This window comes from Crocuta crocuta, unplaced genomic scaffold, assembly GCF_008692635.1.
Source record: "Crocuta crocuta isolate KB4526 unplaced genomic scaffold, BGI_CrCroc_1.0 scaffold179, whole genome shotgun sequence".
Taxonomy (NCBI): domain Eukaryota; kingdom Metazoa; phylum Chordata; class Mammalia; order Carnivora; family Hyaenidae; genus Crocuta; species Crocuta crocuta.
Window position 1 is genome coordinate 90,055 of NW_027551568.1, and position 63,673 is coordinate 153,727.

General features: G+C 54.6%; 4 protein-coding genes and 1 long non-coding RNA gene across 10 annotated transcripts; 3 read left to right on the forward strand and 2 right to left on the reverse strand.

The window, feature by feature from the left end:
• The first annotated feature begins 6,499 nt into the window (after window positions 1-6,499).
• On the forward strand, window positions 6,500-40,491 carry PDE6B (phosphodiesterase 6B). 2 transcript variants are annotated; one of them, XM_077750485.1, is made up of 22 exons: window positions 6,500-6,982; window positions 11,030-11,182; window positions 11,755-11,844; window positions 27,875-28,015; window positions 28,106-28,180; window positions 29,105-29,169; window positions 30,003-30,069; window positions 30,255-30,302; window positions 31,016-31,165; window positions 31,407-31,550; window positions 31,970-32,035; window positions 32,432-32,578; window positions 33,840-33,947; window positions 34,289-34,398; window positions 34,582-34,669; window positions 35,055-35,155; window positions 35,468-35,575; window positions 36,114-36,177; window positions 36,512-36,586; window positions 37,726-37,809; window positions 39,066-39,222; window positions 40,041-40,491. In XM_077750485.1, the coding sequence occupies exons 1-22, from the start codon at window positions 6,515-6,517 to the stop codon at window positions 40,100-40,102; spliced, it is 2,571 nt and encodes an 856-aa protein (XP_077606611.1). In that variant the 5' UTR covers window positions 6,500-6,514; the 3' UTR covers window positions 40,103-40,491. The 2 variants fall into 2 exon arrangements, with proteins under 2 accessions (XP_077606611.1, XP_077606612.1); XM_077750486.1 differs by having other exon boundaries at window positions 6,515-6,982; window positions 39,066-39,151.
• Window positions 40,492-43,266: 2,775 nt separating this feature from the next.
• Window positions 43,267-44,688, forward strand: LOC144220309 (uncharacterized). The gene is made up of 2 exons (XR_013331687.1): window positions 43,267-43,419; window positions 44,238-44,688. It is a non-coding gene; the product is annotated as an uncharacterized LOC144220309 (long non-coding RNA).
• A 1,308-nt stretch (window positions 44,689-45,996) lies between these two features.
• ATP5ME (ATP synthase membrane subunit e) lies at window positions 45,997-47,508 on the reverse strand. Its single transcript, XM_077750399.1, has 4 exons — window positions 47,398-47,508; window positions 47,177-47,231; window positions 46,564-46,662; window positions 45,997-46,080 (listed from the first exon to the last, which is right to left on the reverse strand). Exons 1-4 carry the CDS (start codon window positions 47,431-47,433, stop codon window positions 46,055-46,057), a joined length of 216 nt encoding a protein of 71 aa, XP_077606525.1. The 5' UTR covers window positions 47,434-47,508; the 3' UTR covers window positions 45,997-46,054.
• Window positions 47,509-47,652: 144 nt separating this feature from the next.
• On the forward strand, window positions 47,653-54,355 carry MYL5 (myosin light chain 5). 3 transcript variants are annotated; one of them, XR_013331666.1, is made up of 8 exons: window positions 47,653-47,751; window positions 51,529-51,636; window positions 51,824-51,899; window positions 52,671-52,775; window positions 53,210-53,288; window positions 53,565-53,694; window positions 53,855-53,903; window positions 54,195-54,213. XR_013331666.1 is itself a non-coding variant. In XM_077750396.1 (7 exons), exons 3-7 carry the CDS (start codon window positions 51,836-51,838, stop codon window positions 54,294-54,296), a joined length of 399 nt encoding a protein of 132 aa, XP_077606522.1. In that variant the 5' UTR covers window positions 47,653-47,751; window positions 51,529-51,636; window positions 51,824-51,835; the 3' UTR covers window positions 54,297-54,355. The 3 variants fall into 3 exon arrangements, 2 of the variants coding, with proteins under 2 accessions (XP_077606522.1, XP_077606523.1); XM_077750396.1 differs by lacking the exon at window positions 53,565-53,694 and having other exon boundaries at window positions 54,195-54,355; XM_077750397.1 differs by lacking the exons at window positions 47,653-47,751; window positions 53,565-53,694 and adding an exon at window positions 47,829-47,959 and having other exon boundaries at window positions 54,195-54,355.
• SLC49A3 (solute carrier family 49 member 3) lies at window positions 54,106-59,750 on the reverse strand. Of its 3 annotated transcripts, none has more exons than XM_077750392.1 (9): window positions 59,565-59,750; window positions 59,168-59,381; window positions 58,925-59,001; window positions 57,819-57,956; window positions 57,581-57,697; window positions 56,682-56,834; window positions 56,272-56,429; window positions 55,936-56,045; window positions 54,106-55,344 (listed from the first exon to the last, which is right to left on the reverse strand). In XM_077750392.1, exons 1-9 carry the CDS (start codon window positions 59,733-59,735, stop codon window positions 55,142-55,144), a joined length of 1,341 nt encoding a protein of 446 aa, XP_077606518.1. In that variant the 5' UTR covers window positions 59,736-59,750; the 3' UTR covers window positions 54,106-55,141. The 3 variants fall into 3 exon arrangements, with proteins under 3 accessions (XP_077606518.1, XP_077606519.1, XP_077606521.1); XM_077750393.1 differs by having other exon boundaries at window positions 54,106-55,384; XM_077750395.1 differs by lacking the exon at window positions 54,106-55,344 and having other exon boundaries at window positions 55,952-56,112.
• Window positions 59,751-63,673: the final 3,923 nt, after the last annotated feature.

Consider the following 63,673-nt stretch of genomic DNA (forward strand, 5'->3'; position numbering starts at 1 on the left):
TGTTCCTTCTATCCCTACTTTTTTGAGGGTTTTTATCAAGAAAGGATGTTGCATTTTGTCAAATGCCTTTTCTGCATCTATCAAAAGGATCACATGGCTTTTAACCTTTCTTTTATTAATTTGGTCTATCACATTGATTGATTTGCAAATATTGAACCAGCCTTGCAGTCCAGGAATAAATCCCACTGGATCATGGTGAATGCTCCAATCAAAAAAACATAGGGTATCAGAATGGATCAAAAAAAAATAACAACCAAGATCCATCTATGCTGCCTACAAGAGACTCATTTTATTTTGTTTTTTAATTTTTTGAGGCAGAGAGAGACAGAGCATGAGAGGGGGAGGGGCAGAGAGACAGGGAAACACAGAATCCGAAGCAGGCTCCAGGCTCTGAGCTGTCAGCACAGAGTCCGACGCGGGGCTTGAGCCCATGGACGTTAGATCATGACCTGAGCTGAAGTCAGCGGTTCAACCGGCTGAGCCACCCAGGCACCCTAGACTCATTTTAGATCTAAAGACATTTGAAGATTGAAAGTGAGCGGATGGAGAACCATCTATTGTGCTAATGGAGGTCAAAAGAAAGCCAGAGTAGCCATACTTATATCAGACAAACTAGAATTTTTTTAAAGTGTATTTGTTTTGAAAGGGAAAGAAAGAGAGAGAGTGATTGGGGGAGGGGCAGAGAGAGAGGGAGAGAGAGGATCCCAAGCAGGTTCCACACTGTCAGCAGGGGGCCCGATGTGGGGCTCAATCCTATGAACCACTGAGCTGAAATCAACAGTTGCATGCTTAACTGACTGAGCCACCCAGGCACCCCAGAAAAACTAGTTTTTTTTAAAAAAAAAATCAATGTTTATTTATTTTTAAGAGACAGAGAGAGACAGAGTACGATGGGGGCGAGTCAGTCAGAGATAGAAGGAGGCACAGAATGTGAAGCAGCTCCAGGCTCTGAGCTGTCATCATAGAGCCCCACATAGGGCTCAATCTCACAAACTGTGAGATCATGACCTGAGCTACAGTCAGACACTTAACTAACTGAGCCACCCAGGTGCCTCATATCAGACTAGATTTTTTGAAATTTTATTTATTTTGAGAGAGAGAGCATGAGAGAGGGAGGGGCAGAGAGAGAGGGAAAGGGAGGGTCCCAACCAGGTTTCACTCTGTCAGTGCAGAGCCCAATGCAGCGCTCAGACCCACGAACCATGAGATCATGACCTGAGTCAGAACCAAGGGTTGCATGCTTAACCGACTAAGCCACCCAGGTGCCCCAGAAAAACTAGATTTTAAAACAAAGACTGTAACAAGATATGAAGAATGGCACTATATCATAACTAAGGAGTCTATCCATCTGGAAGAGTTAGCAATTGTAAATATTTATGCCCCAACTTGAAACACCCAAATATACAAATCAATTAATAACAAACATTAAAAAACTCATTGAATATAATACTTATTGGTAAAAACAAAACAAAAAAACCCCCCACAACTCATTGATAATAATAGGAGACTTTACTACTCCACTTACAGCAATGGACAGATCTTCCAAGCAGAAAATCAACAAGGATACAATGGCTTGAATAACACACTGAACCAGATGGACTTAACAGATACATTCAGAACATTTCATCTTAAAGTAGCAGAATGCACCTTATTCTCAAGTGCACATGAAGCATTCTCCAGAATAAACCACACACTGGGTCGCAAAGCACCCTTCGACACATACAAAAAGATTGAGATCATATCATGAGTATTCTCAGATCCAAAGCTATGAAGCTTGAAGTAAACCACAAGAAAAAATTAGGAAATCCTCAAATACATGGAGGTTAAAGAACATTGTACTAAAGAATGAATGGATTAACCAGGAAATGAAGGGAGAAATAAAATCTATGGAAGCCAATGAAAATGAAAACATGATAGTCCAAACCCTTTGGGAGAATACACTGCAATTCAGGTCTGTCTCAAGAGGCAAGAAAGGTCCCAAATACACAACCTAACCTTACACGTAAAGAAGTTAGAAAATGAGCAGCAAATAAAGCCTCATGCCAACAGAAGGGAAATAATAAAGATTAAAGCAGAAATCAATGATATAGAAACAACAATAACAACAAAAAACAAACTGTAGAACAGATCACTGAAACGAAAAGCTGGTTTTTTGAAAGAATAAAGTTGATAACCCCCTATCCAGACTCATCAAAAAGAAAAGAGAAAGGACCCAAATAGATAAAATCATGAATGAAAGAGGAGAGATCACAACTAACACCAAAGAAATACAAACAATTATAAGAGAATACTATGAAAAATTATACGCCAACGAACTGGGAAACCTGGAAGAAATGGATAGATTTCTAGAAATTCACACAGTACCGAAACTTAAACAAGAAGAAACAGAAAATTTGAACAGACCCATAACCTGCAAAGAAATTGAATCAGTTATCAAAAATTTCCCAACAAACAAGAGTCCAGGGCCAGATGGCTTCCCAGGGGAATTCTACCAGACATTAAAGAAGAGTCAGTACCTATTCTCAAACTGTTCCAAAAAGTAGAAATGGAAGGAAAGCTTTCAAACAGCCACTAAAAAGGAGAATTACAGGCCAATATCCCTGATGAATCTGGATGCAAAAATTCTCAGTAAGATACTAACAAATTGAATTCAACAGTACATTAAAAGAATTACTCACCATGATCCAACATTACCCTTTACCCAAGGTTTGCCCCCACCCAGGCCAGCACAGACCCCAAATAGGTGGCCGCATCAGCCCCTCGCCTCACCGCCCCCCGCTTTGCATGTCTCCCTTGGTACCCCTCCACTTAGGCCTCCATTGTCTCCCACACCCCATCCCGACCTCCTCTCCCTGGTCATGCAGTGATGGGGTCCTCTGCGGCCTGTTGTCACCAAAACCTCACGATGTGCTAGTGCCCATACCACACACTTTACATCACCATTTCTCACTCCCCTCCCCCAAAAAAAAAACCTACAGCAAGATCTTGTTGGCCAGAAGCCAAACAGGAGCCCAGAGAAGCTGCCCTGAGGTCAGGCAGCCGGTGAGAGCAGAGGATAGAGCCAGGGTTGGGGGTGCAAGCCCACACAATGCCCCAGGCCCCATCCTGGGGTCAGAGTCTGAGGCATCTCCCTGCTCACCCCACCCCCACATTGCCGTCTGTCCTTTCCCAGTGGGGACACAGCCAGTTAGCACATGTCCTGTCATCCCTCCAGCAAAACTCACCCTGTGGAAATTCAGGTGCCTGGTGAATATGTCCATTTCTCTGCACTGGAAATATGAGATTTCTGAGTGTGAACTCTGATTTTCACATCTCTGCCATCCCCTGCCATTCCTCTTGACCGGTTAACTTTAATTTCAAAGCCTAATGCGCCTTATGAAATGGCATCCTCTCCACAGTTTGGGACAAGAAACTGGAATTCTCTTCATGGAATAGCTATTTAAGACATATTCCTTGTTATAAATGGCTCCCAAGGTGTACTTGCTAATCTTGAAATTCCACATTATAATGAAGTAAAATTAATAGGAGCCTAGAGATCCCATCTGTCTTCAAACATCTCCCATTCACACTTGTGGAGAGGTTACCTGTTGTATCAGATGGGCCCTTGCACATGGGTGTGCATCAGAGGTGTACCCACAGGCCCACCTCAAAGGTATGCCTCACTGGTGTACCTTGCAGGTGTACTCTGCAGGTGTACCTCACAGGTGTAACTGACGGGTATATCTCCCAGGCTCACCTTACAGGCATACCTCATGGATGTACCTCACAAGGGTATCCCATAAACATTCATCACACGAGCATCTCACAGGTGTACTCATAGCTGTATCTCACAGCTGTACCTCACAGGCACAGTGCACTGCACGGGTGACCTCACAGGTGTATTTCATAGGCTTGTCTCACGGGTGTGTCTCTAACCACATCAAGAGCTCACCCTTTCAGGGCTGTGCAGGGGCCCCAGGTGACATCAGTGGGTATGTCAGGAAGTGAGGGAGGGTAGGAGCCAATCATAATGTGTTGTTGAGCAGCTATCCTGGGCCCCCCCAGGTGGGCAGCTGGGGTACTTACACAACCCCACGAGCCACAGGTCAAGGGCTTCTCCAGGGGTGTTAACTCCTGGCGCCCTGGGCTCCCACACCTGCAAATACCTCAGGCTCAAGGGCAAGGAAACCCACAGGTGAAGTGACACAGGTACCACAGGGTAGGTCTGGTGGGCTCACTGTGTCAGGGTGAGGGCTGGGGCGGGGCACACCTATGCTCTGGGCTCTCTTCTGCTTCAATCCGTCACCCCAGGTGTCTGGCTAGTGCCCTGAGCTCCTCAGCCAGCCCCTCCTCCTCTCTCCATCCTCTCTGCAAGGAGCCCCCTCCACTACCACCAGCCCTGAGTACATCGTGCCTCTGAGTCCACAGCCATGCCCTTCCCACTGCTGCAACCCAGCCCTGCAGCTGCCAGACATAGATGCATCCCTTGCCGGAGGGCCTCCCCTGGCCCAGGCCGGTGAGCTGCACACTCACACCCCATTTCCTCAGCCCAGCAAGGGGGGAGCCAGCTGGCAGGAGTGGGGGCCAGAAGCAGGAAGGGTGGCTGCAGTCCTGAGTGTGCCTCAGGGTGAGGCAGCCGAGACTTCGGGAAGCGTCCACCACAAAGACCCCACTGCCCTGGGCCGCTCAGCCTGATGGCTGCCTCATTGGCATGTCCCTCACATCAGGCACAATTTGGACTGCAGCCCTGAGAGTCTGGAGACAATATGCTGGAAGGCTCTGGAAGCTGTCTGGGGACTGAATTCAGGGCAAGGTGACCCCCAACCCTGGCCCCAAATCTGAGCACCACAGCACCTGCCTTCCTGCTCTCCCCCAGTCCCCAGGCAGAACGCACTATTTTTAGGAAAAGTGGGATGCTCAGAGCAGATCCCTGAAAGGAGTCTGCTGCGTGACTAAGCACAGGCATGAATGTCACAACACAAGGGCCCGTGCCCGGCGCTCGGCCAGCTGGGCCCATTGTGGCCAGCACAGCTGCAAGGCACCAGCCCAGAGCCCACGTGGAAGGTCCCCCAGAACCATGGCTTGTGCTGAGGAAACGTGTCTGAGCACAAGAAGTCCCCTGCCCCACAATCACACATGCGTGCACACTCACACGTGTGTGTATATATGCATGCTCATACATGCACAAACACATTTCTGCCAGCAGTGAAATTCAGAAGCACAAACCAACCCTGCATCCTGGTTAAAAGGTAACAGGAGGAAACCTTAGGCCTTTCCCTCAGTCGAGGCCCCTGGTTCGTGATTCCTGGTATTTGGCCCGGAGAAGCATAAAGTCCTTCCAACAACACTGTTCAGCTTCTGCCTCTGTGGACAGAAACGTGGCTGCTGCTTGGGAAGATGCGTCCGAATGCCAGGTGCCCACCTGGTCTCTGCTGAGTGGCGCGCACCAGCTGACTCACCCGTGGACGTAGCCCCCCTACCCCCAGCCTTCCAGCAGTCCCTCGACACGCACACGCAGGCACACGCAGGCACGTGCACACCCAGCAGCCCTGTGCCGCACACCCAGCACGAACACGCACAGTCATGCACACACACATGCACACGTAGTCTCTTTTGAGGGAAGTGAAGGGCGCTCCAGCAGCTGGAGAGTCAGGCAGACATGGACAATCTTGTCTATAAACATGGCAGAGCCCGCGGTGTGGCCGTGGGCTCTGTGTGAGGGGTGGGTCTAGCAGTAGGGATAAAGGTTGCCCAATAAGCAGGAATTGGGCCAAAGAAAAAGACGTGTGGCGGGGGCTCCCTGAGACTTCTAAGGGCACTTGCTCTTAGCAGAGAAGCTCTGTTAGGCACTCAGGTGACCTATTCTCACATGCACGCCCCCCACCTGCAAGACCAAATGCCCAGGCCACCTCCTCACCATCAAAGAGAAAGGAAAGTCTCTGCAAACCCCATCTTGTGGCCCAACCCTCACACTGGATGCTGGACCTTCTTCCTCCCTTCTTACTTCCCTCCGTGAGGATGGAGCCACGGAGCTGCACTTCTTGACCTCCGGCACCATAGGGAGGGACCCCTCCTGCCTAGGGCTGGGCTGCATCTCCCCGAGGGGGAGAGCTGGCGCCCCACCTCCCCAGCACACCTGAGTCCAGGTATGAGCACCAGGAGATGTGGGGGTGCCTGTTGGACCATCCAGAATTGTCAGGCAATCCCCCAGGCAGAAGGGGTCATGGTGTCTGTGGGATTACCCCCCTGGGGGATTGGGTGTAAGGGCCTGCCCCACTGGAAGCCAGCGCCCTACCCCCAGCTGCCCAGGACCCCTGCCACAGGCAGAAGCCCCTGAGCTCCCATCACCCACCCCTGGGAAAATCAGACCAAGCCCAAGATCGAAGGCAAGGGGGGCAAGTGTGGGCGAGTCAGCTGGTGTCCTCCCAGGACTCGGTAATCGTCATTAAGAAAGGCTTTGCTGATGACAGTGTTCGCCGGGAGTCTGTGTGTGCCTGGGGACCGGCCACGACTCCTGGACGGGCAGGGGGACACCATGAGCCTCAGTGAGGAGCACGTGCAGCAGTTCCTTGACCAGAACCCCAGCTTCGCAGACCAGTACTTTGAGAAGAAGCTGAGCCCCGAGCATGTGGCTGGCGCCTGCGAGGATGGGCAGCCGCTGGACTGTGCCAGTTTCCGCGAGCTGTGCCAGGTGGAGGAGAGCGCGGCCCTGTTTGAGCTGGTCCAGGACATGCAGGAGAGCGTGAACATGGAGCGGGTGGTCTTCAAGATGCTCCGACGCCTCTGCACCATCCTGCATGCTGACCGCTGCAGCCTCTTCATGTACCGCCAGCGCAACGGCGTGGCTGAGCTCGCCACACGCCTCTTCAGCGTGCAGCCCAGCAGCGTCCTGGAGGACTGCCTGGTGCCCCCCGACTCTGAGATCGTCTTCCCACTGGACATTGGGGTTGTGGGCCATGTGGCTCAGACCAAGAAGATGGTGAACATCAAAGACGTGACAGAGGTGGGTTCTGGGCCACAACTGGTGGGGCTGGCGAGGCGTCCCTCCCAGTCCCATGGACTTGGTCAGCCTGCAGGCGATGTGGGGACCTCTGCTTTTAGGAAGGCAGCCTGGGGCAGTGGGCTGAGTGGGGTGGCTTGGTCCGGAGCTCGCAGAAAGGAAGGAAGCCAGCCTCGAGTTGGCTGGGAGGGTGGCCTGGGCAAGCCCTGCTGCCTCCCTGACCCATAGGCCTCTGCTCAGGAGCTTGGGGGAAGGGATCAGGGCAGGGGCCTGTGCGAAGGCCCAGAAAGGAAGGGCCAGTGGACCCTGAAGCCTGAAACTAACAACCCCCCGGGAGACCACGCTGCTTGCTGGCACAGGCAAGCTTGCGGGTTCGGGAGAAGCAGAGGGAGACCAGGGGCTGGTCCAGGGGGGGCAGGAAGGGTAGGGAGCAGTACATGGAGCTGAGAAGCCGGAGGCCAGGCTCCTGTCGGGTGAGAAGAGGGTGGGTGTGGGGCAAGCACAGGAGGCCAGGAAGCCTGGGGTGGCACAGGATGGGTGGGACATGTGTGAGGGGCAAGGGCCTCCAGTGTGGGCGTGGGGATGAGGGGCTCCAAGAAGGAGCAGGAAGGGGCCGCTGGGGCGGAAGGGGAGCCACTGCCTTCTCTCCTCCTCTCCCTTCCCCCCTTTGAGAGGGGGGCGTAGGGGCCCTGAGCGAGATCAGCCTCGTCCACTTTCAGTGAAGGAGTCTAGAGGGGATTGCCCACTGGGATGGGCTTCTCCCAAAACAGCCGCTGCCCCCTAGTCCCTGGAGACAGACAGACACGTGCACATCCTCCTCAGGCCCCTGGGAAGGAAGTGGTGGCAATCCTCTTAAACCTATCTGCTCTAAACAACCCCAGGTCCAGCGACCTGAATATAGTAATCTCGGGATTAGCTTCATCTCCATTCCCGTTTAAGAAATGGGTCACCCAAGCATCAGAATATCAGGAGCCTGAATTAACAGGAAAATAAGGAGTTCTGCAGTGGGGAGAGGTGCAGGGGCCTGCACTGAGCGACTTTCTCTGCCCCTTCTCTCTCTACATCCTGCGCCTGGGGTGGGCCTCTCAGCCCCCGGAGGTCTGTCCTCCCAAGCCTGTGCTGTGTGAGGGTCTGGCTCAGGTGGCATGGCTAGCCTAGGTCCTGTGCCTTCTCCGTCCCTGGGGCCCTGGCTTCTTGAGACCCTTCTGCCTCCATGAGGACAGCCTACCCTAATCTCTCCCCCAGGGGGCCAGGGACACAGCATTGGCCTCAATCTTCAGGGCTGTGCTGGGTCTTGTTTACCTCAGATGCGGTAGAACTGAGACCAGAGTCAACATCAGCCAAAAAGCACATTTCCATTAAGTGTGTCACAAAGCCCTAAGCATTTCAAGTGTCAGGCTTCCCAACTCACGTTGTCTTCAGAGGGGATACTGAGGCAGAAAGCCTTGCTCCAGCTGAGGCTCCAGCCGAGCACCCAATTCGCGCGGTGACAAAAGCACGGAGGCTGTTTTGGGAGAGCAGAGTGTGCCTGGGGGGCAGCAAGGGCCGCCGGTGCGGGGGGGCAGGACGCCCCGGCAGCACCCCACCGTCACTCTGCAGCTCTGAAGACCCCCGAGGGTTCACGGCAAGGCAGCCAGGCAGAAGGGACATGGCTCTGGGAGGGTCTCTGACTCCCCTCCAAAGAGCTGTGGGCCCGGAAACAGTCCACGGGGTCCTGCATGTTGCCAAGGCACGCAGACCCCAGCCGTGGCGGCGGCTACTGGGGGGCCGAAGGAGGCTAGACTGGGGTTAGGGGCACGGCTTTGTGGGGAGGTCTCGGAGCCAGGCCAACCCTGGAGAGGGAGGAGGGCGGCAGGCCGTGCAGGACACAGATATGCCAGCAAGCGGGCAGGCGAGCAAGGCGGAGGTCAGGGCAGTGCCGACGGGGCTGGGGGCGCTTGGGAGCCGTCACAGGAGCCCTAGACCCACTGAGGCGGAGGCGGCAGGAGGTGCCCAGAGGCCGCCAGTTCCCCTCCGCGGCGGTGGGTGGGTTCCCGAGCGGGCAGAAGCTTCAGGCGCGAGGCTTCGGAAGCAACGGGCCTGGGGCTACAGGAAGGTCCGGTTCCAGGGCTCCTGCTTCCGGCACCGCCCCTTGCCCGCCAGGTGGTAGAGGCTCTGAGTGAGGTAGGGGCCGCTCAGCAGAGAAGCGGGGTGGGACAGTGACACGGACACCGTGGAGGAGGCGCAGGCAGGGACCTGGGCACGCGCACGGGGCGCAGGTGAGCCCGGCCCTTGAGGGACTCTGCTCAGACAGCACAGCTCTTGGCCGGAACCTACTCTCGGCCTTCCTGAGGGTCCCTTCACTTTGCACCTGGGGTGCTGCAGGGGTGACAGCTGCCTGCAGAGACACTGTCAGGGCGAGGGTCCCAGTGTGGCAGAAGCAAGAAAGGGTGTCAGCTGCTGCGGGGCGGGGCGCAGGGGGAGCTGGTGCGGGGCGCAGGGAGCAGGGGGCCCAGGGGGAGCTGGTGCGGGGCGCAGGGAGCAGGGGGCGCAGGGGGAGCTGGTGCGGGGCGGGGCCCCAGGAGCAGGCGGAGCTGGAGGGGCCCCAGGGGAGAAGGGGGAGCCCGGCTGAAGGACAGTAGGGCAAGTCTGGGGTACAGCTACAGGCCGGCCAGGACACTGAGCTGTGTGGCCAGGAGGGCAGAACCCCAGAGCAGCAGGTGCCAGGAAGGTGAGCAGAGAGCACAAATAGCAAAGGCGGGACCTCGAGCAGGGCCCTGAGCTCCGCCTGTGCTTGGCCTGGGGTGAGGTGGTGAGACAGGTGTCTCCCTTGGTGCCACGAACACTGGTGCCACTGCTCAAGGCTGCTGCCACCTCCAGGGCTCCAGTATTGATTTCGCCTTGTGGCTGCGGGTGACGGCTCCCTCTCCAGTCATCAGGCAGGGAAGGACCTGAGACTAGTCGGTGCCCGACGCTCCCACGTCTTGGTGAGAACATGGCTGCCCTCCTTCCCAGCAGGCTCCCTCTCATTTGACCTCCCATTGGCCTGCACTGTGGCCCAGCTGCCCGTGCAAGGGAGTCCGGGCAGCGGTCGCAGCATCCTTGGGCCACGTGAGGGCGGAGCCACAGAGAAGTCACCGGAAGTCACATGGGGTCAGTCACCCCTCTGTTTGCCACAGGACCAACAGTCCTTGAGTAAACCCAGAAGGCTTTTAACTAGTAATAATAACAAAACATAGGGAGCGTTTACAGGGACTGCCTCACTCAACCCAAGCTGACTGGTGAAGACAGGGGCCCAGGGCCGTCCCAGCCTTGCGCCAGGTGACGCGGCGGCAAGTCCAGGCCCCAACCCAAGCAGTCCAACTCTGAGCCATCTGCTGCAGCTCTGCGTCTGGTCACTTTGGCCTCATGTGAATAAATACCAGCACCCAGGGAGTATGAAGGTGGAGCTGGAGTTACACCCAGTCTGAAGGACAGAGCCCCAGTCACCTGGGGAGGCCTCATCCTGGTAACACTCCATCATCTGGGTCAAAACCCAGCTCAGCTCACTGGCTCCCTGTGGAAAGCCCGTCCGTCAGTTCCCAATCAAGGAGACCCCGAGGAGCAGCCCTAGAGCTGGCGGGACCTGCCCTGGGGACGGACAGGGACAGATGCCTCGTCAGAGGGGCAGCAGGCCCTATAGAGCACACGCTGGCTGGAGCACGACTCTCACTCGCCCTTTATTTGGCCACACACTTTTGGGAAGGAGCACATGGGGGCTGGTCCAAGGGGAGGGGACAGAGGAGCCGGCAGCCTGACCTACGAGGGCCCCGGGGAGGGAGAAGGACGCAGGCCAGGCTTACGGGGCGACAGCTGGGGGAATAGGGACCCAGCCGGCCTGCAGCCACAAGGACAGGCCGCGAGCCATGTCTTCTTGTGCTGCCTGGGCTCCTGATGCCAGCGCCTGCGTCTCAGCACTGGCCTAGGCAGGGGACTCTGTGGGGCTTGGCCCTGGGCCCCCCGGATCAGGGTGAGCCAGGGCTCTAGGTCCACAGAATGACGGCCTCTCTCTTCTCCCCTCTTGCTGCCCAGTGTCCTCACTTCAGTTCCTTTGCTGATGAGCTGACCGATTATGTGACAAAGAACATCCTGGCCACGCCCATCATGAATGGCAAAGATGTGGTGGCTGTCATCATGGCCGTGAACAAGCTTGATGGCCCGTGCTTCACAAGTGAAGATGAAGATGTGAGTGTTGGGGGCCCTTTCAGGCGTGCATGTCTCCGCATGCAGGCCACCCCTGTCCCCAGGTCTGTCCTGGGCCTGGCGGGGCGCACACATGTTCTCTTGGTGTCTGTGTGTATACCTCTCCTCTGCTCAGCTCTGAGGGCTCATGTACGTGTTTCTCCTACACTGCTGTGTGTGTCTTCACGTGTGTGGGCCTGCGTGTGCTGAGATCAGTGCCACATACGCACCCTGCTCCAGGCAACTGGGCATCTCTGCACCCTTGCACACCCGAGCACCTTCTGAAAACTAGGGTTTTAAACTCCTGTTGTTATGGGGCACCTGGGTGGCTCAGTCAGTTAAGCGTCCAACTTTGGCTCAGGTCATGATCCCACGGTCGTGGATTTGAGCCCCATGTCGGGCTCTGTGCCGACAGCCAGCTCAGAGCCTGGAGCCTGTCTTTGGATTCTGTAACTCCTTCTCTCTCTGGCCCTCCCCTGCTCACACTGTCTCTATCTCTCTCTCTCAAAAATAAATAAAACATTAAAACAAAACAAAACCAAAAAAGCCTCCTGTTGTTCTAATTCTTGTTTCAGGTTTTCCTGAAGTACCTGAATTTTGGCATGTTAAACCTGAAGATCTACCACTTGAGCTACCTTCACAACTGTGAGACGCGCCGAGGCCAGGTACCTGTGCGTGCACCCAGGGTGGGCCATCCTGCGCCAGCCCCCCACCCTCTGAGATGTCCGAGTCTGTCCCTGTCCCCGTGTCCCTGGACAAAGACAGTGCTGTGTTCGCCTGGGCAGGTTCCAGAGAGTCCCACGGCTTTGGCGGTTGTGGGGTGATGTTGAGAGTGTGCCGTGAGGCAGTGTCGGGAACCCACTGTGCAGCTGGGACCCCAAAGAGGTTGGGTCTCTGATGCCATCTGCCCGTGCTGACTCACCCCCGGCCCAGGGGGTGTGAGTCCCTGCGAACGCTGCAGGCGCGCTTCTGAAGATGCCTCAAACTCTATGGCAGGAGCTGGGGCGAAAGACAAACAGGGACAGAGGTCTGTCACTCACTGGCTGAGTCCCCTGGCGGGTTCTGCCCCTGGAATCCGCTACGCCCGCCAGGAGAGCATGGGGCCTGACAGAAGCAAGGCAGGGCCTTATGTTTCAGGGACAGACGCAGAGCTCATGGGCGCGTGTGGTAGGTCCCCTCTGCGTCCTCCTGGCTCAGGGCCGGGCCCACTGCAGCCCTGGGAGACAGAGGACGAACAGGCAGCTCCTGTCACTCTGGGCCTTGGGCTGGGCCACTCTGTGGCCTCCAGGCTGAGCCTCAGAAGATGTTGAGGATGAACTGGTCACTCTAGGCCATCCCCACTGTCTGTTCTGTCTGCAAACGCTGAATGCATCCTGGGTACCTGCTGTAAACTTACTTAAAATGAAAAGAGGTTCCTGCACTTATCTCAGAAAGGCTGTTTCAGGGCCTCCTCCTGACCCATGAGCTACAGAAGGAGCAGCCTCGGCAGGCGATCTGGGTTCCCTGAGGGTCTTCTGGCAATAGGCCAGCCCCACGTGTGGAGAAGAAAAAAGCCTCTGAGAGCGAGACCTCCGACAGGCGATGGCCACATGGGTCTGGAGCCAAAGCCATGGGGATGAGGCTGGGCAGCCGGGTGCTCCAGCACGGCTGTGCAGAGGGGTGGTGGGAGGACCCTCCAGTGAGGACATCGGGGTGTCCTGGGCAGAGGGAAAAACATGGCCTGAGGCCTTGAGGGACATAATTGCCCGGTTGGAGGCTGGTCAGACAGGGCATAGGGCTGGCTGGGGAACAGCTAAGGGGCTGTGAGGCTGGCATGACACAGAGAGACTGGTGTCTAGAAAGGCCACCAGTTGACTGTGCCCTTTGGGGGGAAGTTGCTGTGAGCCCCACACTGTAGGAACAGGGGTTTGCACTGGATATATGTCCCCCCTCACCCATTTATCAATTTGTACAGTCATTTATTTACATCAGTTTGGAGTCACGAGTATTTCAATGATAACCCTAGTCAACTTTACTGATTTTGTTGTTCATTCTGTTCTGACTGTAGCCACTAGGAGCCTTGCAGTGAGCTCCTGTGCTATCTGACACAACCCATTGACCCCATTATTCTGGGGTGTTTTTGTTTATTAGGCTGGTGGATGGGTAGGGGGGGTGGCACGTCACTTACTTTCTGATGCTCCAGGATTGTTTGTATATTTCCTGTCCAGTCCTGGAATCAGCAATTCCTCAAGGAGCCCTGGTTGCTTTTATTGGGGAATGGTCTTAGAAATAAAGATCTGGGCACTGGGTGTGCTCATTGCTACTGGGGTGTCAGCTTCAAGGTCCTGTCAGCTGACAGAGTAAGGAAGTACATGTGTGCATACTATTCTGTGCATACACACATCTACAAATATTTCTGTGTGTAACCATGAATCTGTATTAAGTTAAACTTGAGTTCTTGCTGGTGTCTACAATGTAACCTGTCACCACAAGGATCTTCTGGCCTCTTCCTCTGGGTGGTATGCAGATTTCCACTCCAACAGTGAGATCATCCACCACTCATTTACTTAGTTCTTCAGTTCTAGTGTATGTGCACAGCAAGAACATAATTTTTAACCCCTGGGAGACAACTTAACCACGCAGAGGGCAGTGTCTGTGTTCAGCTTCTTTTGCCTTTAGTCTTTCAAGACTCTGCTCATTTCCAAAAATACCTCCATCAGCACCTTTTCTCTGCCTCCCTCAGTGAGGTGGTTTCGTGTTACAGTTTGATTCTCTTGTCAGAGTCTGCATTATTTCATGGAATCCCCCAACCTGCTAAATGTTCTATTGGCACATATTAAGGTTCATTTTTTCTGCTATAAATTTCTATAGGTCTTAACAAATGCATCATGACAGTTATAAACTATTACAGTATCATAAAAAATAATTTCACTGCCCTAAAATCCCCTGTGTTCCACCTGTTCACCTCTATCCTCAACTCCACTGAACCTCTGGAAACCACTGATCTTTTTTACTGTCTCCACAGTTTTGCCTTTTCCAGAATGTCATATAGTTAGAACCATGCAGTGTGTAGTTTTTCAGATTGGCTTCTTTCCCTTAGTAAAATGCATTTAGGTTACTCCATGTCTTGGGGCGCCTGGGTGGCTCAGCTGGTTAAGCATCTGACTTCAGCTCAGGTCATGATCTCACCGTTTGTGAGTTTGAGCCCTGTGTGGGGCTTCATGCTCCCAGCTCAGAGCCTGGAGCCTGTTTCCAGTTCTGTGTCTTCCTTTTTCTCTCCCCCTCCCCCACTCACGCTCTGTCTCACTCTCATTCTCTCTCTCTCTTAAAAAAAAAAAAAAAAAGAATAAACGTTAAAAAAATTTAAGGGCACCTGGGTGGCTCAGTCAGTTGAGCATCCAACTTCGGCTCAGGTCATGATTTTGCAGTTAACGAGTTTGAGCCCCACGTCAGACTCATTGCTGTCAGCACAGAACCCAGTTTGGATAATCTGCCCCCCTCACTCTGCCCCTGCCCTGCTTGTACTCTCTCTCTCTCTCAAAAATAAACATTAATTTTTTTTAAATTTATAATTCCTTCATGTCTTTTTATGGCTTGATAGCTCATTTCTTTTTAGTGCTGAGTAACATTCCACTGTCCGAATGTATCACATTCACCTATAGAAAGACATCTTGATTGCTTCCAGTTTGGAGCAATTGTGAATAAAATTGTTAAAAACATTTGTGTGCAGGTTTCTGTGTAGATGTAAGCTTTCAAATCAGTTGAGTACATACCAAGGAGTGAAACTGCTGAATAACATGGTATAGTTGTATTTAACTTTAAAAAAAAAACCTTTTTCAATGTTTGTTTATTGATTGATTGATTGATTGATTTTTTGAGAGTGAGAAAGAGAGCAAGCAGGGGAGGCACAGAGAGGGAGACATGGAATCTGAAGCAGCTTCAGGCTCTGAGCTGTCAGCACAGAGCCCGACGCAGGGCTCGAACTGACGAAATGTGAGATCATGACCTGAGCAAGAGCCAGCTGCTTAACTAGCCACCCAGGCGCCTTTAATTGTATTTAACTTTGTGAGAAACTGCCAAAAAGCAACTGTGCCATTTTGCATCCCTATCAACAATGAATGAGAATTCCTATCATCAGTTTTCAATATTGTCAGTTACTTGGATTTTAGTCATCCTAATAGGTGTGTCTCATTTTTGTTTTAATCTACAATCCCCTAATGATGAATGCTACTAGGCATTTTTTCGTATACTTATTTGTCATCTGTACCTTATTCTTTGAGGGAATGTCCAGATCTTTGCCCATTTTTAAATTAGTTTTCTGTTTTCTTATTGTTTCATTTTTAAAGTTTTTCAAAATTTTGGATACAAGTCCTTTATCAGATGTGTGTTTTGCAGATATTTTCTCCAATTGTATAGCTTGCCTCCTCATTCTCTTGACACTGTATTTGGAAAAACAGAAGTTATACATTTTATTTTTTTTTAATATTTTTATTTATTTCTAGGAGAGAGAGAGACAGCGTGAGCAGGGGAGGGTCAGAGAGAGAGGGAGATACAGACTCTGAAATAGGCTCCAGGCTCTGAGCTGTCAGCACAGAGCCCGACGCGGGGCTCGAACCCACGAACCGTGAGATCATGACCTAAGCGAAAGTCGGACGCTTAACCGACTAAGCCACCCAGGCGCCCCAGAAGTTATAAATTTTAATAAAGCCCAACTTAGCAATTGTAGTTAGGTGTTGTATCTCAAAACTCATCGTCGATACATGAATGGATAAAGAAAGCATAGCATATATACGTATAGTGAAATATTACTCAGCCATAAAAGAGAATGAAATTTTGGCATTTGTAACAACATGGATGGAGCTAAAATATGTCATGCTAAGCTAAATAAGTCAGTCAGAGAAAGACAAATCTACCATATGATTTCATTCATATGTAGAATTTAAGAAATAAAACAAACAAGCAAAAGGGAAAAGAGAGGGAAAGGCAAACCAAGAAACAGACTTCAAACTATAGAGAAAACACTGAAGGTTACCAGAGGGGAAGCGGGTGGGGGATGAGGGAAATAGGTGGTGGGGATTAAAGAGGGCACCTGTGGTGATGAGCACTGGGTGATGTACGGTACGGCTGAATCACTGTGTCGTACACCTGATTTAACATAGCATTGTATGTTAAAGAACTGGAATTAAAATAAAAACTTAAAAAAAACCCCACCTCATCACCAAACTCAAGGTCACCCATATTTTCGTCTATGTCATCTTTTAGGAGTTTTATAGTTTTGTGTTTTAATTTATTTTAATGTTTATTCATTTTTTGAAAGAGAGAGAGACAGAGCATGAGTGGGAGGGGCAGAGAGGGAGAAGACACAGAATCCGAATCAGGCTCCAGGAAGGGCTTGAACCCACAAACTGTGAGATCATGACATGAGCCAAAGTCAGAAGCTTAATTGACTGAGCCACCCAGGCACCCCTATAGTTTTGTATTTTATAGTTAGGTCTATGAGTTAATCTTTGTGAAAAGTGTCAGGCCTGGGTCTAAACACACTTGTTTGCATATGGATGTCAAATTGTACAAAAACTATCCTTTCTCCATTGAATTGCCTTTGTTTCTTCATCTAACCTGCAGTTGTCTGTTTCTGGGTCCTCTATTCTGTTTTATTGATCTATGTGTCTATGTTTTCACCAATATCATAGTGTCTTGATCATTATAGATTTATAGTCTTCAAATCAGAAATATCAATTCTCCAACTTGTTTTTTCTGCAGTATTATTCCATGGGTGGGGGGAGGGGCCTTTCCATTTAAACTTTAAAGTCTGTTTGTCTATATCCACAAAGTAGCTTGCTGGTAATTTAATTGGGCCTGCATTTAGTCTGTACAACAAGTTGGAAAGAACAGGCAACAGTAATGGGTCTTCCAGTTGATAAACAGAGAATATCTCTCCATTTCTTTAGATCTTCTTTGGTTTCTTTAGAATTTTGCAGTTTTTGCATATAGATCCCATATATTTTGTTAATTTGTACAGTATCACTGATTTATGCTAATATCAGTGATACTGTGTTCTTTTTTTAAAATTTTTTTTTAATGTTTTATTTATTTCTAGGAGAGAGAGAGAGAGACAGCGTGAGCAGGGGAGGGTCAGAGAGAGAGGGAGTGACCGACTCCGAAACAGGCTCCAGGCTCTGAGCTGGCAGTCAGCACAGAGCCCGACGCGGGGCTCGAACCCACCAACCGCGAGATCATGACCTAAGCGAAAGTCGGACGCTTAACCGACTAAGCCACCCAGGCACCCCAGTGATACTGTGTTCTTAATTTCAAATTCCAATTATTGCTGATATAAAGAAAAGTGGCTGACTTTTGCATATTAATCTTGTATCCTGTGACCTTAAAACAACCTCTTATTAGTTCCAGGAAGATTTTTTAAATTGACTCCTTGATATTTTCACACAGACAATCACATCATCTGCAAACAAAGACAGTCTTATTCCTTCCTTCCCAATCTATATGCGTTGCATTTCTTTATCTTGTCTTATCGCACTAGCTAGGACTTCCACCACAATGTTGAATATGAGTAGTGAGAGAGGACATCCTTGCTTTACTCCCAACATTAGGGGAAAACATCCACTTTCTCACCATTAAGTTTGATGCTCACTAAAGGTTTTTGTAGAATTTTCATCTAGCTAAGGAAGCTCCCCTCTATTTCTATTCTGCATAGAGTTTTTATACTGAATGAGTGTTCTATTTTTGTCAAATACTTTTCTCCATCAATTGATATGATTGTGTCATTTTTTTCTTCTTTAGCCTGTTAATGTGGTAGATTATATTAACTGATTTTCAAATGTTGAACCAGCCTTGTATACCTGGGAAAAATACCACTTAGTCATGAAGTATAATTATTTTTATAGGTTACTGGATTGATTTTGTTGATATTTTATTATGAATTTTTGCATCTGCGGGCACTGGGTGGATCAGTCGGTTAAGCAACTGACTCTTGATTTTGTCTCAGTTCATGATCTCATGATTCTCATGATTTAACATAATTTCTTCTCTATGTTTGGTAGAATTCATCAATGAATTCATCAAGGACTGATGCTTTCTTTTTGGAAGATTATTAATTATTATTCTCACATCTTTAATATATGCAGTTCTGGGAATGCCTGGGTGGCTCAGTTGGTTAAGCATCCAACTCTTGGTTTCAGCTCAGGTCTTGATCTCACAGTTCATGAGTTCGAGCCCCATATTGGGTTCTGTGCTGACAGTGCATAGCCTGCTTGGTATTTTCTCTCTCCCTCTCTCTCTGCCCTTATCCTGTTTGCACGGTCTCTCTCTCTCAAAATTAATAAATAAGATTAAAGTTAAAAATACATACAGTTCTATTCAGATTATTCTATTTCACCTTATGTGGGTGTTGGTAGTTTGTGTCTTTCAAGGCATAAAAAAATCATTTTACCTAAGTTGTCACATTTTGGGGCATGGTGTTGTTCTTAATATTTATTATTTATGTATTATTTTTTTACTCCTGCTTGCTTTAGGCTTAATTCATTTTCCTCTTCTGGTTTCCTAAAATTAGATTATTGATTTTGGATCTTGCTTCTCTTCTAATATGTGCATTTGATATTGTGAACATCCCTCTAAGCACCACTTTCACTGGATCCCACAAATTTTAATAAGCTGTATTTTTGTTTTCATTTAGTTCAAACTCTTTATAAATTTCTCTGGATACTTCTTCTTTGACCCATGTATTATTTAGAAGAGCTTTTTGTTTCATATATTTTATAATTTTCCAGCTACCTTCTGTTTAATTTCTGATCCTTAGTTTAATTGTGCCGTAGTATGACTATATATTACTCCTTATGATTTTTAATCTTTCACATTTGTTAAGATGAGTTTTATGGCCCAGAACATGGTCTATGTTGGTGAGTGCTCCACGTAACCTTGGAAGTACCTATTTTCTGCTATTTTGGGGTGGAGTGGTCTGTTGATGTCCATTATCTCCAGTGCTTTTCAGACAACTCTTACTGATTTTCTGCCTGCCAGATCCATCAATTACTGAAAGAAGAGCACTGAGGTTGCCAACTCATGGGTTTATCTATTGCGCTCTCAAGTTCTATCGGTTTTTGTTTCATGCAATTTTCTGCTCTGTTATTAGATGCATACACATTAAGGATGTTATCTTCTTGGAGAAATGACCTCTGTACCATTATGTAATGTCCCTTTTTACCCCTGATAATTTTCCTTCTTCTGAAGTCTACTTTGTCTACAACTGATATAGCTACTCCAGCTTTCTTCTGATTCATGTTGGCATAGTATTTATTTCTCCTTCTCTTTGCTTATTTTTCTAATTATTTTTATTGTGCTAAAAGACACACAATATAAAACCTACTATCTTAACCGTTTTTAAGTTTACAGTTCAGTGGTTTAATTACATTTATATTGTTTAACCATTATCATCATCCATATCCAGAACTCTTTACACATTCCCAAATTGAAACCCTATCCTCATTAAATACTAACTCCCCAGTTCCCTTGTCCCCAACACCTGGCATCTATAACTCTACTTTTGATCTCTATGATTCTGACTACTCTAAGTACCTTATAGAAGTGGAATCACACAGTGTTTGTCTTTTTGTGACTCACTTATTTCATTTAACATAAAGTCTTCAGGTTCATCCATGTTGCAGGAAGTATTCAAATTTCTTTCTTTTTAAGGCTGAATAAAATTCCATTGTCTGGATAGACCACATATTGCTACCCTTTTGTCCATCAATGGACACTTGGGTTGCTTCCACACTTTAACTATCGTGAATAATACTGTTATGAATATGGGTGCACAAACATGTCTTTGAGACCTTGCTTTCAGTTCTTTTTATTACATACCCAGAAGTGGAGTTGCTCGTTCATATGGTAATTCTATTTTTAATTTTTTGAAGAATTGCCATACTGTTTTCCACAGTGGCTGCACCATTTTCCATTTTCACCAACAATGTATGGGGTTCCAATGACTCCATATCCTCACCAAAACTTGTTATTTTCTGTGTGTTTTTTATAGTAGCCATACTAATGGGCATGAAGAGGTACTTCATTGTAGTTCTGGTTTGCATTCCCCTAATGATTAGTAGTTATCGATCATCCTTTCACATGTATATTGGCCATCTGTGTATCTTCTTTGGAATCTCTGTTCAAGTCCTTTGCTCATTATTGAAGCTGGTTATTTTTTCTTTTGTTGTTGAGTTTTAGGGGTTCTCTACATATTCTACATATTCACCCCTTATGAGATATGTGATTTGCAAATATTTTCTCCCATTTTGAAGGTTGCCTTTTTGACCTGTTGATAGTGTCCTTTGATGCACAAAAGTTTTTAATTTTCAGAAAGTCCAAGTTGCCTATTTTTTTATTTTGTTGACTACGCCCTTTGTTGTCCTATCTGAGAGATCATTGCCAAATCCAATGTCATGAAGCTTTTGCCCTACATTTTCTTTTAAGAGTTTTATACTTTTAGGTCTTATGTTTAGGGCCTTAATCCATTTTTAGTTAATTTTTGCAAGCGATGTAAGGTAAGGATCCAACTTACTTCTTTTGCGTGGGGACATCCAGTTTTCCCAGCACCGTTTGTTCAAGAACTATCTTTTCTCCATTGAATGATCTTGGCACCCTTGTTGAAATTCATTTGACCATTGATGCAAGGGTTTATTTTTGGACTCTCTATTCTGTTCCATTGATCTATATGCCTGTTTTTATGCCAGCATTAAGGAAGTTTGTAGTGAGTTTTGAGTTCAAGAAGTATGTGTCCTGTTTATTGTCAAGATTGGCTATTCAGGGTCCCTTGAGATTCCTTGAGATATGAGTTTTAGGACTTTTTTTATTTCTGCAAAACCTTTTATTTGAATTTTGATAGAGATTACATTGAATCTGTAGGTCACTTTGGGAGGTAATGATATCGTAACAATATTAACTCTTCCAATTCATGACTAAGGGAGTTCTTTCTATTCATTTGTGTCTTCTTTAATTTATTTCAATGATTTTTCTAGCTTTCATTGTTACAATAATGCTATATTTTATAATTATCCATATATTTACCTTTATGGAAATCTTTATGTCTTCATACAGCTCTGAGTTCCTGTCTCTTGTCCTTTCATCCCACCTACAGGACTCCCTTTAATATTTCTTGCAGAGCGGGTCTAGTGGTAACAAATGTCCTCAGCTTCGGGTTACCTGGGAATGTCTTATTTCCTCTCTCAATTGTGAAGGAAAGTTTTGCCAGATATAGGATTCTTGGTTGACAGGGTTTTGGGTTTTTTTTCTCTTAGCACTTTGAATATATCAACCCATTGTCTTCAGACCGCCAAAATTTCTAATGAGAAATCTGCAGACAACCTTACTGGGGAGCCCTTATATGTGACAAGTCACTTTTCTCTCACCATTTTCAAGATTCTCTTTGTCTCAGCTTTCAACAATTTGCTTATAATGTATCTTGGTGTGGGTATTTTTAGTTCATTTTACTTAGGGTTTGTTGAGCTTCTTGGATATTAATATCCATGTATTTCATCCAATTCAGAGGGTGTCCAGCCATTGTTTCTTCAAACGCTCCTTCTGTGTGTTCTTCTGCCCTGGTAAGGCCTAGCCCACTTCCCTTGCAGCTGATGTCCTGAGTGGCTCTCATTCTGCCCTTGCTCTGTGGTCTCCTCTTCACCCAGGAGTAGATAATCCAGCTTCCTCTTGGTCAGGCCCCTTAACTTAATTGCTATGAGGACATTTTCCCAATTCTTAACATCAGCTACTTCCAAACAGTGACCTCAGGCTAAGATTCAAATCTAACCCCATACTTCCCAGGTGTGGGCCTTGGAGAGCCAAGTTTGGGAGCATTTTCTTGGCTCTATCCCACCGTACACACTTCCCCCACTGGGTATTGCTCTGAGGTAGGGGGACACAGTTCCCTCCAAGAAAGTCACATTTCAGGGAAAGCCAGATTTTTAATTCTCTGCCTGTCATGTCCTGAACATGTCCTACCTCCCTCTCCAGCTACCCCTGCTGGACTGCTCCCCTTTATAAACACCAATCAAGGCCCTGTCTGCCGCCATCATGGACACATCTCAGGGTTCTTCTCCTTCTGCACCTTGTCAGCCCACTCCCACTTAGCAGTCAGAGCCATATTTTGGAAACGTAGGTCATGTCACTGGATGACCTCAGGGGCTCCCCTGCACTCCCTTCCCGCTCCTTCTGGACCCTTGCTCCACCATGTCCACGGTCCCTCACAGAGGCCTTTACACCTGCAGGTCCCTCTGCCAGGAACACTGTTTCTACACAGCCTGTGGCTCATCTGCAGAGAGATCTCCCCTGCCCTTAGCGCCCCCACTTGAGTCCCACATTCCCTACACAACCCTGTCTCCTGTGTTCCCTCTGTCTGCTCATCTGCTTTCAACAAGCCATGAGGCTGTTTATTCTGTTCCTGTTCTAGCACCCCCTGTCCTCACTTAGAAGTGAACTCTAAGACTCGGGGATTTTCATCTGTTCTGTGGTCCAGTTATCCTAGACCTAAGCCAGCAATAAGTATCATTCCAGCAAATGAATTGTCAATGCTTAGGAAATATGGACTATCTGAAAATGCACTGTTTCCAGCTCCTCAGACCACATGCACGTACAGATGTGCTTTAAGTCAGAGCTCTACTGTGGGCTTCAGCAAGGGATTCATGTCTCATTTGGGTGCTTTGATTTTCCACTCAGACATCACCTAGTCCTAGTAGAAAGCTGTTTATGACACCTCATACAATGAACAACATTTATAAGAACCCTACTTAATTTGTACAAAGCACAGGGCTCTACCTCGCAATCCCTTTTGGAGAGGAAACTCTAAAGTGACTGAAGGCTGGCACCCACACCGTTTGCGGTCAAGGCTGGTGTGCTCCTTGCTTTCTCTCCCCCTTGTGCTGTAGGAGAGCAGGTACTTGGGAATTAAAGCAGTTCTCACGGAAGAGTGTGTCCCCTCCCTCCTTAGCAGCTCTCCAGGGTCCTAGAGACCCCCAGCTGGGCTCTGGGCCCTCAGACTTGCCATCCATCCCCCAGTCAAGAATTACTCAACCCTGCTCCCTGCAGACTCCACTCAGGGCCTCCCGCCAGTCCCTTCCTGAAAACACCGAGGCCACTTTGGTCAGAGGCAACAGGGTAAACATTAAGCTTGGCCAGGGATGGTGGGATTCTCCCTGACCTACCACATCAAGCTGACTGATCAGTTTTAGCTGAGCGATTCCCACTCCCTGGCAGTCTGTGTTGCCCCTTTGGCGAGGACTGTGGCCTCTCCGCATTCTAGGCTGCCTGTGTGTCTATGGCCGGACTGAGAAGACCAGAGGCCATGCACTACCCCTGCCAGGACAAGACAGCTTCCGGAAAACATATAGACAGTTGGGAAGACATGTGCAATAGTACAGGTCATCTTTCCACCATAAAGAATCTCGGGAGCGTGGGTGACAGTGAGCTATAGTGAAATAACAAGGAAGCAATAAGGTTGCACATTTGGACTTTTGTTTTAATATAATTTTCTCATTTTTAAAGTTTACATCATTTAATTTTATTTTTTAAAAATGTTTTTATTTTTTTAATGTTTTATTTATTTCTGAGAGAGAGAGAGAGACAGCGTGAGCAGGGGAGGGTCAGAGAGAGAGGGAGATACAGACTCTGAAACAAGCTCCAGGCTCTGAGCTGGCAGTCAGCACAGAGCCCGACGCGGGGCTCGAACCCACAAACCCACGAACCGTGAGATCATGACCTGAGCCAAAGTCGGATGCTTAACTGACTAAGCCACCCAGGCACCCCTACATCATTTAATTTTAATAATGGCTATGTTTACCCACTGTGCCTCAAAATTCCTGAAGATTGAACAACCAGTTCTCAAAAGCTTACCGCTCAATAAGAGCCCTGGGGGCCAAGGCTGACCAGAGCTCGCTGGGTCACCTTTCTGGTTTGCTCCCCACCCTCCAGGCATCCTGACACCTCCCTCCTGGAGTATGAGTGCCAGGTTGGACCTCACAAGTCCAGCCTCTCCATTCCTGGAGGCTGTGCAGGCCTCTGTGTTGTCTGTCCCCAAATGCAATTGGATTCCCCTTGTTCCCAAAGTCACCAGGTGGCTCCTCACCCTCACCCCCAGGTTTCTTATTTCGGAGCACGAATCTGTGAAGGGCAACCCTGCAGCCCCCGGCTGATCCTGGCTCCTGGTCACTCAATCACCTGGTATTGGTTTCACATAACATGTGGTGGCACTGGTATGCTGATGGCAGCAGGCACAGGCTTGAGGTCAGCAAGTGATGGCCACTCCCTGTGGAGGAGCTGAGGTCCAGAAGACGAGATGTGAGCTGCAGCCTGGAATGGGGGACACGTCCTGAGCCACACATGGCCCTAGTCTGATTCAACAAGTTTCCTATATTTTAAAGTCAAGATTTCATTAAGAATCTGGGTTTCTAACTTCTCTTGAAAGTCTAAGGCCCATCTGCTGACCCTTAAGTTTACCCCCTGAGGGTCCTGGCCTGCTAATCTCCAGCAGACAACCAGAGGACGTCGGCCAGCGGGTGTCAGAGCTCTCCTTGATCTGAAGTCAGGGCGGGGGGGCTGTCCCGGGAACTGGAGGAGCAGAAGCAGTCTCAGACGGCCCCAGGTTGGGATGGAGGCGGTGGTGGATGAAGCCCCAACCACTGGGGGTTCAGGAAGAGCACCCCAGAGTGACACACAACAGGGGCTGCATGAAGACACCTAGATGACGCTCCAGAACACTCCAGAGCCAGAGGTCACAAGAGCTGTTGCGAGGACAGAGACGGTGCTATGCTGACCAGGGACCAAAATGCTCTAAATTCTGACGACACAGGTGTGTGCTGACATAAAAATCCATCCAGCTGTGTTCCACCTCACTGTCTTACTGAATGGGCCAGACTCAATTCAGAAAGTTAAAAAAGGAAACAAGAGAGAGGGGAAGGGCAGAGGCCCTCAGCGAGCCAGGGTGCCTGGCTTCAGACCACTTGGATGTGTTGCTTGACCCCTTAAGCCCCTATTTCCTCAGGGCCATAAGAGAACCTGCTTCGGGGCATGTGGTGACTAGCCTCTGGTCTGCGAGGGGCAGGGCATGACAGGCGGCGCTCTGCCCGGAGGGGGGGATGGGACGGGGGTGGGGGTGGGAGGAGGGGAGGGTCGAGGTAGGTCTCCCTTAGATGCTGTACTGTGAGGCACAAGTCCCTCTCTTCACTGTCCTCCTCCTGGGGGAGAGGCTTTGGGGACCAAAGTACTCAGGTGACCCAAAACTCAGGTACGCAGCTCAGGCATACACCCCTCCCTGCGCCCGGGCAGGGCCAGGGGCAGCTGGGCCGACATCTCTGAGCATCGGGCCTTCCCCAGCCTGACTCCCCCAATTCTCACATCTCTGATGTGTGTTCTGGCCCTAGCCATGGCTTTGCACACAGGGGGAGCTCGGTGAGTGTCTGTGGCATGGACACACAAGTGATTTGCACACTCATAGACATGGAGTTCCCGAAAGCCAGGCACTCTTCTCAGAGCCCGACTCCTGTTCCATCACTCTTCTTCCCAGCATCCTGAGGGGAAAACCTTGTTATCCCCATTCTACAGGAGGGGAGACTGAGGTCTGGAAGTTAGACAACCTTCCTGAGGTCACAGAGCCGAGGGGAACCAGATCAGTACCCTTATTCACCATGTGTGGGGGGAAAGGACGAAGAGTTCTGTGTCCAAGCCATTAGCCGCGGAGGACTAGGTTGCTAAGCCAGCAGCTCAAAGCTGAGGGAGACACTGTACAGTGGGCATGGGTGAGCACAGAGTCCTGGCCGCCCCTGCTGCGCACGTGCAGACGCCCAGGTAGCAGCTGGCTACAGCACCTGGGATTCAGACAGTCTGCCTTAGGGCTTCAGAGCTCACAGCCTTCCATGCAACCGACAAACACACAGGTGGCGAGGCACGTGGGTGCGAGGTGCTGTGCAAGCCACGAAGCAGCTGTGCCTTCAGGCCTCACGGAGCTTGTGGCGGAGTAGGGAGACAATGAACTTGCACCTGCATGAAGCCAGAACAAAACGGAGTGTTGTAAGGGATCAGGTTTGGTGGGTGTTCTGGACGGGCCTTCTAAAGATGACTTTAGGCTGAGACCCAAAGATGAGGAAGCCCTGGAATGAGTGCTGTAAAAGCAGAGGACAGAGCTTGTGCAACAGCCTTGTGGTCAGTCACAGTGAGTGCTGAGGGCACTTGGGAATGCCTTGGAGAGGGATGGGCAGAGAGGGCGTGGGGCCAGGCCACCAGGTAAGCTTCATCCACCAGTGGAGAGAGGTGGGTGGGATCAGGTCTCCATGAGCCCTGTGCACCAATGCAGGGTTATGCTTAGGGTTCAGGTTAAACTGGCTCCTGGTGAGAGGATTCCAGGGCAAGTGGGGGTCTCTGAAGCCCATTTCCGCCTGTGACAGTAAAGGGTGGGAGCTGCAGAAAGCCTGAGAGGGGCGGGCAGGAGGGGAAGAAGCCTGGTGGCAGGAAAGGCTTGGCCCCAGACAGCACTCCTTATAGGCCAGAAGACATGCAAGGTGCTGGGAGTGCAGCCTGGAGGCACCTGCCTTCGGGCAGTGGCTGAGGAAATAGAGAAATTCAGCCCAGGCGGGTGAGGGGAGAGCCCCACGGAGTTCATCTGAGCCTGGTCAGTGACCCTGGACAGCAGCCGGGGGTTCAGTTGGGGGGATCGGTGTCCTGGGGAGGGCCTGGCCAGAGCCTCATGGACATGTCAGTGAACTGTCACTCTCAACTTGCTTTGTGACACCCAGGACACAATGAGTCCATGTTCTCAAAACCCAGCTCCTCAAAACTGATAAGGGAAGGCAGGTTGGTCAAAGCTTTACCTTTCAATTTTAATCCAGTCACTCTTTCACTCACGAAGCCAGACCAAGGCCAGCACCAGACAGTGAGGGGCAGTGGCGCGGCCAAAGCTTAGAGGCTTTACCTACCAGTAAGTTTCAGGCCCCCTGCGTCAAGGAGCAGATAGTCCTGTGCTCGGATGAAATCCTGGGTGATGCCACTCTGTGCTGATGCCGCTGGGAGAGGTACCATCAGCCAGCATCCCTCCGGGGCTCTGTGGTCAGATGCGTGTGTGCATGAGTGTGTTTGGCGTGACAGTTCACACCTAGGTGCTGCTGTGGTCACACAGATGGGGAGAAGTGGCCACAGGCTCACCAGTGTGCCCCCTCCCCGGTGCTGCTGCACTCACACAGGTGTGTGTGTGTGTGCGCGCGTGCGCGTGCACGCGTGTGTGCCTGTGTGTGCGCGTGTGCATGTGGCACCACAGTCTCACCAGTGTGTCCCCCCAGGTGTTGCTGCAGTTACACAGGTGTGTGTGCGCGCGCGCACGCGTGCATGCCTGTGTTTTGCGTGTATGTGCACGTGTGTATGCACGTGTGTGCACATGTATGCGTGCGTGCGTGTGCGTGTGGCCCCACAGGCTCACCAGAGTGCCCCCTCCCCGGTGCTGCTGCACTCACACAGGGGTGTGTGTGTGTGTGTGTGTGCGTGTGCGTGCGTGTGGCCCCACAGGCTCACGAGTGTTCCCTCCCAGGTGCTGCTACAGTCACACAGGTGTGTGTGTGCATGTGTGCGCACGCGTGCATGCCTGTGTTTGTGCGTGTGTGTGCACATGTGTGTATGCGTGTGTGTGTGCGCGCGCGCGTGCGTGTGGCCCCACAGGCTCACCGGTGTGCCCCCCAGGTGCTGCTGTGGTCGGCGAACAAGGTGTTTGAGGAGCTGACAGACATCGAGAGGCAGTTCCACAAGGCCTTCTACACCGTGCGGGCCTATCTAAACTGTGACCGCTACTCGGTGGGCCTCCTGGACATGACCAAGGAGAAGGTAAGGCCCCGCGGTTCCCCGGGCCTCCTGGCCAGGTGCGTCCTGCTCCGGTGCTGACCCACTGACTCCTCCCTTCTCTTCCCCACTCAGGAATTCTTTGACGTGTGGCCTGTGCTCATGGGAGAAGCCCAGCCGTACTCAGGCCCCCGCACGCCCGACGGCCGCGTGAGTCATGGTGGAAGGGGGACAGGTGCAGCCCGCACGCCGCGGCTTCCCTGGCTCCAAGTCCAATCCCAGGGTGGGAAGGGGCCTGTCCCAGCTTGGCCCAGGGTGGGAAGGGAGGGTTCCAGGAAGGGTGTGGGGAGGTGGGAACAGAGAGTTCGGCCGCCTGACTGCTCTGGAAGACCGCCTGACTCCAGCCCGCACTCTGGGGCTGGGTGGGACAGGTGCTGGTCCCCTGATAAGGGTCACCAGCCTGGTTGGAATAACCAGCATCCATCCTGACTGGGTGGTCCTTCTGCTGCCCAGCCTTAAAATCACTAGCATCTCCCAAATGGGGCAATGTGTATGCGTGCATGTGCACAACAGAGGCAGTGTGTACAGTGCATGGGAGCACGTGCAGATACCTGAGCCTCTTACCGTGCATCCAGTCTGGTACACACCACCCAGCCAGGCCAGGCTTCCGTCTCCCCTCCTCGCAGGGCTGTGTGCCAAGTGTACAGATGAGTCCCTGCACAAGGCTGAGCTGTGACCATGACCTGCCACAGCTGTGTGTGTGTGTGTGTGTGTGTGTGTGTGTGTGTGTGTGTGTACAGGCTTGGGTGGTTTGTGCACGTGTGTGAAAGGGTATGGGACCCAGCTTGTGTGTGGGCTTGAGTGGGACAGACAGAATGAAGACAGGTGTGTAATGTGCGTTCTGCAAGTGTCAGTGATGGTCTGCGTGTGTGCGCATAAACTGCATGTGTGGGTGCATGTATATGTGTGCACGTGAGGGTTGTGTGTAACTCTGGGTGTGGAGTGGGCTGTGCATGCACATGCATGTGTGTGTCTGGGGGGGGCGCCCTGGGTGGCTCCTCTCACCTCCCAGGGAAGCTCCCACCGGGGGCTGGCCCAGGGAGGCCCTCACGACTGCTGTGGTCCATTTCGCAGGAAATTGTCTTCTACAAAGTCATCGACTATATCCTCCATGGAAAGGAAGACATCAAGGTCATCCCGTAAGTGCCAGGGCTTTAAAGGAAGCATGTCCCGAGGGCGAGAACACCCTCGGACCCATGATGGGGTGGCTTTGGGGGTTTATCACAATGGGTTCAGCAGCTCTTGGTCCCTCGCAGGCACCATGGCGCTCCCCGTGCTGCAGAGCAATGCGGAAGTGGGCTGCAGAGGGAGGGTGGCTCACCACTAGGGAGGCAGTGAGTGGGGGGGTGTGGAGGGAGGCACCAAGCGTGTCCAGGGAGCACTTTCAGAGGCTCAGGTGAGCTGTCCAGGTGGCCCTGTCAGCAGCAACCTGCCTTTGAGGCCTCAGGTTTCATCCTGAGTCACCCTGCCACCCACATAGGTGGGGTCCCCAGGGCACACCCAATGTCCGTCCCAGTGGAAGCAGAGCTAGCGGAGGCACAGCAGCGGGGGGTGGGGGGGGCTCCAAGCTAGAGAGACTGGGGAGAGGCGTGTGACCCTACAACCCCATAAGCCTCTCTGGACCCCACCCTGCAGGGCCCACGAAGGGACCGGGATCCAGGTGCGAGGCCACAGGATAGGGGACTGACGCTGAGCTCTGGAGGCTGGGTTGAAGTGCAGGTCCCCCAGTGGTGAAGGAGCTGCTGCAGGGTAGGGGACCTCAGCATAGGCAGAAGAGGGATGAAGCAGCACAGACACCCCCAAACTCACCCCTGGCCGCCTCCTGCTCTCCCTGAGTCCACAACCTGGTAGCCTTCCCGCCCCACCCAGAGCTCAGAAAAGAGAATAAGCATTCACATCCACACTGCGCCCAAATCTACATGCACACATCTAACAACCCATCCACCGTCTGACCCTCTGTTCTCTCCCCCAGCACACCCCCAGCTGATCACTGGGCCCTGGCCAGTGGCCTTCCAACCTACGTGGCAGAAAGTGGCTTTGTGAGTCTGCCGAGGCTCTGCCCTCACCCGGTGCCCTGACCCTTCCCACCAGCATGTGCACCTCTACCAGCTCCCAGCTGCCCTGCTTCGCTTACCTAGAGTTCGTCAGGTCGGATACTCGTTGTTAGAATCATGTAGTGCATTCAGCTACTTCAGGTGAAATTGTTTTCCTAACTCTCTTTCAGATCTGTAACATCATGAATGCCTCCGCTGACGAAATGTTCAAATTTCAGGTATCTATCCATTCTTTATAGAAAGTATGCCATACTTAGGGAAGAAGGTATTGCGGTTCAGAAATGAGGACTGAATTAGTATTTGCTCCTTAAGGAAAAAACTCAAAAGCTCAGGCGCTAATAGCAGCCAACATGCACTCCCCATGCTCAGGTCTGCAGGTGGTGGGGCGGGGCCAGGCCACCGTGAGGTTTTCAAGTCTGCTCCTTGGGTCCTCCTCTGACGACACATGACCGGAGCAGGCTCTTTTCTGGAGGAGGCTGAGAGTCAAGTGGGCACGTGCAACTGGCCTTTGTCTCCAAGGCCTCTTTCAGGAACTGGCCAGTGCTCATGTTTCACTGGCCGGGCATCAGTGGACTGCGAGATGGGAACAGCTGGGTAATTTGTGGGGCCCAGCGGAACGGACTGCAGGGCCCCGGCAGCAGGGATTCAAGTGAGCGTGGAGGCTTCTGGGGGAGGGGTCCTGTGTGACCACAGAACTCACACCATGAAGCCACCCTGGTGGGCAAATAGTGTCGTCCTTGGCTAGTGGGAGAGTCACAACACAAGCCCATACACATAAGGCTCTCGTGCACGGGGGTGGTGAGGGGAGGAGTGAACACACAGGAACAGCCCCGTCACCACAGTTTGAAGGCAGAAGTGAGGGTCGTGTTCACGGGGGCCGGGCCGGGGCCGGGCCCGAGCGGCGGGCATCTCTGGACGCCTCTCCCTGCAGGAAGGGCCGCTGGACGAGTCAGGGTGGACCATCAAGAACGTCCTCTCCATGCCCATCGTCAACAAAAAGGAGGAGATTGTGGGGGTCGCAACATTCTACAACAGGAAAGACGGGAAGCCCTTTGATGAGCAGGATGAAGTCCTCATGGAGGTAAACACCCGTCCCAGGTGTGGCTCTCAGAGGTGACACCTGTGTGGTGGCCTGGGATACAGCCACGTGGAGTCCCTCCCCACCATCCGCTTTAGCGCTGGAGCAGCGTGAGGCCCAAGGAGAGTGGGGACGAAGGGGAGCTGTGCCTGGACCCTCCCACCCGAGACCCCATTAGAAGCGCGCACTGCCCCCGAGTGGCGCCCCACGGGCCGCCGGGGTGGTGACGCTGCGCTGTCTGCAGTCCCTCACTCAGTTCCTGGGCTGGTCAGTGCTGAACACGGACACCTACGACAAGATGAACAAGCTGGAGAACCGCAAGGACATCGCGCAGGACATGGTCCTCTACCACGTGAGATGCGACAAGGACGAGATCCAGCTGATCCTGGTGCGTGCCCCTCCCCCCCCGGCCCTGGCCCCTCTCCGTCCGGTGGGCAGGCAGCGCATCCCACTAGTTAGGCCATATCCTGTGACCGGAGGGCCCAGCCGGTCCTGGAGCCCCACGCGCTGTTGCTGCCTGTGTCCTCAGCTGTGTCCAGCTGTGTCCAGGCCCCCCCTCCGGTCATGCTGTGCGAGGGCTCCATCAGTTGTCCGTGTGGACAGCGTGCAACAGTGCCAGAGAGGCGGGTGGGGGCATGCGGGAAACGTGAGGCACCCACGTGCACTACCACCTACCTCTGAAGCTAGAGGCCCCAGCTGTGGCTTCCCAAGGCAATTGTTGTGTTGTGCCAGATGTCACCTTGTCTCACACTCATGAGGGGCGTCCCTGGCACTCTCTCTGTCTCAACACCTTGCTTTCTCTCCTAGCCAACAAGGGAGCGCCTGGGGAAGGAGCCTGCTGACTGTGAGGAGGACGAGCTGGGGACAATCTTGGTCAGAATCTGACTCCCACCCCTCAGGTGGAGACTGGAGGGGCCTGAGGGTTGGGAGAGACTTCCTCACTCCTAGGGGAGCAGAGCATGTCACTTCCTGATGTCGGCTGCTGTCTGCGTATCCCTATGCCTGGGTCCGTGTGTGTCTGTGCATCATGTGTGTGCCTGCGATCTTTGTGTGTGTGTGTTTTTGCATCTGTTTCCCTGGCAACACCTCTGTTCTTGCTGTGGAGCCTTGGGTGGGGGCTGAGTGCAGGGCATGTGAGTGTCCCAGCCACAGCCAAAGCAACTGGAAGGGCGGATGTCAACACACACCTGGGCCATCTGAGGCTGGACAGAGGGTCCTGGGAGGAGGGAGAAAAACCTGCCTCCCTCAGCCCCACAATTCCTCCCACAGAAGGAAGTGCTGCCGGGGCCCAGCCAGTTCGACATCTATGAGTTCCACTTCTCTGATCTGGAGTGCACGGAGCTGGAGCTGGTCAAATGCGGCATCCAGATGTACTACGAGCTGGGCGTGGTCCGAAAGTTCCAGATCCCTCAGGAGGTGGGTGGAGAGGGTCATGGTGAGATCCACTAAGAGGCTGGGGTTGTGCTGAAGAGTTCTATATCCACAGAGAGATGGTGGGTCATGGTGAGGGGTCCCAGATCCACTAGAAGGTGAAGGGTTGTGGTGAGGGGTTCCAGATCCAGTAGGAGGTAGAATCTGGACATGGTCAGGGGCCCCAAACCCCACAAGAGGTGGGAGAGATGTGGTCAGAGGTCCGAGGTCCTATAGGAAGTTGGGCCACGTGTTCATTACAGAATACGCACAGCAGGTATGCCTAGAATAAATCACCGGATGAATGTATCCATGGATAGATAGATGGATGGAATGTCTGATAATTACTTGTTCCCGGCAATTTGATCATTAAGTGCCTTGTTGGGCAATAGCAGGGTGTGGGCGTGGGGCGGAGAGGAGGAAACAGAAGGAGCCCATCAACTGTGCAGAAAGCACAGGCCTCTCAGCCTGAACACAGAGAGCCCCGCAGAGGTCACCGCAGGGAGGGGGGTGGCCCTCCCAGCTCTGCCTTGAGCTCTGCTGCCTGCCTGTAGTTTTCTGCCACCACTGTGTTTCCATCTTCCTTCCTCACGCCCCCCCTGAGAACAGGTGCAACAGGCTGACATTTTCAAAAGAAATTCACTAAATACTAAAAGAAAACACAAAAGAAAAAGGTGTAGAAATCATTTATAGAATTTTTTAAATTTCAGAATCGTTTTCTGACACTAAAATCACAGTGGAAGTAGTAGGGTCTCCCTTGGCTCACATTCTGTTGCCCAGAGATGACTGCACTGCAGAAAAAGATTCACGTGGCTGCTGTCTGCCCTTTGATCTCTGGGCCTTTAGCCACCGTTTTATTTCTGCATCACCCATACCAAGTGCCCACAAATACTGCCCCATTCAGACCTTTTCTTCTAAAACATCCCATAGCCCTTGCCTGGGGTCCTTCCCAATTTGGGGTGTGGCAATTGGTTGGATGCCCCGGAAGCCGCAGAAGTGCTGGAGCTATTCGTAGCTTTGACTCTGGCCCCCGTAGGCTGCCTGCCACCCCGCGTGCACTCTGCAGTGACAAGCCAGGCCCCTCCCACCCAGGAAAGTCGTCAGGGGCCGGTAGCGTGAATCGCTGGGACAGAAAGCGCTGTGAAGGCCCAGGGAACAGGATGTGGGGTGACAAGAGTGAGCAGGGCTTTCACACCAAGCGGTTACTCTGTGAATGTGGGACTCAAGTTCAGTGTCCAGAGCCCATGTTTCTCTTGGCTTCTCGCAGGTCCTGGTGCGGTTTCTGTTTTCTGTGAGCAAAGGGTACCGGAGAATCACCTACCACAACTGGCGCCATGGTTTCAATGTGGCCCAGACCATGTTCACTCTGCTCATGGTGCGTGTGGCATCAGGGGCCAGGACAGATGCCTCCGCACCATCCCTCCCATCTGGTCAGGGTCATAAAGCCCCTCCTGGTTGCAAGGACCGTGCCCCAGATGCTTGGAGGTGGGGGTTCCTCTGCGTGGGAGGTGGGGGACCTTCAAGGGCAGAGGATAGAGGAGGTGGATGCCTCTCAAACCGGTGTGCACCCCCAGCACTGGAAGTAGATACAGGGCGCCGAGTCTGGGGAGGGCCCAGGTTCCTCCCCCCCCCGCTTGCCCCCACCCCGGATCAGGGAAGGGAGGGTGGGCAATGGGGCTGGCAGAGCTGCGGAACTGTAGGTGCGTGTCTCCTCAGACCGGCAAACTGAAGAGCTATTACACAGACTTGGAGGCCTTCGCCATGGTGACCGCTGGCCTGTGCCATGACATCGACCACCGTGGCACCAACAACCTGTACCAGATGAAGTAGGCGGCTCGCCTGGGTGCCCTGGTGGCTGAACAGGAGAATTTCCCCGGGGTCCCAAGGGAGGGGCCTGCCTAGAGCTGGCTGAGGGACAGGGAGGGGAAGTGCAGGAAGCCGAGAAGCCACAACCAGCGGCTCTGGGGGCTTTTGACCAAAGTTTTATTTTAGTAAAACCTCTGTAACAGATCCCAGAATCCCTTAGCCAAGCTCCATGGCTCCTCGATTTTGGAACGGCATCACCTAGAGTTTGGGAAGTTCCTGCTCTCAGAGGAGGTTGGTGTCCTGTTACTCACTCGGGGTATTTCTCCGCGGACTGACCATTGCCTGCACCCCTGGACCTCCGCCAGCTCCGTGCCCCACAGGGGCTGGAGGAGGGTCATTGGCGATGGGTTAGATCCCAGCTTGGAAATGCACCCACTGAGGGCGGGGTGAGCTCAACCTTCAGGCCATGGTGGGGAGGGCCACAGGTCAGCGGTCAGTGTGCCAGGCCACCCGGGTCTGGTGCCTACGACGCAGGGGAGGGTGCAGGCCAGCAACGTGCGAAGGACAGATGAATGGCTCCTGGGATGGGGAGGGGACATCGGGTCTATGACCCGATCCCCTTCCTGCAGACCCTGGGTCTATGACCCGGGTCTGTGACCCGATCCCCTTCCTGCAGACCCTGAACATCTACCAGAACCTGAACCGGAGACAGCATGAACATGTGATCCACCTGATGGACATCGCCATCATCGCCACGGACCTGGCGCTCTACTTCAAGTGTGTGCCACCCCACCTGCCCTCCCTGCAGGGAGGCGGGAAGGGAGACTGGTTGGGGGTCGTTGGTCAAGGGCTCCAGAAAGACCCAAAGGGACCCCTAGGTCCTGAGTCGGTCCTGGCTCGGGGGTAGGATGAGGGCCTGGGGCTCCCAGAAGAGCCGTGCCAGCCCAGCACCCCGAAAGGTCTGGTTTGCCTCAATTTCTCTCCTAGAAGGGTGGGCGGGGCTAGGATCAAGGACGACATGGGTGGGCGGGGTCCTGCGTGAGGTGAGGGGGTGGGGGTCGATTCTCTCCCATTGTTCTTGGGGTTCAGGAAGAGGACGATGTTCCAGAAGATTGTGGATGAATCTAAGAACTACGAGGACAGGAAGAGCTGGGTGGAGTACCTGTCCCTGGAGACGACACGGAAGGAGATAGTCATGTGAGCAGCGAGGGAGGCAGGAGCCACCTCTGCCCTGGTTAATCCTCCAACCTCCCCAAAGATAGGAGACCCAAGGCCTCCCAGTGATCCGCAACAAGAACAGCTCACCTCTAAATGGCTTCGATGTGTTTTTGCTCCTCTTTTTCTGGGAAGACAGTACAGGATTTGGGGTCAGACAGTTCATTTCCGGAGTTTGTGGATTTGGCATTTTACCTACTTTATGAACTCCACCAATGCATCTACAAAATGGAGATTCAGAACTACAGCCCTGGCCTATCCCAGAGTTGCACCAAGGAAAAACGTGTGAATCACAGGCACTTAGAAGCTGCCTGATAAATATTTGTTGATTTTAGTTTGTGGTTGCAAGAAGGAGGGAGAGGTGGAGTATGAGGGTGGTGGCCTAAAGTGTGTGTGTACAGTAAGATGCCTACTACTGGAAGGACTCTGGAGCGTGAATCTGTGCCCAGAGGGGGAGGGGGAGGGGGAAGGGAGGGAGGGAGGCCAGCCTGGGCATGCCTGGAACTCCCTCTGCCTGCAGGGCCATGATGATGACGGCGTGTGACCTGTCTGCCATCACCAAGCCCTGGGAAGTACAGAGCAAGGTCAGAAGTCATTCAGGGCCCCCACCTCTTGTTAGTGCCTCTTGGGATTGCATCTAGGGGAAGCCTGAGATGGGGGGGGGGCGGGCACAAACCTTCATTTGCAGGTAGCACTGAGAGTTGCCCCCTTGCTATGGGAATGGGCTAGCGGCCACCATATTGGAAAGTGCCAGTGTGCTCACTGTGCATGCAGCACAGCCTGAAGAATGGGGATCCCAGAGGGTCTGGGGCAGAGAAGAAGACTGAGGGCACAGAGGCTCCAGGAAAGAGCCTCTTTGGTCATTTTCTGACCAAGCACCAAGCTCCACGGGATGACTGCCTTTTATGTACCCCCCAGGTTGCTCTGCTGGTGGCGGCTGAGTTCTGGGAACAAGGTGACTTGGAAAGAACAGTTCTGGATCAGCAGCCCATTGTGAGTATTAATTCCAGAATCTTCGACCCCCATTGTGGTCCTTGGGAAATTCAGTCCTCACTTGGTGGAAACAGGGGACCCCCCCAGGGATTTGGGGGTCCTGGGACCTAAGTCTCACTTTGTGGGGTCATGTGACATGAACTGAGTGTGAAATTAGGTGACTCAGGAAATGGGTAAAGTTGTAGAAATAATAGGGTTTGGATAAAGCTGTGATGCCCATGCAGAGATGGAAAGCCATTGTCAAAACTGGTAGAAGCAGGCTGTGGCCCATGACCCAGAGCCTCCATGCCCAGGCAGCTCTACAGTGAACCTCAGCCAGGCTGTGAGCTGCTCCAGGAAGGCCTTCAACTGGGGAGAGTATGGTACCAGAGAAAGCCAGTGGCTGGAGTTCAGAAGCCCACACCATGGTAGATGGACAATGCCAAGGTCTTTGGGTCATCGATGTGGGGCCAGGAATATGCTGCTATACTACAATGGCACCTGCATAGGAGCCAAGGGTGTGAGGACAGCATAGTGTTGTCCAAAAGGCATGTGGAAGAGATGGAAAGTCAACTCTAGTCAATGAATAGCTGTCTCAGCCCTACGGGGTTGAGAAGGCTTTGGGGCCGGGTACAGACTGTAGGAAAGGGTATCCTGACCAACCCACCAAGTCCCTTGGGGGCCAGGCCTCTAGGTCCTGCCTGGCTCACCCTTGCTACGTGGAGCTCCAGACAGCGGGTAGCTACAAAGAACAGACTAGCAAGGGTGAACTCAGGTGGTCTGCAGTATGTGGACAGCACGGACAGCCCCTCCAAGGGCATCTGGGTTTTGCCCCACCAGGGTCTCTGGTCAGGACCTGAGTCAGCACCAGCTTCCAGGGGACTGGGAGAATGGGGCTCAGGGGACACAGGACTGGGGAGCACCATGGCGGACTTAGCCCTGGAACCACTAGATGGCTCAGAGGGGAGAAGGGTGTCCTGGCTGTCTTCTTTCAAGGGCTAGCATCTATCAAGGCAGGCTAGGCCCCATGGCCAGAGGCTTCACCTTCATCCCATGGACACTGCTTAATCTGTGTTTCTGTGGATATGTTCATGCAAGCTGGGTGGGGCTGAGTGAGTCCTGTTAGCTCACAGGAGGTGTCTCTGCTCCCCCCTCCCCAGCCAATGATGGACCGGAACAAGGCAGCCGAGCTCCCCAAACTACAAGTTGGCTTCATCGACTTTGTGTGCACATTCGTCTACAAGGTGAGCAGGGTGTCACAGGGCCTGGCTAGGTCACAGGAGGGGGCGGGGGCTGGTGTGGGCTCACCCAATTGCCTGACCCGCCATCGCCCCCATCTTCTCATACTCTGGACTTAAAACCTGAAATCCTTAGAGTCACCCCAAGGAGAACCTTCCCACCTTCACCTAGCCAGCCCCTCAGAAGCACTCCATGCTTACCCGCCAGCTTCCTCCCTCCAAAGGGTCCTCCCACTCACCACGAGTTCTCACCTCGAATGTGCTTTCCCCAGACCGCATCTAAGGCACCCCCACTTGTGGCCTGCATGTTACTTTCAGGGCACTGACTGCAGTTTCCCTGTGGGTGCGTTTGTTCAGTGCCTGTGGGCCCACTTGTCACAGCTGGGAATTTCTCGCCCGGAAAACACATGTTGCACAACTAACAAGTGAGAGTGGGACACCGTGCTGAGGACGTGTGCTGTGACGTCACTGGTCAGGGAGTGTGCTGGGGGGTCTGACTGCAGACTCCCTCCCAAGTGAGGCCCAGCATGCCCATGGACTCCACTCCGTCTATTCCTGGGGGCTGCAGGGCCCACACTCTTGAGGAGGAAGTTGTCTGGTTCTGAGTAAAGTCACCCCTGACTGGACCAGTCCCACCCCCACTTTGCCCCCACAGCGGCTGTGCTTCCCTTTTCTGAAACACCAGCTCCCTTTGTGCTGCCGCCTCAGCGGGGCTGTAAGTCCCGGGAAGGAAGGCGGGACCAGGATGTACATCCGGTCCTGAAGGTCACAGGTCACAGCCCCACTATAGTGCTCCCCTCCCACTGCCTTCCCCGAGTCCGTCCACATGCTCCACGGACGGTGTGTGTGTTTGTGTGCACTCGCGTGCACTCATGTGTACGGGGGTGATGTGTGCATGAGAGGCCAGAGGAGAGTCAGGACTTGCGTGTCTGCTTGAGTCTTCTCACTCCCTCTGCCAAGGGACTCCCCTTCTGCCGTTGTCATTTCCTACTCTATTCCTGGGGGCCTCACCTGTGCCATAAACATTCATACCCCACATCTCCCCCTCCTATCTTCCCCTTCCCAAGGCTTTGCTGGGAAAGTGGCCTCTCAGTGGCAGCCAGGCCACCTCCCAGGTTCTCCTCTTGGGGGAGTGAGGCAAGCTGGCGTGGGGGGCGGGGACAGGCTGGCACCAGCAAGGGCCGAGCCGTGGGGAAACCACCTGCCCCAGCGGCCCGGGAACGGTCAGGAGGTGTGGTCCAACTTCTTGATTCCCTGTCCAGGAGTTTTCCCGTTTCCATGAGGAGATCCTGCCCATGTTTGACCGACTACAGAACAACAGGAAGGAGTGGAAGGCTCTGGCTGACGAGCATGAGGCCAAAGTGAAGGCCCTGGAGGAGGAGAAGCAGCAACAGGAGGAGAGGACAACAGCCAAGAAAGGTCTGGGCTGCGGGGCGGGTACTTGTTTCGTCCCCACGTTGAAGTGTGTGAAGAGAAGGGTTAGACGAGTCGAGTCTCAGGAAAAGGCAGGGTCAGCGCTGTGGCCGGCGCCCTGGTTCCTCGCGGCAGAGGCCGCCTTCCCTCAGGTCCGCCCTGCTGAGGCCCCAGCCTGGAAGGTCTCCTCCTGTGTCTGGCCAGGAACTCTCTCCCTCATGAAGTGACTGAATGTTACTTCTTTTGTAAAGTGGAGGAAATCCCCCCAAACATCGTGAACTCTCAATAGGTCTTTCTTCCACTATCAGGGAGCAGTTCCCTAATTAACTCAGGAAATCTACCGACACCTCCATGCTACCCTCAGAAACAAAACAGAAGACCTTAAAAAAATAAGTGAGCTAAGAGTCAAGTGTGCATGGCACCCTTCCCAGTGCGAAGTCAGAATGTTTACCTGTTCACCCTACGTGGGGGCGTGGCTTCATCGAGTCCGCAACACCCCCCAAGATGGAATTCCTGAGATCACCTTGCTCTTTGCCTGTGCTTGGCCACCTCAGCTCTGGAACTTTTGCTGCTATTTCCTGTCCTGGGGGGGTGGGGGGACCAATGTAAACAAGACTGTTTCAGGGTTGGGGGGCCCAGAACTGAAAGTGTCACAAGCGCTAAGAAAAGAAAGGCTGAGCCCTGGCTAGGCTAATCGGCTTAGGCTGACCTCAGGTCCCACGCTCTGCCCTTCCTCCTGCGGGGCCAGTAGAGGACACGGGGCAGAAGGGAAGGAGCGGGCCAGTGTACACACTTCTCACTTGCCACCTTGTTTTCTCCCGCAGGGGGCACCGAGATTTGCAATGGCGGCCCCGCACCCAAGTCTTCAACCTGCTGCATCCTGTGAGCTGCTCAGTGTGTTCTGACCACTCTCATCCCACACACCCACTGGGACTCCACCTCTAACCATCCCTCTTCGTTGGGAATCCCAACGAAGTGACTGAAGACAATTTTGGATATTTTGAATTTTTTTTAAGGCTTGTGTTTTTATAAATGAAAATCAACTATGAATAATTTAAACACTTTAGCCTACCTTACACTCATCCATCTTTTGGGTACATAGCAATACCACAGAGATCTTTGGAAATGGTCTGTGAATTGTGTCTGAAAGCATTGGGTGAGAACATTCTGCACATTTCTGTATATATGGGTAAATAAGATACGTAGATGCTATTGCCTATCTGGCTTAAGGAAAAATAGGACCAGAAATTCAGAATACAATAAAAACAAAACACACTACCCTTGTTTTAATTCAGCAGAAATCATGGTGGAGGGCACATCACGTATGACCTGTTGGAAAATTCTGTCAGAAAGCTCACGGCCATGAGTGAGGCAGTGATCAGACACAAGTGACCTGTGCATAAATGCATGTAACAGCCCTCTACAGAGGTGCACTGACAGACCCTGAGGCCAGCGGGCACACTGCCAGGCCTAGGGTCTGCCCAAGTCCTGTACAAGTGAGGGTTCTCCTGACATTTATGAATTGGCAGAGCCACACTCAAACAGAACACTACTCCCATTTGAAACAGGTCCTGACTATTGAGTAGAAATTAAGGACTTTTAACTTGAAGTCCTTATAATGTGAACTTGAGAGCATTTGTTCCCCGGACACTAGACACTTAACCCCACAATAAACTCCTCTCAGCAGCAGCTTGAGATTGGTTGCGGGAAGGCCAATTCAGATGCCACCCAAGGCCTCTCCTAGAGCTCGAGAGCTCATGGGGTGGGTAGGGAGAGAGTGGGGAGCACCCCCAGGCCATCCAGTCACAGGATGGAGATAGTTTCCATCTCAGCAGTGACACCTGGTGACAGCCCGTGAATAGGGCCAGGTGCTCCTCCAGAGGGACTCAGCACCAAACTCAGGAGGAACTGAGGTGGGCTCCCTGAAACCTCACCTTAACTAAAACCATGGCTTTAAGTGTTTATAGGCTTGCTTCTCATTTTCTCCTCACATTTGCAAATGGATTCGTTTTACCAATGAAATTTGGGCTCAGAGCCTAGGGAACTGTGCTGAAGGCCTTTGGTTGGGAAATAACAGCAATCCAATAACAAGCCTCAGAGGCTGGAAGGCACAGCCAGGAGGGGCAGGACCCAGCTGTCAGCTCAGCAAGAGTCCAAGCCTGATAAAGAGCTTGTGCAGCACCCCAGTCAGGTCCTCGGAAGGCCACGTGCCTTTCTTAGGGTCGAGGGAAGGGCTCTTGACAGCAGGTTGGAGATCAAGGTCCCATCCTGACACTTGGCACGGCCCACCCAACCGTCTGGGCTAGGGCTTAGTAACGACCAAGCAGCACCCACAGCACACAAGCTGGCTGTGTCTCTACCATAAACTGCTCCCTTTGGGGCTCCCCACCCAGATACCCCACAGAACAAGTAGAGGCATTTCGGTGTTCCCTGCTCATTTGTGCACACATCCTGGGTCTGCGATGGCTGGCCAGTTCTTCTGAAACCCCATCCCCATCCCCACTCCCACCGCACATATACTGAGGACGGAGTGCAAGTACTGAGCTCAAGTCCAGAAATGAGACAACCGGGGACAGTCCAGGAGAGCATCACACAACACGGAAAACTTTATTCATCCACACTGCTCCAGAGAGAGGCGGGCTCACTTTAGTATGCTGTCATCTTGGGCTAAAAGGTACAAAGGAAAACAGACGTGTTACTACACGCTCGGGCAATCCAAAAAGACCGTCTCAGACTTTCAGTGCTCAGCACCGTCCAGTATCTAGTTACAGTGGAGCCCGACCATGCTCTGCTTAAAGCCTTGTCCTCGCTCTTCCTGGTCCCCGCACGTCCTGACTGGAACCTGCCACAGCAGTCAGCGGGATGAGTGTGCCTGGTGCCAGTCCCGTGGGCCCCTCTGAGGTGGCACCGCCAATTCACATCCCCAGACAACTAACCTCTCGGGCCGGGGACTGAGCCTCACCAAAGGCAGGGGTGTCATCATCCATGACTGCTCCACCNCCTCCAAAGGGTCCTCCCACTCACCACGAGTTCTCACCTCGAATGTGCTTTCCCCAGACCGCATCTAAGGCACCCCCACTTGTGGCCTGCATGTTACTTTCAGGGCACTGACTGCAGTTTCCCTGTGGGTGCGTTTGTTCAGTGCCTGTGGGCCCACTTGTCACAGCTGGGAATTTCTCGCCCGGAAAACACATGTTGCACAACTAACAAGTGAGAGTGGGACACCGTGCTGAGGACGTGTGCTGTGACGTCACTGGTCAGGGAGTGTGCTGGGGGGTCTGACTGCAGACTCCCTCCCAAGTGAGGCCCAGCATGCCCATGGACTCCACTCCGTCTATTCCTGGGGGCTGCAGGGCCCACACTCTTGAGGAGGAAGTTGTCTGGTTCTGAGTAAAGTCACCCCTGACTGGACCAGTCCCACCCCCACTTTGCCCCCACAGCGTCTGTGCTTCCCTTTTCTGAAACACCAGCTCCCTTTGTGCTGCCTCCTCAGCAGGGCTGTAAGTCCCGGGAAGGAAGTCGGGACCAGGATGTACATCCGGTCCTGAGGTCGCAGGTCACAGCCCCACTATAGTGCTCCCCTCCCACTGCCTTCCCCGAGTCCGTCCACATGCTCCACGGACGGTGTGTGTGTTTGTGTGCACTCGCGTGCACTCATGTGTACGGGGGTGATGTGTGCATGAGAGGCCAGAGGAGAGTCAGGACTTGCGTGTCTGCTTGAGTCTTCTCACTCCCTCTGCCAAGGGACTCCCCTTCTGCCGTTGTCATTTCCTACTCTATTCCTGGGGGCCTCACCTGTGCCATAAACATTCATACCCCACATCTCCCCCTCCTATCTTCCCCTTCCCAAGGCTTTGCTGGGAAAGTGGCCTCTCAGTGGCAGCCAGGCCACCTCCCAGGTTCTCCTCTTGGGGGAGTGAGGCAAGCTGGCGTGGGGGGCGGGGACAGGCTGGCACCAGCAAGGGCCGAGCCGTGGGGAAACCACCTGCCCCAGCGGCCCGGGAACGGTCAGGAGGTGTGGTCCAACTTCTTGATTCCCTGTCCAGGAGTTTTCCCGTTTCCATGAGGAGATCCTGCCCATGTTTGACCGACTACAGAACAACAGGAAGGAGTGGAAGGCTCTGGCTGACGAGCATGAGGCCAAAGTGAAGGCCCTGGAGGAGGAGAAGCAGCAACAGGAGGAGAGGACAACAGCCAAGAAAGGTCTGGGCTGCGGGGCGGGTACTTGTTTCGTCCCCACGTTGAAGTGTGTGAAGAGAAGGGTTAGACGAGTCGAGTCTCAGGAAAAGGCAGGGTCAGCGCTGTGGCCGGCGCCCTGGTTCCTCGCGGCAGAGGCCGCCTTCCCTCAGGTCCGCCCTGCTGAGGCCCCAGCCTGGAAGGTCTCCTCCTGTGTCTGGCCAGGAACTCTCTCCCTCATGAAGTGACTGAATGTTACTTCTTTTGTAAAGTGGAGGAAATCCCCCCAAACATCGTGAACTCTCAATAGGTCTTTCTTCCACTATCAGGGAGCAGTTCCCTAATTAACTCAGGAAATCTACCGACACCTCCATGCTACCCTCAGAAACAAAACAGAAGACCTTAAAAAAATAAGTGAGCTAAGAGTCAAGTGTGCATGGCACCCTTCCCAGTGCGAAGTCAGAATGTTTACCTGTTCACCCTACGTGGGGGCGTGGCTTCATCGAGTCCGCAACACCCCCCAAGATGGAATTCCTGAGATCACCTTGCTCTTTGCCTGTGCTTGGCCACCTCAGCTCTGGAACTTTTGCTGCTATTTCCTGTCCTGGGGGGGTGGGGGGACCAATGTAAACAAGACTGTTTCAGGGTTGGGGGGCCCAGAACTGAAAGTGTCACAAGCGCTAAGAAAAGAAAGGCTGAGCCCTGGCTAGGCTAATCGGCTTAGGCTGACCTCAGGTCCCACGCTCTGCCCTTCCTCCTGCGGGGCCAGTAGAGGACACGGGGCAGAAGGGAAGGAGCGGGCCAGTGCACACACTTCTCACTTGCCACCTTGTTTTCTCCCGCAGGGGGCACCGAGATTTGCAATGGCGGCCCCGCACCCAAGTCTTCAACCTGCTGCATCCTGTGAGCTGCTCAGTGTGTTCTGACCACTCTCATCCCACACACCCACTGGGACTCCACCTCTAACCATCCCTCTTCGTTGGGAATCCCAACGAAGTGACTGAAGACAATTTTGGATATTTTGAATTTTTTTTAAGGCTTGTGTTTTTATAAATGAAAATCAACTATGAATAATTTAAACACTTTAGCCTACCTTACACTCATCCATCTTTTGGGTACATAGCAATACCACAGAGATCTTTGGAAATGGTCTGTGAATTGTGTCTGAAAGCATTGGGTGAGAACATTCTGCACATTTCTGTATATATGGGTAAATAAGATACGTAGATGCTATTGCCTATCTGGCTTAAGGAAAAATAGGACCAGAAATTCAGAATACAATAAAAACAAAACACACTACCCTTGTTTTAATTCAGCAGAAATCATGGTGGAGGGCACATCACGTATGACCTGTTGGAAAATTCTGTCAGAAAGCTCACGGCCATGAGTGAGGCAGTGATCAGACACAAGTGACCTGTGCATAAATGCATGTAACAGCCCTCTACAGAGGTGCACTGACAGACCCTGAGGCCAGCGGGCACACTGCCAGGCCTAGGGTCTGCCCAAGTCCTGTACAAGTGAGGGTTCTCCTGACATTTATGAATTGGCAGAGCCACACTCAAACAGAACACTACTCCCATTTGAAACAGGTCCTGACTATTGAGTAGAAATTAAGGACTTTTAACTTGAAGTCCTTATAATGTGAACTTGAGAGCATTTGTTCCCCGGACACTAGACACTTAACCCCACAATAAACTCCTCTCAGCAGCAGCTTGAGATTGGTTGCGGGAAGGCCAATTCAGATGCCACCCAAGGCCTCTCCTAGAGCTTGAGAGCTCATGGGGTGGGTAGGGAGAGAGTGGGGAGCACCCCCAGGCCATCCAGTCACAGGATGGAGATAGTTTCCATCTCAGCAGTGACACCTGGTGACAGCCCGTGAATAGGGCCAGGTGCTCCTCCAGAGGGACTCAGCACCAAACTCAGGAGGAACTGAGGTGGGCTCCCTGAAACCTCACCTTAACTAAAACCATGGCTTTAAGTGTTTATAGGCTTGCTTCTCATTTTCTCCTCACATTTGCAAATGGATTCGTTTTACCAATGAAATTTGGGCTCAGAGCCTAGGGAACTGTGCTGAAGGCCTTTGGTTGGGAAATAACAGCAATCCAATAACAAGCCTCAGAGGCTGGAAGGCACAGCCAGGAGGGGCAGGACCCAGCTGTCAGCTCAGCAAGAGTCCAAGCCTGATAAAGAGCTTGTGCAGCACCCCAGTCAGGTCCTCGGAAGGCCACGTGCCTTTCTTAGGGTCGAGGGAAGGGCTCTTGACAGCAGGTTGGAGATCAAGGTCCCATCCTGACACTTGGCACGGCCCACCCAACCGTCTGGGCTAGGGCTTAGTAACGACCAAGCAGCACCCACAGCACACAAGCTGGCTGTGTCTCTACCATAAACTGCTCCCTTTGGGGCTCCCCACCCAGATACCCCACAGAACAAGTAGAGGCATTTCGGTGTTCCCTGCTCATTTGTGCACACATCCTGGGTCTGCGATGGCTGGCCAGTTCTTCTGAAACCCCATCCCCATCCCCACTCCCACCGCACATATACTGAGGACGGAGTGCAAGTACTGAGCTCAAGTCCAGAAATGAGACAACCGGGGACAGTCCAGGAGAGCATCACACAACACGGAAAACTTTATTCATCCACACTGCTCCAGAGAGAGGCGGGCTCACTTTAGTATGCTGTCATCTTGGGCTAAAAGGTACAAAGGAAAACAGACGTGTTACTACACGCTCGGGCAATCCAAAAAGACCGTCTCAGACTTTCAGTGCTCAGCACCGTCCAGTATCTAGTTACAGTGGAGCCCGACCATGCTCTGCTTAAAGCCTTGTCCTCGCTCTTCCTGGTCCCCGCACGTCCTGACTGGAACCTGCCACAGCAGTCAGCGGGATGAGTGTGCCTGGTGCCAGTCCCGTGGGCCCCTCTGAGGTGGCACCGCCAATTCACATCCCCAGACAACTAACCTCTCGGGCCGGGGACTGAGCCTCACCAAAGGCAGGGGTGTCATCATCCATGACTGCTCCACCTGCCCCCCGCCCGCCAGAGGACCCACGGGGCCAGCGCTGGATAAAAAGAGGGAGCTTCTCCCCTTTGCAGTGGGGCTCACTTGAAGCAGCACCCAGATGTTTCTAAAATCGGGTCGGAGGACAAATCTGCACGATGCGGTAACTCGAGTACCTTCTGCCAGTTCTCTCTCAATCCGCTTCCGTTCATCCTGCTTCTGCTTCTCCTCAGCTGCCACCCTCCTCTCCTCTTCTGCCCGAGGCTTCAGGTAGCCTGTGGAAGGAAAGCAGGAAGGTGGGGAGGTACTTTCAATTTCCTCGCGAAACACTGCACGAAAGGGATGCGGTCTCGTCAGGTGCGCTGTGGACGCCAGATGCCGCGGGTTTCCACTCCCGCCCTTCGATGTGCAAGGCCTGCCGGACCCCGCTCGGCAGCGGGCGGCTGCCCGGTCCCACCACCGCGCGGCCCGGACTTCGCCCCGTCGCTTGCGCCGCCAGACGCTGCCCCCCGTCAGACCGCAGCACTCCACCGCCACCACCTGGCGCCACAGCTTCCAACTAGAATGACCGTCTTCCTGACCCCGGGGGCTGCCCTGCATCAGGATGCACTGTGGGTCCCGACCGCTCGAGCTAATCCCAAGTCCACGACACACCTGCCGCGTCCGCTCGGGCTTCTGGGTCTGGCGCCTCCCACCCTGCCCCCCTTCTCCGGGGTTCCGTAAACCCTGGGGAGCCCCAACAGGCTCTGGGGAGCCCCAGTGCCGCCTCTGCCGCCCGCGGTCACTCACTGTAGCGCTTGGCTCCGTAGGCCACGCCGAGGAACAGGGCGGAGTAGCGGCCGAGCTGCGGGGAAAGGGCCGTCGGAGGCGGGGTCAGGGTCCGGTGGGGGTCCCAGCCCGCGGGGTCGGAGGGCCAGGGAAGACAGTCNCGTGTCCAGGGTTCCCAAGGGTCGCGCACGCGGAGCCCACCCGGAGCCGAGCACGCGGCGACGGCCGCAAAACCTGGTCACCTTGATGAGCGGAGAGACCTGCACCGGCGGCACCATCTTGTCGGTAACCTTCACGCCGGAAGCACAATCAGGAGGACGCCGCAAGGGCTCGGAAAGCCGCGGAGACGTAAAAGCGTACCAGGGAGAGCGCATGCGCCGTTGGCCTCGAACAAGAGCGCCGCTGCGCCCCCCGGCGGACGGAGGTGGAACGGCGTGTGTCCGCTCGGGACGGGGACTTCACCGGGCGCGCTCTCGCGACCAGTGGCGCATGCGCGACCGCGGAAGGACGCGGGTTCTGGGCGGCGCGGACGGTTTCGCCCTGGACGTGAGGCGCCGGCCTCCCACCGCGTCTCCTGCGGGCCCTGACGTTTTCAGGCAGGTTGAGCATCAGTCGAGCCCGCCCATTATATGTCCAAATATAATGGACAAAGTGTGAAGTAGATTGCACTGTATCCCCCTGCTTTGCCAGGGCTCCCATCAAGGCCTGGAAAGTCGGGGAAGGAGCCCGCCGCCACCCCCGCCGGGCGGCTGGAGCGCGGCCTGCAGCCACTCCCAGGCCTGGCCAGGCCCATGGCCGCCCCAGGTCAGCCTCAAGGACCGACTGGGAGGGGACCTTGGCCCAGAAAGGGGTTCAAGGTTTTGTACAGGGAATACCACGTCTAGATCCTAAGTGTGATCTGAGTGCAGGCCCCCTGGCCCCCAGGCTCCCCGTCCAGTCTGGGGGGTGGGGGCTGCACCACTCGTGACTCAGGCTAGGCCGATTGTGATGGCCTCAGAACCCCCCGCTGGGACGGCACTGCCTTGGGAGCCCTTTCCAGCCTCCCCTACTCCAAGTCCCCAGACATCCTAGCCCGCAGACCAGCGGGTCCTCACCACTGCAGGAGCTTCTCCAGCACGGAGGGGGAAGGGGGTGTGGTCTGGGGTCTCCCTAGGAGCTAGCAGATCTCCCTGACTGCTGCCCTCTGGACCCTGCAGCTCCAAGATCCAAGATCCACTTCAATCAGGGCCTCTGGGACCACAGAACTCCCAGATGGGCCCCATTCTCCCACTTCTGCTAATCATGGTGGGACGGGGCAGGGGGTAAACCTGACAGTTACTCTGTCCCCCTCAGAGTAGCCGGTCTCTCCCACTTCTGCGATTAGCCCTGGTGAAGGCATGACAGGTCAGCGGCAGCTGTGCAAAGAGACGGCCCAAAGATGGGATAGTGGTGGCCAGACAGCCTCCCAACTGTGCTGGCTGTGCTGATACATGGTTCCCAGGGCAACCAGGTGGGGGCAGGGGCTGGCAGGTGGACCACTCACCCCCTTGGGCCCAGCACAGATCCAGGCAGAAGCTCCCTGAGAACCAGAGCTTGGGACTCAGTAGGGCTCCCAATATACCGGAGGGAGCCCAGTTTTGCTTATTCTTCAAAACCCTTCTGTTTCCAAAGACAGCTTAACTATAAATCTAAAGAGAATGGAATGCAGAGGCTAAAACTCCAGGGCACAAAGCAGGTGCTCAGTAAGTCTGCATAGAGGGAGACCTTTCTAGCTGCCTCTGGGACCCTGAGCAGAGCCTGCTTCTCTGGAGTCCTGGCTCTGGGACTCCAGCTGAGAAACTGGAAAATCACCTGTGCTGTTTCCTGGGCTGGGGGTGGGAATAAGGAGGCCCATCCTATGGGGTCACCAGGCTCTTTTCTAAGGACTCTGAGACCACTGCCTGATGCCTCCACTGGTGCTTCTGCCAGGCCTGGGGAGGGGGGAAGGCCTTCCCAAGCCCCCTCGTTGCTCCCTGAAGAGACGGTAAGCACATGTTGACCCCACAAGGCACAAAACAAACCTTTCTCACCAACATGCTATGTGGCAATGCTGAGTGCACACCCCTGCCCCCTTGAGCAGCTAGGCAGACGACCTCAGGTGACAAGAGTGTTTTCCCTTCCCTGGATTTAAAATAAACAGGACTCCTCAGCAACTCCTGCTTCCAGAATCAAAAATAAATGTCTCTTGGGCTGAAGATGAGGCCAGAGTGCTGATAGGGACCACATACCAGTAGCTTCCAGGGGGGCGGGGGAGACAGGGAGGGGCCAGTGGAGGGCACACACAGGCACACGTGCCCCTATGCATGTGGCTTCCCAGAGAAGACCCCTAAAGCTGAAGGGGACTGGCTTTGGCCCAGGGCCCTTCCTGAAGGCCGAGGGGGCTCCCACCAGGCTCAGAACACTGGGACCGCCTGCTGGTGCCCCTGCACCTGTCAGGGCCAGCTGTCCATGTTGAATCCCGATATTCTCCCAGGAGCCAGGCTCCACGGCTATCTTTAGTGCTGCCAGCCCAGGAAGCCTCCCCAGAGGCTCTGCGGGTGTCGTCTGGCCTTCCCCACGTCAGGGGCCTCTGAGCACAGACCCTACGTGCCGTGCCTTCTCGCTGTGGTGGTGCCCACTCCTGCAGCCCTTCTAGGGTCTCCCCAGGCATCAGGGTCAGACCCTGCCCAGCTGAGAGAGCAGCCCTGCCTGGGTCTCCCACATTAGGCACAGGTGGTCCCTCTGGAAGTCCTCCAGGTGGAACCCCAGGGGGCCCCCAAGTCCCCCCAGGCATGTCATGCCTCCCCAGGTTCTTCAGGGTGTCTGTTGTCTCATACGCCGTGCAGACCCTGGGACCACCTCAGGGGTGTCACGTGACAGAAGGTGTGTGCCCCAGGGGGCAGGACCCCTGCTACAGTGGCACTCTGTAGTGGTTCCCATGTGACGCGGTTCCCGGGCGCACCTGCGGACTGGCTGCAGCTGATGCTTCCCTACCAGGTGCAGGCTCAAGGGGCTCCAGGGGCTTGATCTGCAGGTGTGAAACTGCAGAACCTGCCTGCCCACTTCATTCTGCCGCCAAGCTCCCTCCTCCTGCTCAGGCTACAGACCCCCCCTCCTCCCTATGCCTAACCTACACTCCCTCAACCCAGGACCAGGACACCCAGCCCCTGACTCCGTGGTGACCTCTCATATCTGGCACCATTCACAGGCACCTGGGCCAGGTGCCCTCCCCAGACCCTGCCTGCTGGGCCACAATGTAGTGGGGAAAGCTGCCTGAGTGCTGGCCCAGGGCCCAGCCTATCTGGATGGCCCTTTGTCCCAGAAATGTTATCCCCACTGTGTCCCAGGCAAGGAGTTCCCTGCCACGAGAATGGGGCCCTGGATCTTTTCTGCCACCGAGGCAGAGAGTTGAGGGTGCACACAACATGTTCAAGGAATGCTTGGTGACCAGCCCCCAAGGCCACTCACAGGAACTTTGTGCAAGGTGCTCCTTCCTCTAGCTCCTACAGCTCCCGGGTCTTTGGTCCGCATGTACATGGCCCTGGTGATATACAGAAAACAGAGCAAAGGCTTCTGGGTGAGGGGAAGTGAGGAGGTGCCTGGAAGCCTGGGGGCCCTGCTGGGCAGAGGAGGATGGGCATCTGAGTCACCCGCCAGCTGCCAAAGCTCACTCTGCAGTTGTCCAGTCCCCAGGGTGGCCCTGGGCCTGCCCTTGTAGGGAGCGGCAGCAGGAGTCCGAGCTGTCCTGGGGGACTGGGTAGGAGCTTAAGACAGGCGACCTGGGCAGGGAGGGCACAGACCATCACATCAGGCAGACCTAGGCATGGTGAGTGTGGCCTGCAGGCCACTGGGGCAGGAGCGAGTGTGAGTGTGCATGTGTTTGTGCACAGTGTGTCTCTAACTATGTACACTTGTGTCACCTGCATGAGCACACGTGCACACAAATTGAGTTTTGTTTAGCTGTGTGAAGGTGTGTGGAGTGGGGAGGAAATCTGTGCTCCATGGCCATCTCAATGACAGTCTGAGGCTGAGAGATGGAGGGCCCTGGCCTTCGCACTGGTAGGAACCCTAGAGCAGGTCCACCCACCTGCTGGCCACCTACACAATTCCTCTGCTCCTTGAATATTCAGGCCCAGCTGGCTCCTGGCTGGATGGCAGACTGAGCAGGGCAAAGTTCAAGACAAGCCTGGGGTGCTGTGCTGTCAGGGCCTTGTCAAGGCTCCTCACATCCACAGCAAGCGCCAGCAGCCACCTCAGCCCAGGGACCCAGGCTTGGGGTCCCCCTGGAGCCCTTAGTGCTATAGTCCGTGTGTTCTCTGCATTATCTTCCAAAATGCCAGCCTGGATGACCTTCAGCCTTGCTGTTCTCACATTAGGCCAGCAGGAAGACCAAGAAGAAAGAAGGAGGGGGCCTTCGGGCCCAGAGAGCATCATCCAATGTCTTTTCCAACTTTGAGCAGACCCAGATCCAGGAGTTCAAGGAGGTGAGGCTTTGCTCTTGACCCAGGTCCCCTCTCCCCAGAAGCTCCTGACTGGGGGCCCCCTGGGATTTGTAATGCAGGTGACCCAAAGACCCTATGTGAGCCTCACTCCAGAGCCAATGAGAGTAGGTGCCTGTCCTAACACAGCGAGGCTGGCCTGGCGACCTAGTGACCCTGGCCTTGGTTTCAGGCATTCACACTAATGGATCAGAACCGAGATGGCTTCATTGACAAGGAGGATCTGAAGGACACCTATGCCTCCCTGGGTATGTGCCATGGGGCAGAACCCCGCCACAACCCACCTCAGAATGTCCTCCAGTCCTGGAGAGCCCTGCTCTACACATGGGCCTTACAGCCTGACCTGACATCCCACGTCCCATGGGCCGTGAGGAGGTGGGCCAGGTCTCCCCCGGGGGAGAAACCCCTCTCCGGTTAGGTCAGGGCATCACTAGATGACCAAGCATAGGCATCGTGGATGGGGGCTGGGACCAAAGCTCCAGGGGAAGGCTGACCCCCCAGAGGGACACCACTGCATGGGGAGGCTTGCCCCCCTGCCCCCAGGCATGCTAAGGAGGCCCAGAAACAGACCTGGGAGAGGACGTGGAGGCCAACTTACGCTCCTCTGAAGAGCCAAAGGCTGGCCCTTTCTCCCTTGACTTCCCATCTGGGGGCATGTTCTCAGCCTGAGTCAGTCCCAGGGGAGGACAGGTAAGTTTCTTTCCTCTGGGCCCCCTGACACCCAGGTAAGCAGATCAGTCTCCCTGGACCCCACGCATGGCCTCTTCCTCCTCAGCAGTCATCTCCCCAGGGCTCAGGGTTTGGGGATCTGCTGATGTGCAGAACATGTGCCCCCACCACACTTGGGCCAAGTGTCCCCCCCACTGCACTCCTTCTGGTCTCCCCAACTTTATTCTGGGGTCACCTGGAGAATGATGGATATGGGAGGCCAGTGGGGAAAGCAGACACATCAACAGCAAGGACATCCGGGGTGAGTGTGACATTCCTACCCAGTGACCCCTGTCTTGTATTGGTGACAGGCAAAACCAATGTCAAGGATGATGAGCTGGACGCCATGCTCAAGGAGGCCTCGGGGCCCATCAACTTCACCATGTTCCTGAACATGTTTGGGGCGAAGCTGATGGGTGAGAACCATGGGGTGGGGAGTACCATGGAGCCAGGCTTCTCCCTGGTCAGGGGCAGCCTCCAGGCCGGTCTGCCAAAGCAATCCATGTTTTGTTGGCTCCTAACACTTAGAAGTCCAGGCATTTCACACAAAAATCCAAATTTTCCAATTTGTTGAAAGCCTGGCATTCTGGTGCCCACATCTGTGGGTCACACAACTCACCCTACCTCCCGTCTGCCTACTTACTGGTGATAGCCTCTGTCCCTCACTGGCCGAGCACTCTCTCCACCTCTGGGCCTGGGGAGAACTCCAGGGAACCTGGAGTAGTGCCCTCTGGGTGGGAGCTGCAGGGTCTCCCAGGTGCTTGGGAGCTGGGGGTGGGATGAGCCCTGGGATGCCCCGGAGCTGGACTGAGGCCCTGAACGCTCATGGTTCAAGGCCTTTTGTGGGCAGGGACGGATGCCGAGGAGACCATCCTAAATGCCTTCAAGATGCTGGATCCCGATGGCAAAGGCAGAATCAACAAGGACTAGTGAGTGTGGCCACAAACGCCTGCGCATCTCCACTGAGCGGCGCCAAGCCCCCCAACCCACCCCCGGTTCCAGGCGTTGGACTGCCTGCCTCAAGACACTGGGTCCCTCAGCAAAGCCAGTCCTGCCCACACCAAGGCTGGGGCACCCAGTGACCCAGCTGGTCACCTCCACTTGTACCATTACTGGGTCTTTAACTCCCTTTTAGGGCTACACCAGCCAAGCACTGGGAGTGGGCACGTTTGGTGTGCCAGGCACTTGCCTCTAATCCTCCTCAGTGTACTCCCAGCAGATGGACCACAGCCAGGGGTCGTGACCCGAGTGTGTGAGTCCGGAACGACTCCCCATCGACCACTCCCTGGTGCCGAGGACTCACCCTAGAGCCAGCTTCCCAAACGCACCTGCAGTGTGAGTGGGTGGGATTGAAGGGTGAGCGTACCGCCCCTGGGGCATCCCACCACGGAAGAGTCAGGTCACAGGACTCCCCTGGGGCCAGCCCTCCAGTTCTTCTAGAGCCAATCCCTTTCTTCAGAACAGCCTCTTTCGGTTTCTCCCTCCTTGTCCTCAGCATCAAGCGGCTGTTGATGTCCCAGGCAGACAAGATGACGGCTGAGGAGGTAGGGCCCACTCTGCTCCCGCCCCACCCTCTCCCCCACGGCCCTCTGTGCAGCCCAAGTACGAGCCTCTGGGCTCCAGCTGGGGTGGGGAAGGGGTGTCCTGGGCCTCCAGAAGCTGCACCATCAGGGTGGGCCCTGGCCCACCCGTAGCTCTGCAGTGTGTCCCCCACCCCCACAAGCAAACACAACACCGGGAGCTGGCTGGAGTTCAGTGCCTGTAATTCACTGGACCACTCTGCTCCGCCCGCTCCTCCCTGGCCTGACTGTCCCCCACACCATACTGGTTTGCAGGTCGACCAGATGTTCCAGTTTGCCAACATCGACGCTGCAGGCAACCTGGACTACAAGGCGCTGAGCTACGTGCTCACCCACGGGGAGGAGAAGGAGGAGTGAAGGGCATCCCCCCATCCCCACCTGGGCTGCAGCCAGTTCAATAAACACGAACCCACACAGCTGCCTGCCCGTGTCTGCAGAGGGAGAGGAGGAGGTGTCCCACCTGGGGGTGGGAGAGTCTGCAGGCGGGGAGCTTCTGCCAGGAGGGTGGGGGAAGCGTCTGCCTTGCGGGGGAGAGAGTGGGGAGGGTGCACTGTGGGTGGGAGTGTTTGCTTGGGACCAGGAGAGTCTGGAGGGGAAGGGTCTGCTGGGGGAGGGAGCGGGCTGCCTGTGGGGCCCTGCGTCTGCGTCCCGCTCCCGGCCCAGCCTGGCCCCACCCACTGTGTTAGCACTCGTGCTGGGGGCCAGGCCACTCAGTGGTCGGCAGAGGTGAGTAAAGGTACGGGTGGGATTCCTCAAGGACAGCCGTTCTCACAACTGTCCACTCCAGACTCAGTCGTGCTAGGGGCCCTCAGGACCCCCGATCCATCCCCCTAGCTCTTGTCTCTCATGCCAGGTCCACACCCCATTCACTGCTCCAGCACCAGCCCCCCTGGGTCCAGCCTGGCCACGGGGCATCTGCTCGTCATACAGCACCAACAGCTCTTGCTACGGCCACAGGGTCTCTTCTGGGCCATCCTGCCTTGCCCCAAGTCCCTCCAGCACCTGCAGGAAGATGTCACCCTGTGACCAAAGTCTGCCTCTCCTGGCCTCCCCTTCATGTCTCTAGAACCACTCCTTGATGCAGTAACTGCTCTCTTGGCTTCCAGTCCTCGGCAGGGACCCTTGTGACATCTCTGAAAGTCCTGAGGGTTCCAGGGGTTCAGGGCTCCCAGGAACCAGAAGGTGGGGCCAGGAGAACAGCTCTAGGAATGAGTTGCCCTGAGCTTCCTACAGCACCAGTGCTGGAGATCGTGCGGGTGCCGAGGTAGAGCCTCAGGGGGTGGGTGCCGGGTGGGGTTCACAGTCTCCAGGTGCAGGGGACACGTCCTCCTGGATGGAGTAGTTCGCGCTGGCCTCAGCCTGCAGGCGCCGGTACGGGGTGTGGAAGAAGAGCACCAAAAAGCAGCTGAAGAGGGTGCAGAGGCCAGCCATCAGCAGCATGGACACTGGGGAGACACAGCCCAGCTTCATTCTGAGGCTCGTCCAAGCAGCCAGGGCTCCCCACACAGGACCCAGAGTAGCCACACGGCTGGCAGAGCCCCAGCTGACCCCACTAGCCATGACCAAAGAGTGACCTGGAAACAGATGTGTCCCAGCATCCAACAGGCCCTGAGGGCGTGTTCACAGACCCAGGTGTGCTGGGATCCAAGGTCACCAGCACGGGGTCCCTGGATGCAGCCATCCTCACCCTTGTCTCTCTGTCCTTCCTCTCTCTGCCTCGCTCTCACTTTCCCTGATCTCATTTTTAAACAACTTACATGGGTTTAAAAGCTGAGCTTTCATCACGGCCTCAGGGCTGCTCCCACCATACTAAGCCTTGGAGGGGAAAGGTCAGCCTTGTTGCCCTCTGACTCTACTCCACCCCTGCCCTGTGGGTGCCCTGCACGTGCCAAGGAGAGTGAAAGGTGCCAAGAGAAAAGGGCCCCTGGAAGGGAGTCTCCAGGGCTGGAGTTGGAGAGCCCAGGCCCCGAGGTCCCGCGCAGGCTGGGGCACTCACCCTTCCAGTCCAGCGGGCCCTGGCCATCCTGGCAGGTGGAGACGGATGGCTCTGCACGACGCACGGTCAGGGCAGTCAGCAGCACCATGACGAGCACGCCCTCGGCCTGCCTACACAGCCACGAGGCCTTCAGCCTGCCCCAGGCACTGTTCACTGCTCACAGTGCCAGTGGTCATTCTGAGGGCAGTGTGCTGTTCTGGTCAGTGTGGACCCCAGCAGCCAGCCTAGGACTGCCCACAGCTCAGAACATGCAGGTGACCCACTGTGGAGCCTGGAGTGGGGTGAGGGGAGGGTCTCTGGGGTCCCCAGGGAAGTGGTAGAGGGGCAGACACTCACCCCAGCACGAAGATCAGGCCCGCAGCCGCACCCTCACCCACGGGGAAGGAGCACTCAACTGCCAGCTCCATGGCAACGGGTGCCACCGAGAGGCCAAAGAGCCCGAGCAGTGAGCAGATGGCGGCCAGCGCGAGGGTCTGTCCCTGCAGCTGAGACACCTGCAGGCAGTGAGCCACACAGAGGGACGGGGCCAGCCGTCAGAGTGACACAGCTCTGGACACCCAGACCCAGCCAGGCCCTACACCAGCACCGTCTGAGCTGAGCAGGGGACCAGGGAGCCCCTCCCCCCCAGAAACCACTCCAGTGGGCAGAAGGTCTGAAGCTCTGCTTTGACACGGTTGCCCGCTGCCCCGCCCCAGCGCATCCCACTCCCAGCCCTGTGGTCGTGGTTCAAGGGGGGGTGCTCTCACCAGGGCAAACGCCACGCAGACCATGGAGGTGAGACAGAAGCCAATCTTGACAGCTTCAGTGAAGTGCTTGGTTCGGTCCACATACAGGCTGAGAGCCAGTGCTCCCAGGACCCCAAACACAATGAAGAGAGCCCCGCAAAGGCCTGTAAATTCCTGGAGGGGGAGAGGAGGTCGGGGGCACCCCATCATTGGGGCACAGTGACACCGGGGCCTCAGGAGGAGGCACTCACCTTCAAGACACACACCATCACCAAGAAGCCCACGGCAGGGTGATGTGGCAAGCACTGCTGCACCGTTAGCTATGAGTGAGGGGCAGCGTGTCCTCGGCTGCAGGTGCCTCTTTCCTGTGTCACCCCACCCCGGGAACCCAACAATTGCTAAAGGAAAGGGCCTGGTTGCTGTAGACACCATTCAGTGTCCACATGCCCGTCATGAGTTGGGAATGTGCCAGGCCTGAATCCCACACCCAGGGCCGATGCCAGATGGGAGAGGGCATGGCCAGAGATGCTATGAGCAGAGCGAGGCCTTGCCAATCTCCAGATATCAGAGGAGGACCCTTCCCTGGAGACCTGCAGGGTTGAAGTCATCGGGGTGGGACACTGGGAAAGACAGTGAAAAGCACATGCAGAATCCCAGTACCACTTGGGCACTACCACCACCCCCTCCCCAGGGCCACCGCTTCATCATCAGACTGTATTTGGCACCTGACACAACTTTTCACACACAGCACCCCGATACCACCCACAACAGGAGGTCACCCTGTCCAGGTCTGGAAACGCAGTGCTTGGGGAGGTCTTGGGCCACTTGACAGAGGCAGAGGCAGCCAGGCAGGGTAGCAGTACTGGCCGCCAAGCCCCATCCCTGAGCAGAGGCAGGGGCAGGGTGGGGCCAGCACTCACGTTGGAGTAGCCCTTCACACAGAGCACCTGCTCCAGGAGGGCCGAGAAGCTGGAGAAGATGCCGATGCCGCCCCCGAAACACACGGCCAGGACGGCATAGGCTCTGTTACGCGAGAGCTGGGGGAGAAGGCGCCGCTCAGCACAGCAGCAGGGCACACAGAGGCCTGTCCTGACCCCCTCCCCGCCCCGGCCGCCTCCCCACCCCAGGTGACCCCAGCCCTGGATCCCCGGCACTGACCAGCTTCAGCCCAGCCAGGAACTTCTCTGAGGTGGAGTGGGCGGCCCTAGCAGAGGGCGGGGTGGGGGGCACGCTCTCCAAGAGGCAGCCGGTGGCCAGCAGGCAGGTGATGCCGGCAGGGATGATATAGACGCCCAGCTGGGGAAAGGGTGCACATGAGTGTGTGTGCGTGTGCGTGTGTGTCTGCGTGCACATGAGTGTGTGTGCATGCACAGGCCCTCGCAAACACAGATGGCAAACTGCCTCCCTTGCCAGCCACCCCCACCCGCCATCCCTAGGCAGACAAGGGCAAGCCTCGGGGCCTGCTCTGCGTTGCTTCATCGGGAACCCCGGCTTCCAAAATATCATCCAACGAGGACTCCCACAGTGACAACCTTAGCCCAGCCCTCTGCCAGGGCCCCCGACTCACCCCATCCACCTGCCAACTGAACCTTCCTTCCTGCCTTTGCGAATGGCCCCAACACTTACCGGGCGGTAGAGCCGGAAGCCCCTTGCCTCTCCAAACCTGGCCTGAGCTACCCCCACTGCCCCACCCAACCAAAGTCCCCACTCCCTGCCTGGACACTGCAACCACGACTTTGGCTGCCCGAGTCTCTGGGCCAGGTTGAATCACTCTCCGCTCAGACACCCCCTGGGTTTCCATCAATGCCAACCACCTACCACCTGGCTGACCCTCCCTTCCACCCTCCCCTTGCTCAGCAGACACGCTGGCCTCTAGCTGCAGCCCTACCCCTCCACCTCGCACCCACCTCAGGGCCTTGTCTCCCTCTCCAGCCCCATACACACCTCCTCCTGCTGCAGCCAGCCTCTCACCTCACCAAAGGCCTCTCCCCACCAAGGAAGCCAACACCCTCATCCCTAGAGCGGTGCCTGATGAGGTGCTGAGGACTTGTACAAGTGGAGAAATCCCACGTGCACCAAGTGCACTTGCTGGTGTGGCCACAGGGAGGGGCAGGTGCATACTCACAGACAGGTGTGAACACACTTGCACATGCACACATACCACATAAACACACGTACACACGTGTGCACGTGCAAGCCCATGCCTACACACACGCCACACACAAATGCACACACGTGTGCCTGTACCTCATGAGCTCCCTCACCATGATGGGGATGTCCTCCTCCTTCCTCACCAGGGCAGGTGAAAGCAGGTTGGCCACCAGGATGCCCAGGGGATTCGCTGGATGCACAGATGGAGACGCATGTCAGCTCAGCCACAGCCAGGCCTGGTCCCCAGCCCGCAGGCAGAGCCCTTTGCCCTCTAGGAGCTGGGAGCGCAGAGGTGATGGGTCCCTCTCACTAGGCCGCAGGAGAGGAGCACCATCAGCCTCACCCCCGCCACTCACACATGGTGCCAATCATGTTGGCCGTGGCTCGTTGGTGCTCGGGGAACCACAGGGCAGCCAGCTTGGCTGGAGAGAAGATGACCAGGGTCTGGGCCAGGGCACAGAGGCTCTGCCCACCCATGAGGAAGGCAAATGGGTCCTGGATTTCGTCGATCATGAAGGGCACGGTTCTGAACACGCTCCCAGCAAAGTTGAGCCACGCACACACGATGGTCTGCAGGGATGGGGGTGGAGTGCTGCCTGGCCCAGCCCGGACTCCCCTCCCAGCACCCGACCACTGTCCTGCCACCCCAGTGGCTCTGCCTGGAGACCCCCAGAGAGGAAGCAATGGCTCTTGAGCCCTCCCTCAAGGACCTGCCCCATTCAAGAGCTGCCCCTCGTGTGGGGTCTGACTCACTGCCCAGCGGAGCCCAACAGAATCCAGAACCCAGATGGCCACCACGCCGGATGGGATGGATGCCACGAGGTAGACTCGTGAAAGCCAGTTGATCTGCTCAGTGGAGAGGAGGAAGTGGTGGGCAGTCATGTCGGCCACGGGCGCGAAGCTGAGCCACAGCTGTGGACACATGCCGGCGTCAGCCCGTGGGGCGGGTGCCACAGACACCACAGCCACCCACTGTCCCAGGCTCAGCCAGCCAGCCTGAGGGAGGGAAAGTGCCCGGCAGCCCGGTAAGGGCCAGTGCCTTCATCCAGTCGCTGCCACGGGAGCACATGGTGGGGGAGTGTCAGACAGTGTGCCCAGGATGCAGAACAGCACCATCCCGCAGGCACGGTCCTGGGGGGCAGACAGAGGCTGAAGATCCGGCCAGAGCCTGCAGAACAGTGAGCCCCACCAAGACTGACCCTCTAAGGAGAAAGCCCAGAGGGCTGCCAGTGAGAGGCAGATGTCTGCAGGGGGAGAGGAGCTCTATGTGGCGAGCGGGCATGAAGGGGCCTAGATCCGGCACGGGACAGCATGGAGCCTGGGAGGGTAGAAGAGGGGGACTGGATGAGGGGAGCCGGTGGACCTGGTGCCACAGTCGCATAGATGTATAGACAGCCCAGACTGGCTAGGCAGAGGCGCACACGCGGGGGACACTCAGTGCCCGTGGTGAACACTCAGAAGGATAAGGGTAGGAGGCAGGGTGGGCCTGCAGCCATTGAAGGGAGAGTAGAAGGGATGTTTCAATGGGGGGTGGGGAGGGGAAATGGGACGGAAAGGGGCCCAAAAGTTCTCTCTGGCTTTGTCTGCAAACTCAGTGACTGAGCCCCAGGGGAAAACTCCTGGACCGTGTGTGGCCCTGACCAAAGCCAGCCCACCTGTCCTACAGGAGACCCAGGTGCTGGGGAGGTGAGGCCCTCCCTGACAGGTGACACTTCCCAGCCTGAGGTCCTGTCAAGTGCTGGGACTCAACTCCACAGACCTTCAGCAAACAGCAGTTCGACTGGGTCGGTGGGGAAGACCACTGACCTCCCTGGCGGAGGGGAGGGGAGACCCCCGAATGGGTGGGTCAAGAGGGGAGGAGGGGCTCTCCAAGGCTTACTGCAGGTGGGAGAAGGGAGGCGGGCCGGGGGGGACCCGAGTCGAGGGCACCACAATGTAAAGTCCGCAATCACTGCAAATCTGAGAGACCCAGAAATGCAGGCGCCGCCGCGGCCACACCCTCCGCGGTGAAGCCAGTGAGATCCAGGCTTGCTGACCCAGACACTAACCACAAAGTCTCACATGACAGAGAACTTGGGCAACAGCTGCCTTTTCTTCCCTTTTTTTTTTTCTTCCTTTTTTTAAAGGGCAAAACAGAGGAAGATCTTCCAGGTTCAGAAAAAGACCCCATGCAGGTCCAGGGCTGCAGGCTGCTTCCTGCCCAGCCTGATTGACCAGAGACAAAATGTGGCGTCTGCTCCAAACCAGCTCTGCTGACCTGAGCCCATTGCTTGTTCTTCCCCAAAGCTTGTGGCTGGCAGGGCAGAGACAGGTCTAAACCGTGCAAGGCAACATGGGGACAATAATTTGTCTCCACTGCATACAAGAATTCCCTTCAGGCCACTCCCAGCCCTGCCTGGTGCCTCCTCATACCCCTTCCAGTGTGCGGACAGAGACCCCACACGCTGGCTCCTGCTCAGACCACCGGGCTGTCTCCTTGAGGCACCGTGAGGCCACGCAGACCTCACTCCAGACGCTGCTCCACCTGCCTCTGGCACTGCCCTCTCAGAACCAGCGAGCTGTGGTCACCTGGCTGCAGACAAAGTACACGAAGGGGACTCGGCTGGTGTTAGCCTGATGGTCAGTGTCTATTGTGGTGACCGGAGCAGGGGTCTTAATTCCTGATGAGGGTCCTGTTTGCTACATAAGGGTCTGTGGACCAAAGGGGCGTGCAGCACGACTCCACCTCAGTGTCCAAGGGACTTCTCAGGGCCACTCGCGATGCCAACCCACTCTCAAAGTCACCGAAGCAGTTCCAGGGCCTGAAGGAGACGCCCGCTATGTGTCTCAGACCGCTGTGCTCAAAGCCACCTCCAGCTCCCTAGCAGCTACAGAGGCACCTGGCAGCCAAGCCACAGCGGTGAGTCCCGCAGAGAAAAGAGGTTTCCGAAGCCACAGCCGACTTCGGGCTCGGGCTGTGGATGCCACCTGTCCAGCACAGGGCGGGCTCCCCACACCCTGTCCAGCAAGGACAAGAGGGAAAAAGCCCTGATCAGTGTGGAATAACATGTAAGAGTGGTTGCTGCTCACGAACCTCCCTGAAGCGGTGTCTGCCCACACTGCCCACACTCGGTTCACCCCCACCGAGCCCACTGTGTGTGACGGGCTAGGGAAAGAGGGGCCCAAACCTCTGCTCAGAACAATAGGGGGCTCAGGGGAGAGCTGGAGAGAAGCAGGCTGGGGAGCGGAGCCCCTGAAACTGATAGACGGTGTTCTCACTGTCTGATCAACCGATCTCTCGGTTCCGCTCTGTGCAGGTTTCCAGGGCAGGGTCACTGCCAGCAGTGGGAACCATTCTAGAATAGGTAACAGTCACTGGGGAGCTATGGAGACTGTGCATAAAGAAGGACCCCTGTGATGGGCCCCCATACTGAGTCAAAAACCCAGGGAAGACGGCTGAGCCCTGCCTGCCTTGTGGGAGTGGGGCGGGTGGGGAGTCTGGAGAGGGAGGGCAGGAGCCAGATCATGAAGGCCTATAGCCAGATGTTGGGTGTTCCAGAGGAAGACCCCTTTCCAGTTACGACAGTGACTCCCGCCTCCTGATGGAGTGGAGGGATTCTTTCCAAAGCACTGCAGGCCACAGGACCTAGGCTCTGCCCCCTGGAGGACACAGGCCTTCCTCCCTGCGGCCTGCGGCCCCGCGCCCCCGCGCCGCGGAGGTCACCGCCCCCTCCGCTCCCGGCGCTCCCCCGGTGCGGTCAGGGTCCCTGCAGACCGACCCCGCGCTGGGCGCACCNGGGGGCTGGGGTCACTGCACCGCCCAGAGGTTAGGCCAGGATGGAAGTATCTGCCGCAAAACCAGGGACAAAGTCCCTGCGCCGGAGCGAAGCAGGTCACGGCCTCCGTGTGGTCGCAAGGCGGACACGCCCACGTGGGTGGGTACAGGAGAGGGCACCGCACGAAGTTCTCAGCCCAGCAGAAGGTCCGCATTTCCTGAAAGGAGTTGTGGAAAGGTCTCCCACACCTACCCCCCCCCAACTGCTGCTGTCCAAGCAAGTCACAAGGAGCAGCAGGAGGCCAGCATGGAAGAGGAGGCTGGGGTCAGTTTGCCAAGAGCCTGGAATCCAGACTCGTCATTACATTGGGCCCTTGTTGGGAAGCAGGAACCGGGGGACTGGGCAGAGCCGGTGCTGGCTGAGGAGGAGGCCAGCACGTCCTGCCCAGGGGAAGGGCGGTGCCACAGCGATGAACTTGGGGGCAGTCAGACTCCCCTATCCGGTTATTGTCTTGCAGTTTGCAATTGAGGAAACAGCTAGGGCAGAATGGGGAGAGAGCTGTGAGCTGCAAAGCAGAGAGGAGGGAGTGGCCGCTGTCTCTCTTCCACAAGGACACCCTTGTGGTGGGGCAGCCTCCTCTCCAGCTCCCTCCTCAGCCTGAAGTCCACCTGGGAAGTCTTCCCCTGTACTCTCCAAATATGACTCTTCCTAAGGTCACCGGTCGTCTCTGCGGGGCTTACAAAGATGGACATGATGCAAGCTTGGCACTCTGACCCTCCTGCTCAGCTAAGGGGGGCCCTCCTCCCCATCCCTAGGGCTCTCATGTGGAGTAGGCAGCTCAGTAAGGTGGCAGTCGTCTTTTTTCATACCAACAACGGACTTGTGGCAACTAAAATGAAAGACACAATACCATTTACAATTACCTCAGAAAATTAAAAATTTTTAATGGAGTCAGGAGTCCAGAAGGGGGAGCTCTCATCTCATGCCGTACCATTCAATATCAAAAATTGCCAGTACAGACCCTAACAGAAGAATCGTGAACAGGAAAGAGTCATCAGTTACAGGCCCCACAGTAAAAAAAAAAAAAAAAAAAAAAAAAAAAAAATT

Bases quoted from the DNA above. Each gene is read 5' to 3' on its own strand.
- PDE6B (XM_077750485.1), top strand. From the start codon at position 6,515: ATGAGCCTCAGTGAGGAGCACGTGCAGCAGTTCCTTGACCAGAACCCC. The intron at 11,183-11,754 runs GTGAGTGTTGGG...TTCTTGTTTCAG, and splicing joins TCACAAGTGAAGATGAAGAT to GTTTTCCTGAAGTACCTGAA. The intron at 36,587-37,725 runs GTGAGTATTAAT...CCCCCTCCCCAG, and splicing joins TTCTGGATCAGCAGCCCATT to CCAATGATGGACCGGAACAA.
- ATP5ME (XM_077750399.1), bottom strand. From the start codon at position 47,433: ATGGTGCCGCCGGTGCAGGTCTCTCCGCTCATCAAG. The intron at 47,232-47,397 runs GTGACCAGGTTT...CTTTCCCCGCAG, and splicing joins AGGTCTCTCCGCTCATCAAG to CTCGGCCGCTACTCCGCCCT. The intron at 46,081-46,563 runs GTACTCGAGTTA...TGTACCTTTTAG, and splicing joins TGAGAGAGAACTGGCAGAAG to CCCAAGATGACAGCATACTA.
- MYL5 (XM_077750396.1), top strand. From the start codon at position 51,836: ATGGATCAGAACCGAGATGGCTTCATTGACAAGGAGGATCTGAAGGAC. The intron at 51,900-52,670 runs GTATGTGCCATG...TATTGGTGACAG, and splicing joins GGACACCTATGCCTCCCTGG to GCAAAACCAATGTCAAGGAT. The intron at 53,289-53,854 runs GTGAGTGTGGCC...CCTTGTCCTCAG, and splicing joins GGCAGAATCAACAAGGACTA to CATCAAGCGGCTGTTGATGT.
- SLC49A3 (XM_077750392.1), bottom strand. From the start codon at position 59,735: ATGTGTCCACAGCTGTGGCTCAGCTTCGCGCCCGTGGCCGACATGACT. The intron at 57,957-58,924 runs GTGAGGGAGCTC...CCCTTTCCCCAG, and splicing joins AGGAGGACATCCCCATCATG to CTGGGCGTCTATATCATCCC. The intron at 55,345-55,935 runs GTGAGTGCCCCA...CACCCTCTTCAG, and splicing joins GGGCCCGCTGGACTGGAAGG to CTGCTTTTTGGTGCTCTTCT.